General features: G+C 42.4%; 2 protein-coding genes across 3 annotated transcripts; both read left to right on the plus strand.

The window, feature by feature from the left end:
- The first annotated feature begins 4,911 nt into the window (after positions 1-4,911).
- ARHGDIB (Rho GDP dissociation inhibitor beta) lies at positions 4,912-23,877 on the plus strand. Of its 2 annotated transcripts, none has more exons than XM_061417750.1 (6): positions 4,912-5,014; positions 15,747-15,930; positions 16,761-16,844; positions 18,773-18,849; positions 20,420-20,483; positions 23,209-23,877. In XM_061417750.1, the coding sequence occupies exons 2-6, from the start codon at positions 15,753-15,755 to the stop codon at positions 23,406-23,408; spliced, it is 603 nt and encodes a 200-aa protein (XP_061273734.1). In that variant the 5' UTR covers positions 4,912-5,014; positions 15,747-15,752; the 3' UTR covers positions 23,409-23,877. The 2 variants fall into 2 exon arrangements, with proteins under 2 accessions (XP_061273734.1, XP_061273733.1); XM_061417749.1 differs by lacking the exon at positions 4,912-5,014 and adding an exon at positions 5,039-5,408.
- A 96-nt stretch (positions 23,878-23,973) lies between these two features.
- Positions 23,974-49,342, plus strand: ERP27 (endoplasmic reticulum protein 27). Its single transcript, XM_061417748.1, has 7 exons — positions 23,974-25,904; positions 26,472-26,569; positions 28,790-28,927; positions 42,030-42,146; positions 46,431-46,556; positions 48,142-48,339; positions 49,223-49,342. The coding sequence occupies exons 1-7, from the start codon at positions 25,724-25,726 to the stop codon at positions 49,268-49,270; spliced, it is 906 nt and encodes a 301-aa protein (XP_061273732.1). The 5' UTR covers positions 23,974-25,723; the 3' UTR covers positions 49,271-49,342.
- The last annotated feature ends 3,628 nt before the right edge of the window (positions 49,343-52,970 follow it).

Here is a 52,970-nt window from a genome sequence, read left to right on the forward strand (position 1 = left end):
CCAGGCATGCTTCTTCTCCTTGTGTGATGCACATTTTGAGGTCCAGCCACCTTGAGCTGCTTTCTTGTAATCCCCTGCACATATCATATTATTTAAGGATGCTACATCTCTGCTCATGCTTCCTCTTTTCTCCTAAGGCTTCCCAGGTGGCGCTAATGGTAAGGAACCTGCCTGCCAATGCAAGAGACACAGGTTTGATCTCAGGGGAGGGGAGATACCCTGGAGGAGGATATGGCAACCCACTTCAGTATTCTTGCCTGGAGAATGCCACGGACTAAGCAGCCTGGCAGGCTACAGTCCACAGGGTCTCAAAAAGTCGGACTCGACTAAAGCGACTTTGCACATATATATGACCCTTTCCACAAATGCCTTCTCTTCCTGTTCCAGCCCTCCCCATGTCAACTACCTACTATCCTTTGAGACTAAGAGCTGTAGTCACTTCCTCCAAGAAGCCTTCTCTGATATGGTAACTTAGTGCTCTCATAATACCCCAAGTATATTACTTTTCCTAAACTAACAAAAGTTTTCCATTTGTTTGTTTTCCCCCGTTACATCTTTGGCAACTAAGCTAGCTGCACAGATGTAGGACTGTGTCTTGTTTATCTCTGTACCTGTGCACAAGTCCTGGCCTGGCGTAGACTGGGAATGATCAAGGGTTTGTTGACTTAAGAAATGAGTTTTTATGCCAAGGCTATGAAACCCTGAATAGTGTAGTTTAAAATGTCATATATATAAAAGACAGGAAGAAAAAGGAAGGTTGGTCTCCGTGACCACTCTCATGCTCATCCTTTCCCGAAGCAATATTCTTACCCCAGAAAAGAGATAGAATTGGTGGTAGCATGTAGGTAACTCTCATTTATTTTATTTAATTTCTAAGTTTATTTATTTATTTATTTGGCTGTGTCAGGTCTCAGCTGAGGTATGCAAACTCATTGTTACAGCATGCAAGATCTAGATCCCGGATCAGGGATCAAATGAGGCCCTGCATTGAGAGAGCGAAATCTTAGCCACTGGACCACCAGGGAGGTCCCAATTCTATCTAATTTAGATATACTTCTACTGGTGGTGGTTTAGTCACTAAGTCGTATCTGACTCTTGGAACCCCATAGACTGTAGCCCACCAGGCTCCTCTGTCCATGGAATTTCAAAGGCAAAAATACTGGAGTGGGTAGTCATATCCTCCTCCAGGGGATCTTCCAGACCCAGGGATGGAACCCACATCTCTTATGTCTCCTGGATAGGCAGGTGGGTTCTAAAAAATGAACTACAGCAGAAGAAAGTGAGAAATGGTAATTTCAGGTAGACCCCAGCCCTGACAGTGATGCTGAAAGTCATTTTAGAAGAATATGAAATTGTCCTCCAACTTACTGAAAGTCCACCATCGTATCATCAAGAAGAGACTCTAGGGGCTTACCTGGTGGTCCAGTGGTTGGGATTCCTCACTTTCATTACAGGGGACACAGGTTATATCCCTGGCCTGGGAACTGGGATCCTGCATGGTGTGCAGTGTGGCCAAAATAAATAAATAAATAAAACTTTTTTTAAAAAGAAAGAAAAGAGGCTCTTCATTAGCAACTCAATCCATTTGAGGTCATGGACTTCCTTGAAAATTTGATGAAAGTTAGGAATGCTCTCCCCTCCCCACCCCACTCCAGTAAATGCACAGAAACACCGCATATATATATTGATATCACAGACACTTTTAGGGGTTTCCATATCTTCTAATGTCTGTGCCTAAAGCAGCACATTAGGAATAATTTTGATGACACATTGAGCTTAGTAGGAAAAAACACCCTGTTTGACTAATGATGTCTTCCCTAATAGCATAAGAAACGGGTAGTGGAACCCACTGAATCTACCATTCCAGATTCTTCAAGTCCTTCTTGTTCCAAATAATGTATTTACCTATGTTGTGTTTTTTTTTTTTTTAATTGAGGTATAGTTGATTTACAGTGTTGTGTTAGTTTTAGTTGTATGGATTCTTCTTCAGATTCTTTTCCATTACAGGTATTACAAGATAATGCTTCCCTGGTGGCTCAGATGGTGAAGAATCCACTTGCAATGCAGAAGACCTGGATTCAGTCCCTGGGTTGAGAATCCCTGGAGGAGGGCATGGCAACCCGCTCCAGTATTCTTGCCTGGAGAATCCCCATGGACAGAGGAGCCTGGCAGGCTACAGTCCACCGTGTTGCACAGAGTCAGACACGACTGAGCGACGCACAGAGTCAGACACGACTGAGCGACGCACACAGTGAGCACAGCACAAGATACTGAAAAAGTACCCCGTACCACCCAGTAGGATCTTGTTGTATAGTAGTGTTATCTGTTAATCCCAAACTCCTTGGGATTTCCCCTTTGGTAACTATAAGTTTGTTTCCCATGTCTGGGAGTCTGTTTCTGTTTTGTAAATAAGTTCATTTGTATCATTATTTTTTGGATTCCACATGTAAGTGGTGTCATATAATGCTTCTCTTTGACTTACTTCACTTTAGTATGATGATCTTTAGGTCCATCCACATTGCTGCAAATGGCATTATTTCATTCTTTTCTTATATCTGCTGCTGCTGCTAAGTCGCTTCAGTCGTGTCCGACTCTGTGCGACCCCATAGACGGCAGCCCACCAGGCTCCCCCGTCCCTGGGATTCTCCAGGCAAGAACACTGGAGTGGGTTGCCATTTCCTTATATCTGAGTAATGTTCTATCGCGTGTGTATATAGATATATAAATATCTATATATATGGCAACCCACTCCGGTACTCTTGCCTGGAGGGTCTCATGGACGGAGGAGCCTGGTGGGCTGCGGTCCATGGGGTCTCTGGGAGTCGGACGCGACTGGGCGACCTCACTTTCATGCATTGGAAAAGGAAACGGCAACCCACTCCAGTGTTCTTGCCTGGAGAATCCCAGGGACGGGGGAGCCTGGTGGGCTGCCGTCTATGGGGTCGCACAGAGTCGGACACGACTGAAGCGACTTAGCAGCACAGATATATAAATATAACATCTACGTATATGTGTGTGTGTGTGTGTGTGTGTGTATACATCACACCTTCTTTATCCATTCATCTATCAATGAACATTTAGGTTGCCTCCATGTCTTGGCTATTGTAAACAGTGCTGCTGTGAATATTGGGATGTGTGTATCTTTTCAGATTAGGGCTTTTGTCTTTTCTGGAAGTATGCTCAGCAGCGGGATAGCTGGATCATATGGTAACTCTTCCTGTTTTAAAACTTGACCTGTTTGGAAATTATCTTCTCCCAGATCATAAATTCCACAAGCGAGCAGAGATTTTGAGATTGTGACTGCTGCCTGCAGCTGTATCTTGATACTTTGCATTTGCCGACCCTGTATCTAGATGCAGTGTCTAGAACAGGACCTGGAGGAACTATGTGCTCAAAAAATATTCTTGAAAGAAGAAATATGTCCTCTCTTGAGAGTTCTGTGCTACAAAATTTACTGTCTACTGAGTAAATTAATATTTGCTTCTATTTATAATATGGTCATCCTCTTTGTTTCAAAAGCTCTTTGGTATCTACATCATCCTGAAATTTATAGACTAAATCTGTTTTTTGTTTTCAGTACTTTTACTGTTTTTCTTTTCATATTTTTCTAGATTAATCTCTTTTCTTCCATCAAATGATCACCACTTCCTTGATTACTTTAGTTCCATTGACTAAAGATAAGATTTAGCTGGTGCCATCAATATACAAAATGAAGTAAACAAAATGCATTACATTTCAATGACAACAAAATTAATGTCAGTTTCTCCAAATATATTTGCATAATTAATCAGCTCTAAACATATTGGAACAATGTAAATACTGAATGCATGTGTATTAAGTCACTTCACTCATGTCTGATTATTTGTGATGCTATGGACCATAGCCCATCAGACTCTTCTATCCAAGGGATTCTCCAGGCATGTATACTGGAGTGGGTTGCCATGCCCTCCTCCAGGGGGTCTTCTCCACCCAAGGATCGAACCCACATCTCTTACATCTCCTGTATTGGTAGGTGGGTTTTTTACCACTAGCACCACCTGGGAAGCCCCGAAATACTGAATATTTAAATATTAATAATAACCATTTATTATTGGCAGCAGTTGTGGAGATTTCTAATGAAAATGTGGTTTGGGTGCTTTAAAAACTTCCCTCAAATGATTTAAATATGGCCTCTGTAACTTGTTCCCATTCAAATTACTTCACAAGCCATTTCCTCAAATAAGGTACAAAGTCAGTTTTAGCACTTGTTAAATTATAACAAGTTCTGACTTAGAAGACTATGAATTAATGAAGTTTTATCTTGCTATCTGCAATCCTTAGGTTAAATCAAAACAAGGCTTTGACTTTTTAAAAGAAAAATTAGTGAAAACTACAATACATAGCATGTGATGATTTGTGCTGGCATACAAGCCACATCTTGAAATTCTGACCAACAAAACTCTAAAAACCAATTTGAGGACCAATGTTAAGATTTAGGGCTAAATACGTGTAGTTAAAATTCATAATTTCTTAGCACCCCTTAGCAGTATTCACTGCCAGCAAACTTTCAACATATCTGGCTGATAAGGGAGCTGGCAGAGACCCCAAAGGAACAGAAGTTAGTCATACAAAGTAAGGCCTATGCGAATTTTCTGCTACTGGTTTTAGACAACTTGCCTCAGAAGTGTATGCACTGAAATGGCTTGATTTTTAGGTGCAGCCATACAATTATTCACAGCACTCACAATGATAGGCTACAGACCCTTGTCTGAACCCTCAGGCAGCTGTGTGTTCACCTGGGTGGTCATGCTGTAGCCTGCACCATGAATCATCAAGAGTGCTGCTCAGAGTTGGCTGATCAAGAGATACGCAGCTTGAAGGAACAGGATTTGAGACAGCCCAGAGTTTCCTCTTTGAGTAGGTTTAAAACATTTTTTTTTTTTTCTCACAACTTCCTTCCTGTTCTAACTGCCAGTACTCAGAAGTCAGGCTTGAGAGGCAGAGGCACCCAGGACGGAGACGTGGACCACTGACAGTAAGTTGAGATCCCTTCGGGGTGGGGAAGGCTGCAGGTGAGCACAGACAAATGCAAGAAATTTCTAAACCTGGCTACCGCCTGTACAGTTTATTTATTTTAAGAGGGGTTGTTCCTCTTTAAAATAAACCATGATAAGAAAGTTATTAAGGAGGCTGCAGAGAAGGGGAAGTCTGGGCAGGGAATGGCAACAGTGACTCAGGGGAGGCTGGTCTATGAGGGAGGACGTGCACGCCTGCCCAGGAGACCCATCCTTCATGTCCTGGAGAAGGATTCCAAGGGCACCCGCCGGCAGTGCCTGGCCGGGTTCCTACAAGGTCGAAGCCGGCATCTGGCCAACCTCAGAAGCAAAAAGACTGTAGAACCAAGCTGTTACGAACCAAGCTGGTGCATGGTAAGTTGGTTGGTGCTGGGGTGGAGATGTGTGGTTTCCTGTTTTTAAGCAGACTTAAAGAGATGGGTTGAAAAGGAAAAAAAAAAAAAAACATGAAACTGTTCTCCACGGAAAGAATTTTCTGGGCACATAAAGGAAATATATAATGAAAGCCCCCCCTGGGGTCCAATGAGATTTAACAACCCAGTGGAGAGCATAGCAGAACGCATGGCTATTGATTCATCAGTCTACCGAGATGACATGTCTACCACTAGCAAAAGCCAGTGAGGTGGGCAGAAAGATAACTGCTGCCGTTGCCAAGACCAGCTCTTTACATCTGAGAGGGCTAAAAGGAAACCCAGAAGACACCCAACAATTTATTGAGAAATGCACGCTTGGTTGCTCTTTGCTGGCATGCTCTATCTGACTCTTTGAGATCCCATGGACTGTAGCCTGACAGGCTTCTCTGTCCAGGGGTTTTTCAGGCAAGAATACTGGAATGGGTTGCCATTTCTTCTTCCAGGGGATCTTCCCAACCCAGATTGAACCCTGCATCTCCTGTCTCCTTCATTGCGTGTGGATTCTTTAGCTGCTGAGCCATCAGGGAAGCCCCTTATTAAGAGAGGCATTCTAGTAAAATTCAAGTAGGCTCAGCTAGGACACCTAGTCAGTGGGCCTTCCAAATGTTGTGGTCTGGTTTTGGCAGTCATGAGAAGTGCTTTAGGTGTGACCTGAAATACTTTCTTCTCTTTTAAAGGATGTTCCAGGTAGCACATGTTACAAACATGGTCTGTACTTCAACTCTGGTTTTTTGTTTAGTTGCTAAGTCGTATCGGGCTCTTTTTGTGACCCCAGAGCACATTGGGCTCCTCTGTCCCTGGCATTTCTCAGGCAAGCATACTGGAGTGGGTTAAACTCTGGACCTAGGGTAATTTGTGGTATAAGTCAGATAAACTCTGAGGTGTTCTGTTCAAGGTAGGGGAAGGTAGATGCCTTGACTTGGAGGTCCCATGGTTGTATCTTCATGGAGAGACCAAGAAACACTGGATTCAGAGTTAGAATATTGGATGCTCAAGCAAGGGAAGTCAAGAGGTCTGTGCTGGCATCCAGGAAGTTCAGTCATAGGCAGTTGCCATTTATCTTCGCCATTGCTGGATTTCATTACATTTATAAGAAAAGGCCCCTCCCATAACTGGATATGACACAAGCACAGTAAGATCGTTTTATTCTTTCCTGATATGTGTGCAATTCTGAAATAAAAGTTCATTCACCACCCATACTACACAGATACAGCCCATGAAGAATAAGCAGGTTATAGCTGAACAAAGGCCAACAACCTCCAGGCACTGGACTATGGTCCTCTGTTATTTGGGAGAACATGAGCTTGTCCCTCAGGCAGTATGCTCTGAGCAATGAGCAGGTTCTGTTTTCAGTGGAAGCTCAAAATAGCTAGGTCAGTCTGATGGGAACATGAGGGCCTTGGCCAATTCATGGGAGCACAATAGATTCCAACTTCAGCAGGCCGATAGAGAGACACCCTGAGGAGTGGGGTTGAGGGGCAGTAAAAGTTAAGAAGATAAAGAGAACCAGCTTATATGGAGGGCCTTCTGTGTGTCAGATCTGGTGTGAGAAACGTATAAAACTGAATCCCATGAGGACACTGAGAGGACAAGAAGGCTCAGAAGTATGCAATGACTTTACTGAAGTCACACACTGATGCAAAAAACAATCAGTAGCTATGCTGCCTCAGAAGAACATTTTAGGAAATGCACCATGGCAGAAATGTTCTTTAAGCCCCCATTCTGAGCATCTTTGTTCTGGGTCAGTATTATTGTCACCCCAGATCTTGTATTAGAGTCCATACTGGCACCCCCCACAGATGGGTCTCGTGTTCCTTTTGAAACTTCAATACTTATCCACTTAATAAAGAATTACTGAGTCCCTCCCTAGTGGTTTCCACATTCTGGTCTCGCTTGGGTTTTCTTAGAAGAGTTACTATTCACCATGTGTGCTTATAAAAATTGTCTTTGGAAAAGTGTCAGTTGCTCAGTTGTGTCTGACTCCTTGTGACCCCATGGACTGTAGCCTGCCAGGCTCCTCTGTCCGTGGGATTCTCCAGGCAAGAATACTAGAGTGGGTTGCCCTTACCTTCTCCAGGCGATCTTCCTAACCCAGGGATGGAATCCTGGTCTCCTGTATTGCAGGTGGATTCTTTACCATCTGAGCCATAATTTTTCATGTTTAATTTAAAACCTCTGTGAGTGGACTAATTGCAGTGTAATCTTTTGCCCAATAATGGCTGCCTTTATGCAATTTTCTTTGCAGATTATTTAAAATGAGTATTCATGAAAGCACCTAGAACTGTGACTTTACATAGTAGACACTCAGAAAAGCTGAATGCATCCACTGAGTTCTCTCTCCTTTTGCATATAAATCTAGGTGTCCATGGGGCATTGGTTCTAGGATCACACCCATCCTCCTTGATACCAAAATCCATGGATGCTGCAAGTCCCGTGCTCTTGGTATCAAGAGAGGACCAACCGTACTATGAATGCCCAGGGAGGAATAACGTATTATATCTTGGAAATAATTACTTCAAGGGAATCACTAAAGAATTCTGCTTCTAAGAATCTGTACCCCACCTCTGGCTTGATCTTAATGTTTAATGCATGTAAGAGGACACTGTCCTCTCAGGCACTGGATTGGTTGCTGTCTTCCGGCTCTGCAGTTGCAGTTGCTCTTGGTGGGGTGGAGGCAGTAGAGAGCAGCTCCCAATTGGAAGCATCAATTCCTTTGGGTCATTTGGGAATAGTGACACACCAGAAAGGAATTTAGAACCGAGACAGCGTGCTGTGTCCCAGGGGTTAAAGTTAGATTCCCCAGTGAAGCCAAATCACCAGGCAGCAGAGCAGACCCAAATCCTCCTCGACTGGCTCCGAAACGTCTGTGGTCCTTCAGAGACAGTCCAGCTCACCATGACCTGCTGTAGACCAATGACCTCCAGTTTGGGGAAAGTGGGCATATCCTAGACATCAGGAAGTAAAGATGACTGGGTGACATAGAATGCTGATGCTCACATAGGTACTTCTCTGCTGGAAACCCCCTACTTCTGGCACTTCCCCATTTCTTTCTATTCCTCCCTCAACTCTACCTCTTCTGTCTAATCCTCCTGGCCGGTGCATCAGGTTGTGTGATTAGGCAATTTCAGGGCTTGAGTTAAGTCTCCACTGCGCTTTCCTCCAGAGCCAAAGGACAATCTCTCTATTTGCTGTGCCTGTGTCTCCTATCATTTCCCATCAGTCCCAGAATGACCTCTGGCTTCACTTAGGAAAGGGAGCAATAAATAAAATCTAAAATTAAATTGCTCTTTAAAGAACTAGAATAGTGACGATTGCATTTTACAGGCTGATTCAGTTCCTAAACAATCCTGGCAGTTCCCAGAACCTCTTGTCTCTTCCATGCTCCTCAAAGAAACCAAATCTATTTTTAAGGAGGAAGGAGAGGACTTTGTCAACATGGCAGAGCCCAAAGAAAGCCTTGGTGTCTGGCAGTCAGGTACCTCGCTGAAGCTGAAACCAGCAAACACGGAGTATCGTGAAGAAGCGAGGAGAAGGGAACAGAGGGTAATTGAACATCTACTGTTGGCCAGAATAGTCCCAGAACTTTTCACGTCTTCTCTAACTCTTCAACTCCATCAGAAAAGCTTATGACTCCCACTTTACTGGTAAAAAAAAACTCAGGCTCAGTGAGGCTAATAACACCCTTACATCCTGGAACGTCAATCATGGACACACATTTTGAATCTCTAGTCTATCTGACTCAGTGCTCAAATCCCAAGAGACACAACAAAGGGTCATTGTTTTATGAATTAACCAGGTGGTTTGTTTCATCTAAATTCAAGAGTTTTACCTTGTCTTTGCCTTCCACTTATTCAGAACTGCGTTATGAACCAGAAGAGTGTGCTGCATCCTGAGACTGGTAAATTCTTAGGTGTATGTCACTTCCGGTGTCTTGGAAATTTCACTGAATTTTTAAACAAAAACACTGATTTGTGCTGTTATACCCATGCCATGAATACCCACCCTAATTTAATTTGGCATTTTAATTGAGCCTGAGAGGATTAAGTTCCTGCCTCAGCCCATCTAATGCTTGACCCTGTTTCACTGAGCAGTAAACATGGGTGTGAGGGTTCACTGTGAAAATTCACCTGTATAGGCATCTGTGAAGCAGGAAATAAAGATAACTAGAGAGGTGAGCACATGAAAACAGAAAAGAAAAGCATATGTGCTTTGGGGCCTTATTAAATATGTAATTGATAATTCCCCATTTCACGTTAGGGCTTCCCAGGCGGCTCAGAGGTTAAAGCGTCTGCCTGCAATTCGGGAGACCTGGGTTCGATGCCTGGGTCGGGAAGATCCCCTGGAGAAGGAAATGGCAACCCACTCCAGTATTCTTGCCTGGAGAATCCCATGGACGGGGGAGCCTGGTGGGCTACAGTCCACGGGGTTGCAAAGAGTTGGACACGACTAAGCGACTTCACTTTCACTTTCATTTCACTTTTACTGTGTAAAGAACTGTAATCAAACACAGCATGAAAACAAGCGACACAGCCCTGCTCTTTGTGGAACAGGGTACAAGCCCCAGAGGAAGGTGAGCACAGCCCAATCTAGAATATTCTATGCTGATGATCTGGGTTCTCCCCAGCCTCACATCCACTTCCTCTTTCCCTTTCTTGGTTTACAACCTTGTTTAAATTAAGGACAGCCTTAGAATCACTGAATTATGAAGGAGCCTCAGAGATCTTTGAAGGCAACCGTTTCACTCTGCAGAGGCCAAAACTGGAGCAGAGGTTTAGCAGCTTGCGCAAGGGGACATGGGGTAGAGTTGCACCGAAATTCTCTTTAGATGACACTTCCCTGACTTGCTAAAGCTGCCCTGCAGAGTTTTGCAAAGCAGCACTCACCTCTGCCTGTGCAGCATCCCCCATGGAGATTCTCAAGATAACCAATAAGCTCTCTAATTTCATTATTGCTTCTTAATAAAGACAGCTGGAGTGACAGAGCTTAGAGCCTGCTGTCAGAAACCTCCCCCCGGGCTCATAGTCATGCTGTCACTTACACAGCATGCTTTCTCGGGCAAGTTATTTACTTCAAGTTTGGTTCCCTAATCTGTAGAAGGGAATGATGATAACAGCCATCCTTAAGGCTGTGGTGAGGACTAAGTGAGATAATCCTCGGGACAGGGTTTAGCGCTACTCGTGATAGCTGGTAGAATTATTGTTATCAATAACAAAACCAGATGTTCTTCACAGACTTACTGAATGAATTTATGGTTTTGGGGGTGGTGGGTAGTGGGGGGAAGGAATAATTAGGGAGTTTGGGATGGGCATGTACACACTGCTATTCCTAAAATGGATAACCAACAAACACCTACTATACAGCACAGGGAACTCTACTCAATGTTATGTGGCAGCCTGGATGGGAGTGGAGTTTGGGGTGGGATGGATACATGTATATGTATGACTGAGTCCCTTCACTGTTCACCTGAAACCATCACAACATTGTTAATTGGCTATACTCCAACACACACACAAAAGCTGTTCTTTAGATGATGCAATTGGAGAGCAACCTGGCATTTCCCTAAAATTCCTACAAAATGGAAGGATAAAAAGAGAAAAATGAGGGAGTTTCCCAGTGGTCCAGTAGCTAGGACTCTGTGGTTTCACTGCCATGGCCAGGGTTCAATTTCTGGTCAGGAAACTAAGATCCTGCAAGGCACATGGTGCAGCCAAAAAACAAACAAACAACAAGAAAAACAAACAAAACACACACACAACACAAACAAAAAAGTTTTAAACTATTTTTAAAAGGAGAAAAATGATACTTGTAGTTCACTATACATACACAGCTTGGGAAACTGTTGTCAAGATATATTAACCAGTTGGGGCTTTGGGAGAATCTGAAATTTCCCGGAAATGAATTGTAAAATTGAAAATGCATACTCTTTGGGGAATTCACATAAATAAACAATATGAAATAATAAAACAGAGGCAGATAGCCTTTTATACAGGTGAAATAAGGTAACTGAAGGACAACTGAGCTGACACCTGACTACAGGTAGCAACCTTAGAAAAGGAAGCACCTAGAGATGGTCTCCCCTAACCTGTCACCTCCCAAGATGAGGAAAGGAAGATCACAGGGGTTGGAAAATTTGCTCACAGGGTCATAGCTAGTCAGTAGCAAAGCCAGAATGAAAACTCATGCATGATGAGGCCTAGTTCATTGAGGGGATAATTATCCAAAATCAAGTAGATTGACCCAGAACTCTTCCCAAACCACAGCTCTTCTGCTGGACTATGGTCATGTTCCCTGAGATCCAGACGTTACTCAGTATCTCCTCCTGCCTCTGCAGGTCCAGGGTTTCAGGTTCACAGACATGATCCTTGGCTTGAGGCTGAGTTGTGTCATTGGTCGGGCCGGGCTTCAGAGAGAAGCAAAAAGTGAAAAAGAAAGTGAAGTCACTTAGTTGTGTCCAACTCTTGGCGACCCCATGGAATGTCTGTCCACACTCCTCTGTCCATGGGATTTTCCAGCCAAGAGTACTGGAGTGGGTTGCTGTTTCCTTCTCCAGAGGGTTTTCCCAATCCAGGGATCAAACCTGGGTCTCCCGCATTGTAGGCAGATGCTTTACCATCTGAGCCACCAGGGAAGTCCATGCTTAACACTCAATGCTTTGCTTCACTGTTTCCAAAAGTTATAGTTTCAAGGTCATGTTCTTAATCATGGACTCCAGTAGAGTCTATGAAGGACTTCAGGGCTCCACGAATCCCTGTGCTGCTTGCACAATTTCATGGGCTTTTGCTTTTCTCCTTTTATAAGGACCATGACTCTTACTAGATTTTTAAAGAGACTTGCAATCTCCAGAAAGATTAAGAACCACCAATCAAACCAGCTGGGCATTTTTGGTATGGATAGATTGCTCATCCCCCAACTTTTTCCACTTTGGAGAATAACTTAAACATCAGTATGTGCTAAAGAACAGTGTCTTGTAAATGCTAGATGCTCATCAAATATTTGTGACCTTCATTTTGCTTTCAGAAGGGCTTTCCCTGAGAAGTGCTTTCCAGTCCTTTATTTGTCATTTTATGACATTTTCATCTTTTTTTCTTTTTTCTAATCAGCTTTTCAGAGTGAACTGATTTGGAGTCATCTGACTTCATATCTCTTTTTCTTATGCTATATAATTAGACCAAATTATTTTCATTTGGTCCCAAATTTCCTCCTCTTGATTGCCACAATTTCATATCATAATCCCACATTATTCTCTGTTCTTCAATGTCTTTAAATAAATGTGTGGCTCGTTTTCATTGAGTAATTATTATATCTGTTTGCAGTGGATCAAGGAAATTTAAAAGTGACATGTCTCTGATTTACCAATTAAAAAATCAAGATCTAGATGACAGATAAATTATGTTGCCAAGTATGACACTATCAAAAGTTAGAAAATACTGTCCTAGACTAGATCTTTCTCTCTGTCTCTGTTTCCCTCTCCTTTCAAAATTGAGATTTGAGGGTACAGAATTACAATTCCCTGTGTGTGTGCTCAGTCACTCAATCATGTCCGACTCTTTACAACCTCATGGACTATAGCCTGCCAGGCTCCTCTGTCCACGGAATTTTTCTAGGCAGGAATACTAGAGTGGGTTGTCATTTCCCTACAGATTATTAAAATCACCTTGAGCTAATTAGTGCCTGGATGTGGTGTCATCCTTTCGTAGTCAAACTTTAAGCGCATGACTTGTGAGAACCAAGTAATACTTTCCAGAAAGGCCTCTCTACAGTGCTGAGATGTCCTCATAAGGTGATAGCTTTGCTGATGCTCTGTCGGCAGTTTTTTTATGTGACCTCTACCCTGGGTATTTGGTCAGGCTCCTGGGTGTCACCAGAGGAGAACCTGTCTCATCTAATTAGTCTCATCTGCGTTGTTCTTTATCTGTGGCTTAATGGTTGTCCTTAAACTACCCACAGCCTACAACCTCCACCAACTGCATCCTTCATCGTTTTTCCAGCCAGTTTATTCACTTTCCCTGAGTGTTGTTTGGAATAGGACTTGAATTAGTCACTCTGTTGATTGTGCTGTTCTCTAGAGACTCAGCTCTGAGTGGTTCTGGTTCTTCGGCAGAAGCAAGAGTTGCCATAGCAACAGGCCTACAAGCTTCCTTCCTGCACAGGAAGTGGACTCAGGCAATGCAATACTGTTTGCAGAGTTGATCAAGGCTTATAGTGTTCAGCTTGTTATTTTTCTGGAAGAAGATAGATGAGCCAAGAGATATCATTTTTTTTCCTTTCCTTTTTTTTTTTTTTCCCCTGTTAAAATTGCTTTTGTTTAGCTTCACTTCCAAATTATTTTTCTTCCCATTGCCAATAATAGCAACATTAAATTTGAAACCACAACTGATTTTGGCCACAGATAGCTTCAAACTCTCAGAGGAACCTTATAGAACTTGGCAGGGTCACTCAAGAGGAGATGTGATAGGTATTGTCTTAGAGTTCTACCACTTCGGAACAGTAAAGCCTTTACCCAAGGCAGGGAAGAGTTACCCTGGGAGCAGAATGAAAGGAAACCAGGAAATTATCTCCTTGTCTAAATATCTCCCTTGTTTCCCCCAAATAGCTCCATTTCTGCCAACCCCAGGCCTGAAATTCTTCCTAGAGATTCCTTCCTCTTTATTAGGACAGGGCATCTCATTGAGATACATGAACTTGGGCAATTCTCTTAAGCTCTGGGTTTCGAGTTTCTCAGTGATAAAACAAGGGGAAGAGAATGGCTACCCACTCCAGTATTACAGCCTGAAGAATTCCATGGACAGAGGAGCCTGGTGGGCTACGGTCCATGGGGTCACAAAGAGTTGGACACGACTGAGTGACTAGCAAGTTTTTGGACTATATCACCTCCAAGGTTCATTTCAACTCTGAAAAGCTCTGACTATACCTGCTTTAAGAAAAATAATTTTAAAATTTACAATCAGTCATTAACATTTAAGTGTAAATAATTGTATTAGATCTTCCCTTGATGTTTTAACATAAAACAAGTAAATGTAGATGATGAAGGAAGAAAACAGGGTATGCCCAGGTAAGGTCTGAGAGCATAAGGTCACAGGAGATCTGGAGAAGGGAAGGAGGTACTAAAGGAGAAGTGGAGATGGACAGAAGGGTACTAAAGAGACAGTTGCAATTTGTCTAAAAGTTGGAGTCCTCTATTATTTTGTGTTATTTCAAAAGAACAGAAGCTCGTTAGATATAGAACCTATTAACCCAATCAATGAGCACTTATAAAATGACAAGTATTCAAGTGTTTCGGAAGATTCAAGAGACTTTTTGGTGGTCCAGTGTCTAAGACTCTGCGCTCCCAATGCAGGGGCCCTGAGTTTGATCCCTGATTGGGGAACTAAATCCCGTATAATGCAATGAAGACCCAGGGCAGCCAAATAAATTTTTAAAGTGAGAGAGAAACAAAACCCACTAGCTGGCCTTGGGGAATTATTAGCAATGTTGGGAGCCGGGGGAGGACACTCAGGCAGATATCACAGGGGCTAAAACTTCTCATGACTTGCTTTTGAGCTCTTGCAGGAGTTCAGGGAAATATGCAATGAATGGGGAAAAACTAACTTGCTTTACCAAGTACTTGACACCATTATGACTGGGATTGTATTGATACATGCTGAGCACTTTGACACCTGCAAGACTGGCTAGATTTGTAGGACTATGATCATTTCTATAACTCTCTGAACTAGGGCTGTTCGTTCATTGTTCAGGACAGCTTGTGCTGTGTTGCTTCACTTGTTTTATAGAATTCACAAGTGAGTTACTTACTGTCAGTTTCATTGAGTGAATAGGAGGGATTCATCACAGTATGAAAACATTCAGACATGTCAAAGGAAAACCTAGAATGTGTTATATTCTTATTTTGTGAAATAGAATGAGGCTGAATCAGAGGGAAATCTTCTGGAAAATCATTGACAATTACAGAAGTTTATTAGGGCAAAAATAGCACTAAGAGTGGGCTTTCCTGATGATTCAGTGGTAAAGAATCCATCTGCCAGTGCAGGAGATGTGGGTTCAATCCCTGGGCCAGGAAGATCCCCTGGAGAAGGAAATGGCAACCCACTCCAGTATTCTTGTCTGAGAAATCCCATGGACAGAGGAGCCTGGCAGGCTATAGTCCATGGGATCGCAAAGAGTGGGACAGGACTTAGTGACTTAAGAACGACAAGACTAAGAGCAGCCCCTCAAGCATAGCTCATATCCACGGACTTTTGGCCAATAAATCCTCACTGTCTTTCTTTCTGTCTCCCTCTAGATCAAAATGACTGAAAAGGCCCCAGAACCACACGTGGAAGAGGATGACGATGAGCTGGATGGCAAGCTCAACTACAAGCCCCCCCCACAGAAGTCCCTGAAGGAGCTGCAGGAGATGGACAAAGATGATGAAAGTCTAACTAAGTACAAGAAAACGCTCCTGGGGGACGGTCCTGTGGTAGCAGGTATGTGTATGTGAGGAGACAGAGTGGGGCAGGTCGAGGGGCACAGAGAAGGCAGACATTTGAGCTACTCAGGAGCAGGTGCAAAGAAGAGTTTCCCAAGTGCTTCTAAGGTTAAGGGAGTGAGCTGCAGTCTCCATGTGCCAAACCAAGTTATAGATGGATAATTAAGTTTTCTTTGGAGATAAAGGGTACGTTGCCTTGAAATAGACAAAAATAACACATAGGAAGGATTTAGGAGTTTCAGGCTATTACTCAGAATTGGATTCTCTCCATGGTCTCTCACGTTCTCTTTTTCTCCGTCTCACTCCTTACCTAACATCCATCATTTCCAACACACAATGGCAGAGTCAGACATGGTCCAAATATATGGATGCACCCTGCCCAACCAGCAGAGTACCTTCCCCCTAGCCACTCTGGAAATGTTTGCTATTGATGAATAAGGTGGGCCTACAAGTACCTGGGTTCGATCCCTGGGTTGGGAAGATCCCCTGGAGAAGGAAATGGCAACCCCCCCTCCAGTATCCTTGCCTGGAAAATCTCATGGACAGAGGAGCCTAGTGGGCTGCAGTCCATGGGGTCACAAAGAGTTGGGCACGACTGAGCAACTAACACACTTACAAGTACCTGAAGCAGAAATAGCTTCACAGGAAGGTCCAAGGTCACTAAGACCAAGCCTGGTGAATCTGCCACTTCCATCTTTATTTCTCCTCTAGAGACAGAGATCCATTTTTCTTTTTCATCTTCTCTCTTTCCTACTTGAAATGTATACACACACACCCTGTATGTATATACCTCTTCTCTGTGCTCACAGTGCCTTATAATTTCTGCAGACCCAACAGCCCCCAATGTCACTGTCACCCGCCTGACCCTTGTTTGTGAAAGTGCCCCAGGACCAATCACCATGGACCTCACTGGTAAGTGATCACAGCTCTTCTGTTTGCTGGGGCCTCATGTCACCATGAGGACAAGGGCATGGTTTTTGTCCCTTGTCCCAGCCAAAAAAAAAAACCTAGTAAAGTAAACAGCTTCCCAAGTGGCACAGTGGTCAAGAATCCACCTGCCAATGCAGGAGACACAGGAGACTTGGGTTTGATCTTTGGCTTGGGAAGATCCCCCGGAGAAGGAAATGGCAACCCACTCCAGTACTCTTGCCTGGGAAATCCCATGGACAGAGGAGCCTCGCAGGCTACAGTCCATGGAATCACAAGGAATCAGACATAACTGAGTGCACACACACACATACACAAACACACACACATACAATATAAAGATCAGAGAAAATATTGATCCTGTGTCAGCTACAGAACTTACCTGAAGGCAAGAAGAAATCTAAGACCTCCTGATTAATGCTAGGAATTCCATTGTGAAATATGCAGTACCTTTTTAGCTTAAAACTCTGATTCTTTGAAAGAAGCAACTTCCCTCACTAAAGATGTACAACTTAACATGTTATTTTCTTTCACTTTATTGCTGCCAAGATCAAGTCCTTTCCTGAAACTTAGGTCTGGAGGAGATGATGAGAGACTGGAAAGGTGGCTGATTTGGGGGAAAGTAGGCCACTGGGAGAAATGAGGAAAGGGCCACCAAGCCAGGGGTTGGGGACATCAAAGGCAGGTCTTTAGGGAAAAAAATAATAATTATTATTATTACCAGATTCATAAAATAGACTCATGAGACAGAACAGAGCATGCCTCTAGAACAGCAAGCTTAGGAGCAAGGTAGTTCCCCTCTCATAAGACAACCACTCTTTACCTTATATGGGCTTTTTGTCAGAGGGAGGAAATTGGAGGCTGAAAAGACACACTTCCTGTTCAACTGAAATCATTAGAGCAGAGTCCCACATTCAACTACCCCCACGTTCTAGCATCTCTCAGAAAGAAATTCTCTCTCTCTCTCACCGGGCCTCAGACCTCTTCCTGTGAGAAATTGTGTAAAGTTAACAGGTACAACTGTCATTTTGCAAGATAAGGTCTGAAGTAGTACTAAGGAAACCTGCTCTGTTCGGAAAGGCTCAATCATCGATCCTGCAGGGAAAACTTGGTCCCTGTCCCTTTTTCCCAGCAACAAAATAAGCTTGGTTTTCTATCAGCGAAAAAAAAGCTACTAGATGTATACAGAGGAGGCTGGTGCCAGCTATATGCATGAAGCATCTGCACAAAACTGTGCAAAACACACACACACACACACACAGTCACCCCAAATGTCAAATTATACAGGATCACTTTGGGAAAGGAACAAAGACCACCTCTCTAACCAAGGTACAGGAATTAGAGGGCAGATCCTGGTTTTATGGAGCCTGAAGCCTTTAGAACTTAAGTGATAAGCTTTCTTTTCCTTAAGAAAAAAAAAAAAAAGTATGAAATTGCAAATGCAAAAGCAAAATTAAGTACAAAAATCTATTTTTTTAATTTTTTAATTTTATATATTTTTTAGAATGATAAAAAGGAACCAAACAAGCACATTTTCTAAAGCTTAGAAAACACAACACACGTTAACAAATCTACAAAAACAAATAGCTGGCATTCTTACATAATATTTTTCTCCTATATATTTGAGGACTGGGGGCAGAGTCTTTAAGCATAAAGTCTTGCGTATTCTTAAGGTTGCAGTCAAACTTGGAGGGAAAGCTCTATCATGTTTCTTTCATATCGGCTATAAGATTTCAGGAATTCCAAATGTGTATTTGTGCAGCGAGTAATCTCAAACATTCTTTGACCTGAGGACCATAGGGACCGTGTTGCCCTGAGGAGTCCAGAAAATGGCTCAGGAGCTTCAACTTCATTCATCTCCTTGTGAATGTCCTTTCAGCGAGAATTAACTCTTTTAAAATTCACTTCTACAGGGGATCTGGAAGCCCTTAAAAAAGAAACCTTTGTCCTAAAGGAAGGTGTTGAATATAGAGTCAAAATTAACTTCAAAGTAAGTATATGGCCCTGTATGTTTGTATAAAGTTTCAATTCTTCCTGTAATCAGAAGAAGAAAAAAAATCAAATTTCTTACATTATCACATTGGCATACGTTTGTTAATTTCTATTTCTCCCTAAATCTGGGCTCTCGGTTTTAGTTCCCAAAGCTTCTTCCTCATGGGGTGGAAGACAATCGGGAAGGGTGGGCAGGCAGAGGCAGGGAATAACAAGGAATATTCACACTTTCCTTTTGTCCATCTCAACCATGTTTATATTAAATGGATGATCTGTGGAGCAGTAGAAAAACAGGAGTTTTTCTTTTTTGAAGTCCTTATTACCACTCCACCACCATTTCCGTCTTTTTTTGGTCTTTTACCCACCAGACCACATCTTCTACTATGCCCAGGAGACCAGCTTAAAGGCTTCTAGAAGGATGTGGGTTTTTTTCCTATATCTATGAGTCACATGCAGAAGTTAGAAGAATTAGAAAGTTCGGGTTTCATTTTATCACTCTTTCTTCAATGAAGCTGTTTTCCTTCTGTCTGCTTTCAATAGCTTTATGCTACAGGTTTTGCTGACTGACTGTTCCAAACCTAAGCAAGAAGTATTCATGGCTACACTACCCCATTGCCAACAAAACAAAATGTATCACTGAGAGACTGCTCTAATTGTTCTGTCCAAAATAAAAACAGAGCCCTGGTTATTGTCAAAGAGAAACAATACTCTTTCATTCTTACATGGGTGAACAATTAACCAAGCCATCCAGCTAATGGGGTTGTGCCCACTTTAATTTGCTTGTATAAACATGACCATGGTATAAAATTAACAGACCGGTTCAGCCCTAGGTAGAATGAATCATGGAAAAATAAAGTGCTCGAGCTGTCTATATTTTCATTCCACTTTAGTAAATTTTCTTTGAAAGGCTTGGGAAAGTGGCAAGATTCCAGACAACATCTGAGAATGACAGCCATCCAAACTATATGCCAGAGGCAAATGGATTTCACCCATTATTTTCATCCGAGGGGGGTGTTTTCCTGTGACTCATCTCATCTCTAGACTCCAATCACAGTTATGTTACAAGCAAAATCATCTTCTAGGTCCAACTGTCCATTACGACTTTTCTCCCTGTTTGTTCTTCATATGTTTGGTGGATCATTTCTGAGATTAGGGTTTTCAGATATTTACATAATAGTTTTCATTAATGCCTTTGTAACCTAAAAACAAGAAAGGCCTTATGGACAGTCTTCAGGGAGAAGGAGCTCAAGACCCTTCTCTGGGCCATGGAGGAAGGAGAGACGTAATGCAGAATACTGAGACTGTTTTAATTAACCATCTCCTCCCCCACACCAAAAATCATAGTATTCAACAATTGGAACCAGCTTCGGTAACATTGAGTCTTGTGACTTCCTCTCTTTAATCTCTGCCTCATCGCCAGGCTACATGATGGTAGTAACTTATTCTGAACTAAATCTTCAGTCCTTTCATCCTTAGAGAAGCCTCAGTTAGGTCAGATCAGCATGAAATATGAGGAAAAATTGAAGACCCTCTTTAATCTGAATCACATGGCTCCTTCCCACCTACAGGTGAACAAGGATATTGTGTCAGGACTGAAGTATGTTCAACACACCTACCGGACGGGGGTGAAAGGTAAAGTATGCACACTTACCACTGTATCAAACTCCGCTTCTCAGGGACACGTAAACTTCGGGTTATTAGCGATGTTTAGTCCTAAATTCATTGAAGAATCTGATGACAGCTGTGGACATTCACCCTTGGAGAGCCACACATCTACTTACTTCCATGTTAACAGAAACCTAGTTAAGACTGGGTCAGCCACCGACCTTCAGCATTCTGCTTCTGAAATCCAATTTTATTACTTATAAAGGGGAAGAATAAGAATTCGATCCCTGGCTCGGGAAGATCCTCCGGAGGAAGGCATGGCAACCGACTCCAATATTCTTGCCTGGAGAATCCCATGGACAGAGGAGCCTGGAGGGCTACAGTCCATAGGGTCGCAAAGAGTCGGACACGACCTAAGCAACATAGCACGCAAGCGAACACAACCAAGTTTGAATTCAAGTACATAAATGTACTCTTGAATTTTTTTTAAAAGCAGTTCACAAGTAAAAAACCTGCTGCTGCTGCTGCTAAGTCGCTTCAGTCGTGTCCGACTCTGTGTGACCCCATAGACGGCAGCCCACCAGGCTCCCCCATCCCTGGGAGTCTCCAGGCAAGAACACTGGAGTGGGTTGCCATTTCCTTCTCCAAAAAAACCTGAGTGTCAGAGAAATCCGAGAGGAAAGACCTACCCAAATGGGAGGTGCTAGTAGCATATGATAGGCAGGTGCCAGCGGGGAGGGGGGCTGCGGTGCTCAATTTCTTGGCCAAAGAATAGGGGGGGCGGGGGGAACTCTTTCTAGAACTGAGAAAAGCGGCTCAGATGGTGAAGCGTCTGCCTACAATGCAGGAGACCCAAGTTCGATCCCTGTGTAGGAAGATCCCCTGGAGAAGGCAATGGCACCCCACTCCAGTACTCTTGCCTGGAAAATCCCATGGACGGAGGAGCCTGGTAGGCTACAGTCCATGGGGTTGCAAAGAGTCAGACAGGACTGAGTGACTTAACTTTCACTTTGTAACTGAAACAAATAATATCACATTATTTAATCTACAGTTTCCTTGACAAGCTGCACCTAAACGGTGCATGTTCAGTTGTGTTCTGTTAATAAGAGCAGAGAAAAATGAAAGGTGGAAGGCGGATGAAAGCACTTTAAACGTTTCGTTAACCTAATGGTGTGAAACAGCGTCCCCTAGAGGGGTGAATCAGTAATGCATAGGTCAGTTCCACCAAATCCATCAAAGAGGACTAAGGAAGACAATGATCAGTTAGCATGGAGCACGACTAAGCGACTTCACTTTCACTTTTCACTTTCATGCATTGGAGATGGAAATGGAAACCCACTCCAGTGTTCTTGCCTGGAGAATCCCAGGGACAGAGGAGCCTAGTGGGCTGCCGTCTATGGGGTCGCACAGAGTCGGACACGACTGAAGCGACTTAGCAGTAGCAGCAAAGACCCACTTAATGACTCAAATCCCACAGAAGATAGTTAACCTTAAAGATCGTCCTTGCTCTTCCAATACCTAGTCTCACGAAAACATAGTTCAGTTTCCTATTTTCCTTTGGGTGTAAAGACTCTGATGTATCACTTGGGCAAAAGGTTGTCAAGAATGTCTGCAGCTATTCCTCCAAACTTATTCAAAATAACAGCCAATTTAAACATCACCTGCCTGCCTGCCCACCTACCTTTACTTAAACTTTCTAGTCCTTATTATTCTTAATATATATCCCAGTTGCTCACCTTTTAATAACTCTGGTTGGCTATTTTTACCATCTGTTTCAGTTCACCACTATTTAAAAAAAAAAACAAAAAAACAAATTATTGGTTTTCCCATTTCATCTAATTATTCCATCCATGATTTCTGTTCATTCTGATCACCAGCTGTTACCTTATCTCTTGCAACTATCCACAGAATGATAGTTTGTAGATAGAAGATCCTCAAGGTGTATTATATAGAAAAGAAACTGAATCCCCGAAACGTAGATAGTAGCAGGGCTGAGATCAGAACTCTGGTCTCAATTAGTTTCAGGGTTTTTTTAATTGAGATATAATTGGCATATAACATAGTGTTAGTTTTAGGTATACAACATAATGACCTGTGCCTGTACATATTGTAAAATAATTACCGTGATTAGTCTAATTAACCCCCATCACCACACAGTTTCAATTTTTTTTCTTGTAATGAGAACTTTTAAGATCAACTCTCTCTGCAACTTTCAAATACACAACATAGTATTGTGAACTATGGTCACCACACTGTACTTTAGGGCTTCCCTGGCTCAGTTGGTAAAGAATCTGCCTGCAATACAGGACACCCAAGTTCGATTCCTGGGTTGAGAAGATCCCCTGGACTTATTTATCTTGTAACTGGAAGTGTGTACCTTTGGAGTACCTGGAATTCTTTTTGTTTGTTTGTTTGTTTTTTATGATATAATCTGCTACATCTTCATAGAGTCTTGATCCTCATTGATTTAGGGCACTAATTCCTCAGCTTTCCTAAATCTCAGAGTTAAAGACACTGATTCTTGGGACTTACAATAGTACTAACCATAGGTTGAGAGTGGGTCAAAGTATACTACATTATGAAGAGATTCCAACTTTAAAAAATGTTTTTAAGGAAAAAAAAAAAAGTTGCTCCAGGTAAATCTGATATTTAGCCAGGCTTGGAAACTATTACTCTTGGCTTTGATCACAGTGAGCTCTGCTCCAAATTGTCACACAGGCTCTCACCCTAATGAACTTTTCTTTTTTCCCAGTGGATAAAGCAACGTTCATGGTGGGCAGCTACGGGCCTCGGCCAGAGGAATATGAGTTTCTGACTCCAATTGAGGAGGCCCCCAAGGGCATGCTGGCCCGAGGCACTTACCACAACAAGTCCTTCTTCACCGATGACGATAAGCATGACCACCTCACCTGGGAGTGGAACCTGTCCATTAAGAAGGACTGGACAGAATGAGCTCCCCAGCCCTTCGCTCTGCCTATCTTTGCCATCCAGAAGAGCCCTTGGTCCCTCCTCCCTGATCACAGTTGGGGCCCTTTCCCAGCACCCTCCACCTTCTTAGCACTGCACCCTTTCCCACACGGAGTCTCCCAGTGATAGCCGAACAAGATGCTTAAAATTGGGCTTTCGTCCTGCCCTCCTTCTGATCATGCCCAGATCTCCGAAGTTCTCTGTCCCATAGACGATCATTTAATATTCCTTCTTTTATTCCCATTTGAGCAACTGGAGATCAGAAAATGGGCACACTAGCACAGTCCTTCTGTCTCAGGTCCTTGTCTCTCCCTCCCACCCCTGGATTCTCCTGTGGTTACTGCTGGTTCAGTGAAGGTCGATCATCACGTTCCCTGCCAACTGGGGTTTTTCTTTTCTGGGAGACACTGTAAACAGCACAAGAGAACAAGAATAAAGCAGTTATAAGAGCTGACTGAGACCCTCCTTTCTCTACATTCTCCCTTCAAGCAAATATGGTAACTGGAAGGTCCCCATTCATGCGTTTCCTCAGAATAGGTGGGCAGAGCTCAGTACAGGAGGTTTTACATAACTGGGAGTGGTTTTGCCCCCTGTTTCAGTGCAAATGCTAGAAAAATCTCAATTTATTTATTTTTTTTTAAATAAGCATGGTATTCTTCTTCTTCTTCTTTTTTTTTTTTTAATTTGCTTTGCTGTGGCTTCCCTGGTGATTCAGACATTACCATCTTTACAGAATCTGCCTGCAATGCAAGAGACCTGGGTTTGATCCCTGGGTCAGGAAGATCCCCTGGAGAAGGGGATGGCAACCCACTCCAGTATTCTTCCCTGGAGAATTCCATGGACAGAGGAGCCTGGCAGACTACAGTCCAGGGGATGGCGAAGAGTCGGACACGACTTTCACTTGCTGTGGTGGATATTAGTTGCAGCACGCAGGATCTAGTTCCCTGACCAGAGATTGAACAAGGGTCAAATAGAAGCAAGGAGGCTTTTTTTTAATTAATTTTTTTTTTTTTTTATCTTTGGCCCTGCTGGGTCTTGCTGCACACAGTCTGTCTCTAGTTGTGGTGAACAGGGGCTACTCTTCATTGTGGTGCTCAGGCTTTTCATTGGAGCTGCTTCTCTTACTTCAGAGCACAGGCTCTAAAGTACAGACTCAGTAGTTCCAGCTCCTAGGCTCTAAAGCACGGAGTCAGTAGTTGTGGCTCATGAGCTCAGTTGCTCCAAGGCATGTGGGATCTTTCTGGACCAGAGATGGAATCTGTGTTCCCTTCATCTTCAGGCAGATTCCCAACCACTGCACCACCAGGGAAGTCCTTCAGTGTATTTTATTATCATACAGTGCATGCATGCTAAGTCGCTTCAGTCGTGTCTGACTCTTTGCAAACCCATGGATAGAAGTTTCTACTAAGCTTGAGGCTTATATATCCCCTGCCTTTGAGAATCCCTTGGATTTCCACAGGCACTTGGGCCACATTAGGCACTTTTTCTCTTCTGCTTAAGCTCTTCAGTGGCTTCCCATCACCTGAAAAATATAGCTGAAGCTCCTACACTTAGTATACAAGGTCCCCTGGGATCTGGCCTCAGAATGCCTTTCTGCCAAGATTTATTATTCCATTTTCTGGTAATACTCAATTACTAATAATTCTCTTATTAGTAATTTGCACGTCACATTTGCATCTCAGTGCTTTGGCTCTTTACATGAAACTCCCTTTCCACCTTCATTGCCTAGAAAAGTTTTATTTGCCCAGGACTCTGCTTAGGCATGCTTCCCAGGCGGTGCAGTGGTAAAACCGCCTGCCAGAGCAGGAGACGCGGGTTCGATCTGTGTGTGGGGAAGATCCAAGGAGAAGGACATGGCAGCCGATTCCAGTATTCCTCCCTGGAGTCAGACATGACTGAGTCTGCACACACGCACTGCTTGGGCACCCCCTGCAGGAAGAAAGCTTTCACCAGACACCATCATTGTCCAAAATGTCCTTAGTTCATCTTCTCCTAGCACCCTATGAGCTTCCCAATTTTTTAATCACTTTCCATTTTACATTTAAATGATCTATTTAATTGCCCATTTTTCATATTAACAATCTAAGCTGGGAGAGGTGATCAGATCACCATTATTGCTATGTCTGTAGTGCCTAAGTCAACACTTGGCATAGAATGTTTTGTTTTATTTAAAGGAACTAGCTTGACTTTCTTCTGATTGGTTTTGTTCCGAGGCCCTGTTACCGAATCCTGTCTCTTATCTCAAAAGTTGAAGGTCCCCCTGCCCCGGAGTCAGCTGCAATGTTCCCAGAGCACAAATTATGCCACAATCCATTAACTGCAGAGTGGGCTGCCCTGAGTCAGAGGCTCCAAACACCGAGACCAGGGCGTGGAGTGAGAGCAGGAAAATGGAAGCCATGCCGTCCAGATGCCTGTTTCTGTTATTTCTCTCCACATGCAAACTGTCCCTGGAAGTTGTTGCAGAAGTTCAGGAATCATCAGGTAAAAGAAAAGAGCACTTGAGTGACCAGGGGGTGAAAGTGTTATTAGGAGAAGGGAAGGGAATATTGGTAGAACTCTGGGTATTTGTTCCCCAAACCTAGGAACTTTTCAGGAAATGCTAGATAAAGATCTGCCTTGCCTAGTAGAGAAGAGGAGAGTCTGACTCCTTCAGAAATAGGCTATTATGGACTTCCCTGGTGGTCCCATGACTTAAGTCTTCATGCTCCCAATGCTGGGGGCCCCAGGTTCGATCCCTGGTCAGGGAACTAGATCCCACTACTGCAACTGAAGATTCTGCATGCCACAACTAAGATTTGGAGCAGCCAAATAAATAAATAAATATTATTTTAAAATGGGCTATTATGAGAGGAGTCCCCCTTCCACAAGTTAGTAAAGAAATAAAGCCTTGGAATGACAACTGCACTCCTAAATCTCTTTGGCTTTAGTATGAAGAGGAAAAATAGAGATGCCTTTGTGATTTAGAGTTGCTTTTTCTCCACTTGGTACCTGCAAACTCTCTGTCTCTCTCTCTCTCTTCCTCCCACCCCTACCCTCATCTCTGTCTAGATGGTCCTGGTGCCCAGGAACCCATGCGGCTCACAGATGTCCAAGCTGCCATGGAATTCATTGCTGCTGCTGAGGTGGCTGTCATAGGCTTCTTCCAGGTTTGTTCAGATATTGCCACCTGCCCTTCTCCCAGTTCAGTTCACTTCAGTCGCTCAGTCGTGTCTGACCCTCTGTGACCAGAAATATGCTACCTTAAGGGAGCCATGCTAGTCACTTGCTGGCCGGATGATACTGCATTAAAAGTCAAAGGGCAGAGTCTAGTTTTAGCTTGTCAGTCAAGATCTCACAATTTCTAGATGTTCCCAGTCTCTGAATCATATCTTTCTCATATTTGTTTTGAGAGTTCTGAGGCTGCTGTCTGGGTCTCCCCATCTGTATATGCTTTGAAGCTTCAGTCAGTATTTTAATTTCCAAGGCAGGGCCCAGAGTAAACCAACTTGTATCAAGCTGGCAACACATTTGTGAATAGCTGCCTCCAGTCTAGAACCTTTTACCAAGTAAGGAGTCCCCCACTCTTCTTTTGCTTCCCAGGTGGCTCCATGGTAAAGAATCCACCTGCCAATGAAGGAAACACAGGTTCAATCCCTGGGTTGGGAAGATCCCCTGGAGTAAGAAATGGCAACCCACCCCAGTATTCTTGCCTGGGAAATCCCATGGACAGAGGAGCCTGGTGAGTTACAGTCCACCAGGTCGAAAAGAGTCTGACACAACTGTGCAACTGAGCATGCATACACACTTTTTTTGTTTGTTTGTTTGCTCTGAAATGTTGAATAAGGATGACATTTTGCATATTGAAGGTCTTAGCCAATCTTCCAGATTGGCTGCCTGGCTAAAAAAATCAACCATAAAGGAAAAGGCATTATTCCAGCATTTTTCTTTTTCTCTGGAGGTAACATCTGGTGATTTCACAGCTAATTAATCCCCTACTCTCTCCTCTCAGACCTTGTCTGTTTCTATTCATTAATTCCAAATCACCATCATCTTGTCTTTTCTGTGTACACAGCTGGAAATAAAATCGATGAGATATAAGTAGGGGAGGAAGACGGGAGTGGGGTGGGGGAGTGGGGGTGAGGCCTGGGGGCAAATTTTTCAGTGATGAGAGAGAGAGATCTGACCTGTAGACAAAAACAGCAGCCTACACTCAGGCAGGTGTGCCAAGGCAGTAGAACTGGAGGAGGGTGCGATAACTCAAATGGCCACCAGGTGTCGCTGTTTGCTCCGAGAGCAATTCAATTCTAAGGAGCAGATTTTTTTAAAAAGATGAAGCCTTGAAGAACAATTGTTCATAACCTAAAATGAACTCCACACGCTCTTTTGGATGAGCAAAGTGCCAACTCCCTCTACTTGACCCCAGCTGCAAGGCTAACCATGATCTTTTCTCTGAGCACATTTCCTTTTCTTGCCAGAGAAATGTCAAGGACAAACATGTTCATGGCTGTTTATTGCTCAGAGCTTCTGGGGAGGAGGGTCCCATGACTGCAGGGAAATAAGGCCAGCTTGCTGTAGAAGGTCTGGAATCATTATTCAGAACAGGCTTCCCTGCTCTGTCTTGCAGGCCTTGGTTCTAGAGGTGGAGCAACGCCTGAACAGTGTCTTCATGGCTTACACACAGTGGAGAGAGCACCCCAACGTCCTACACAGCCTTGTTAATAAAACTTCTAAGCTTCCACTTTAATTTCTCTTATTTTTATTTTCTCTTTTTTGGTTCTTTTGACAGCACCTATTTCTGATTTTTACGTTTCTTCTTTCCTCTACAAATTATTCCCCAAATATTTGCCTCCTTTGGTTTATCAATGACTGTGGAGGCCAACTCTTCAGGTCTTTGTGATTTTGAGCCCCCTCTCAGCTACTAACAAACTACAAGTTAGTCATTCAGTCATGTCTGACTCTTTGCGATCCCATGGATGGTAGCCCGCCAGGCTCCTGTGTCCATGGAATTCTCCAGGCAAGAAAACTAGAGTGGATAGCCATGCCCTTCTCCAGGGGAATCTTCCTGACCCTGGGTCTCCTGCATTACAGGCAGATTCTTTACCGGCTGAGCCACCAGTGAAGCCCAACAAACTACAAGTTCTATGGTAAAGCCAGATAGGTGTTCTAGACTTAGCCACTCTGTCATAGTTACCTATTAACCCACCCAGCCTGAAAAATTCAACCATGTCCCTGAGAAGCCAGCCTACATTTTTAGAGGTCAATGTTGTCTCACTGGACACTTTGATTAGATAAGTGTGAGCATATTTCTACTCCCTAGTCTCTTTCCTCCAGAAACAACCTGTGGGAATTTTTCTTTTTCTTTTCTTTTTTTTCCTTCTTGTCTTTAGGATTCAGAAGTACCGGCAGTGTCCCTAATCCACAGTGTGGTGCAAAATTTCCAAGACGTGTCTTTTGGGATCAGCACTGCCTCCGAGGTTCTGGCTCACTACAACATCACTGGGAACACCATTTCCCTCTTCCGTCTGGTAAGTCAGGTGGGCAGCTCCAGCCTTCTAGTTCTTCCTTGGGTTGTGAATACACAGACTTCTGAGACCAGAAAGGAGTCTAGATCTTGAATCACAACAGTGATGCCAGCTTCAGGGACCATGTGAGGAGGATGGCTCAACTCAAGCTTCCTAAACAGATGCTGTCGTGAAATGGGAAGAGGCCTGGACTGAGGGTCAGGACATAAGATTTTCAGCACCGCTTTGTCACTGAGCAGCCATGTGACTTGGGCAGGTCACAAAACACTTTCTTGGCTTCAATTCTTTCATCTATAAAACAAAAGGGGAGTGGGAGGGAGGCTCAGGAGGGAGGGGATATATGTATACATGTAGCTGATTCATGTTTTACAGCAGAAATTAACACAGCATTGTAAAGTAATTATACTCTAATTAAAATAAATAAATTTTAAAAAGAAAAAATACCAAGAAAAAACTACTGCATACAGCTCCATAATTTGGACATGGCATAGCTTAGTTAGCCATTTTCCTATTTATAGATAATTCAGTGTGTGTATTAGTCCCTCAGTCATGTCTGACTCTTTGCAACCCCATGGACTCTCTAGGCAAGAATACTGAAGCGGGTTGCCATTCCCTTCTCCAGGGGATCTTCCCAATCTAGGGATTGAACTCAGGTCTCCTGGTTAGCTCTCCATAGATAATTAGATAATCTCAAATATTTTATATTACTGAAGTTCTATAATAAATGCTTTTATGGGGCTTCCATGGTGGCTCAGACAGTAAAGAATCTGCCTGCAATGTGGGAGACCTGGATTTGATCCCTGGGTCAGATATTTTTATATTTCCATATATATATGCTTTTTAATATCTTCATATCTTTGAGAGTTTGCTTACATTTATCAAACATATGTTAACAACTACTGGGTTCTCTATGCAAGGTAATGATCCTTAAAACACATTGAGTATATTCTCCCCTCTCATAGCCCTTAAAATATGGTAGAGATTGTAAACATAACATACAAGTATCTATAATACAAACAGCATTACCATGGGTAAAATATTGTGTGTGTGTGTGTGTTAGTTGCTCAGTCGTCTTCGATTATTTGAGATCCCATGGACCTCCAGGCCCCTATTTGAGCCCTCCAGGCTCCTCTGCCCATGGAATTCTTCAGGCAAGAATACTGGAGTGGGTAGCCATTTCTTTCTCCAGGTGAAACATTATAAGAGTTTAACTGGTCAAAGCAGGATAAGCACTAAATGACTTGGCCCAAAACATCAGCTTTGTAACCTATGATCCAAGTTCTGGCTGAATGGCCTTAAGAGTTATTCCATATTCTGGACCTTCTGTATTGCCTGCACACATTAATCCAGAAATGTGCAAAATATAACATGCTGTTTTCCTCCTTTGAGCCATCTCCCAAACCCCTACAGTTTCCCTGTCTCTTTTACAATGAAGAAAATCAACAGTGGGTTAAGATTTCAGTGACTATTAGAACACAGTTCCTTTGTTCCCTTCTTAAGGACGTTCTCAGTACTGACATCAACACAGTTTCTAATGTTAATGCCATTATCAACAGTGTTAAGGGTAATATATTCTAATAAAAAGAATAAAAAATGGATTAAAAAAAAAGGCAGAGTAGGAATTCTGACCAAAATAAGTTATGAAGGAGGCAACTGAACTGGGATTTAAAGAACAGATAAAATTTGGACAACATAGAGGAGAATTTATGGACAAAATGGGGAAAAAAAGTTAAACTTGGAAAAGAGTGATCAAGCCAACTTGACTGGATCTCAGGGAACATGTTTTGGGCAGATGAATAAAAGAGCAATTTGATTGGAACCATATTGTCGAGAAATTTGAATACCAGCTTAATGAGTTTGCACTTAAGTTGACTGGCTCTGGGCAGCCCCTCAAGCCTTTAGATCAGGGGAATAGCATGAACAGAAATGTGTTTGCGCAAGATTATTTTGGCAGCAATGAGTCAGATGGATGATTAGGCATAAAGACAAGAATAAAGAGAACTTTTATTAGGCTGACTAGATAGATCGTGTACTAAGGATCTATAGCAAAGAGGTAGCAGCAGAAAGTGAAGAAAACAGCATCATATTCTCTCTTTCCTTGACCTGGGCACCTGCTTCTCTGGGTCCATCTCTTCTTTTAGCCTCCTTGAGTTCTTCTCTTTCTCTGTCCACACTACTGCAAGGATCAGATACCAAATTATGGAAAGGAGGAGAGGTTGAAAGTCACAGTATCTAAGGAATAGTGAGGTTGTAACAGAAGTAGGTATTTCTGATGTTTTCTTTGGTTGTTGAGTTTATGTTGTTGGTGGAATGTCAAAGTGAAGATGACCAGAGTCCACTGGAAATAAGAAACTGAGCAGACATTAAAGTTTCAAAATTTCTGGTCTGAATGTCCTTCCCTCTCCTCTTTGTCTTCTCTCTCTCTTTCATTCTTCACCCAAATCTCTTTAAAATGTATTTTGTATTGTCTTCAGCTTTCTTTAAGCTCTTAATACATTGTTATCTCATTTGCATATCACTCCATTAAAACTGCTTTCAACCAGGTCACCATGGCTTCCATATCTCCAAACCCAACCAACATTGTTTAGATCTTATTTTACTGACCATTTATGCCATATTTGACATTGTTAGCCACTCTTTTCTCTTTAATAGTCTCTCTTTCCTTGATCTAGGAACCTGCTTCTCTCGGTCCAACTCTTCTTTTAGTCTCCTTGAGTTCTTCTCTTTCTCTATCCATACTACTGCCTGACCCAATGCTCTTCCCAATCTAAGTTATAGAATCCATGGAGGCAGAGACTGTCTTATTCACTACTTCAACCACTGAGCATTTAACAGCATCTGTCAGGACTTCCTTGGTGGTCTGGTGGTTAATAATCTGCAATTCCACTGCAGGGGCATGGGTTTGATCCCTGATCAGAGAACTAAGATTCTGCATGGGGTAATCTGTGGCCAAAAATAAACTAAAAATAAATTTAGGTAAGCATCTTTAAAAAAATAAAATAAAAAATAAAAGTGCCTGCCATGTAGCAGGTACTCATAAGTATTTATTGAATAAATGAATATGTGAATGAATCATTTCTTTTAATTTTTGAAAAAGGCTTTATTTATTTAGAGCAGTTTCAAATTCAGAGCAGAATTGAGAGTAAAATGCAAAGATTCCCCTTATATCTCCTGCCACACACATCCATGGCCTCCCCCATCAGCAGCATCTCCACGAGAGTGGTAGATTTGTCACAGCCGATTAGGCTACATTAAAATGTCATAACCACCCAAACTCTATAGTTTACATCATAGCTCACTATTGGTGTTCTACAATATATGGCTTTGGACAATGAGTAATGGCATAAATCTATTGTTATGGTATTCCAGGATTTTCATTGCCCTTAAATTCCTCTGTGTTCTGCCTGTGAATGAATCAATTAATGAATGAATGAGTAAGTCTTCAATAACAGGATCTTTTCTTATGTTTGACAGTTATGTGTTTGTTGAGGATTTGGCATGTTTTATCTCTAGCCTGGACCTCTCCATGATTCAGATGCTTGCTGGATATAACTATTTGAATATCCTCATAAATACTGCAGGCCTGGAGTTTGAGCAAGCTCCAGGAGTTGGTGATAGACAGGGAAGCCTGGTGTGCTGCAGTCCATGGGGTTGCAAAGAGTCAGAGATGACTGAGCAACTGAACTGAACTGAACTGACTGCAGTCTTCACTTAGTCAAAACTGAATTTGTCATCTTCCCTCGCTGTGTCACATTCTTCACACGAAAACACTATTTTACTGAATAGCTATGTTCATTCAGTCTCTGGTCTTTGCCGATCATACCTCCCACCCTGTATTTGGAGCCTGTGTTCTCCTTCACTCTTCTTTTTACTTTCTATTACATCAGTTTATTCAGGCACCATCAAAATATTTGTAGAGACACAAAAAATACAAGTGATACTTCTGAAGGAAGACAGTAATCAACAATAATGAGTTCATAAATGTAAGGGAAAGGGTTAGTGGCTCAATTATGTCCAACTCTTTGGGACCCTATGAACTGTAGCCCACCAGGCGCCTCTGTCGATGGAATTCTCCAGGCAAAAATACTGGAGTGAGTATCCATTCTCTTCTTCAGGGGATCTTCCTGACCCAGGGATTGAACCTAGGTCTCCTTCACTGCAGGCAGATTCTTTACTGTCTAAGCTATGAGGGAGGTCCCTTAACAGCAATGAAAACTCAGTGTTGCCACTGGTGAGGCTCCGTGATAGAGGTCTGATTTAGCCAGTCCCACAGCCATGGCCATTACACGTTGTTTTATTATCCAGTTAATACTTCCATCTTTATTAAATAGATTGAAGTATTTTCTGTGTCTATAGCTGCCTGAATCTTTTGTTGCTCCTGCATTATTATTATTGATTCAATTAATGTACTGATGGTGTAATGCACAAAATTGACTTTTCCTCTGCTCTTTCTATTTTGTTCCTCGCTTAGACTCTTGGCAGCTTTGGCATAAATATTGTCAGTACCTTCTTAATAGGTTTCCCTTCACTATTTCTTATTCACTTTCTAGATTGGTATGACAATGATGGATTTAAAATAGACATTTGACCATGACACCTCCTTCTTAAAAAACTCTTCAATATTCCCCCATATTACAAGAACAAAATCAAGACATTTAAATGTGTAGTTTTTATGACCAGGCCACTACCTGCTTCTCCATTCCCTTTTCTAGCACATTCCCACCCTAGTCTCTACCATTTCAATACCCAACTATACACAGTATGAGGACATGATTTTATCATGTCACGTGGGCTAATTCTCTGCATAGAATGCCAGCCCCGCTCAGGCCCTTTTCTCTTAGGCTCACCCAACCAACTCCTCCTCATATTCCAGTGAATCAGTTCCAGCAGCTTATCCTTCAGAAAGGGTCCCTGGAATCTCCAAATTGTCCTAACTACTCCTCTAAAGCTTCCCAGGTCACACAGTGGTAAAGAATATGCCTGCCAATGCAGGAGATGCAGGAGACTCAAGTTTGATCCCTGGGTCAGGAACCCCTGGAGTAGGAAGTGGCAACCCAGTCCAGTAGTCTTGCCTGGAAAATCCCATGGACAGAGGAGCCTGGCAGGCTACAATCCATAGGGTCTCAAAGAGTCGGACACGACTGAGCACGGACAGAGTTTCTGCTAAAATCCCATGAAACTGACCACTTTAGAGTGCATGTGATGTATTTCTGTGTCTGTTTCACCTTTACCCTACTAGACCATGAGCTTATGCAAGGCAGGAACCATGACTTATTCATCTTTGTGTCCCAAAGGTCTACAGTAGGTCTCTGGTACCTCGAAGACATTCAGAAAGTGTTTGAGGAATTTACTCATTCCCAAAACTCTGTCTGAAGATGCCTGAGTCCCTTCAGCAGTTCTTCCCCCACCTGGACAGAAGCTGCTGGTTTGCACTGTAAAATAGGATTAAATCAAATCCTTCTGTGAAGAGTTTTGGTGAGAAAGATATAAGCTGTGTATAAAATAGACCAATAATAAGGTCTTAGTGTATTTCACAGGGAGCTATATTCAATATACTATAATAAACCATAATGGAAAAGAATATGAAAATATACATACATTATATATATAAAATATATAATTGAATCACTTTGCTGTATACCAGAGACTAACATAATATTGTAAGTTAACTATACTTCAGTTAAAAAAAAAAAGATGCTTTTTTAAAGAAAGATATAGAAGGTTACACTAATGCATTTCCTGGTACCGTTGAACTATTTGTAGCAACCTGTCCATACAAAAAACTCTAATTAGCTACAGATCCACAAGTACTTCTTTCCCAGTTTGTTGTTTATAGTCTTATGAAAGCCTGATTTAAAAGTCCTAGTTCCACCAAGAGACACATTTGGGAAGAAAAACAAGTGCTTGTTGCTTCCAGTGTCTCTGCAGGTTTTACGACCTCTAACGAACGCTTTAACTTTGTTTACGATTTATTCTCTACAAAGCCCTGTTGATGACTTCCCAGAGCTGCTCACGCTTCTTTAGAATCTGCTGGTTGTTTCCCACCAGTGACAGACCTACTCCAAATGAACTCTTGGAACCTCTGTGGACAAGATTATTTATGTGCCATACCGAAAACAAGCACCCTGCTCCATTGGCAGGTCTGTGGTGACAACTCTTAGATAAACATTTTCTCCTCAGTTTCAGTTCAGTGGCTCAGTCGTGTCTGACTCTTTGCAACCCCATGAATCACAGCATGCCAGGACTCCCTGTCCATCACCAACTCCCAGAGTCCACCCAAACCCATGTCCATCGAGTCAGTGATACCATCCAACCAGCTCATCCTCTGTCGTCCCCTTCTCCTCCTGCCCTCAATCTTTCCCAGCATCAGGGTCTTTTCCAATGAGTCAACTCTTTGCATCAGGTGGCCAGAGTATTGGAGTTTCAGCGTCAGCATCAGTCCTTCCAATGAACACCCAGGACCGATCTCCTTTAGGATGGACTGGTTGGATCTCCTTGCAGTCCAAGGGACTCTCAACAGTCTTCTCCAACACCACAGTTCAAAAGCATCAATTCTTCTGCATTCAGCTTTCTTTATACTCCAACTCTCACATCCACACATGACCACTGGAAAAACCATAGCCTTGACTAGATGGACCTTTGTTGGCAAAATAATGTCTGTGCTTTTTAATATTCTGTCTAGGATGGTCATAACTTTCCTTCCCAGGAGTAAGCATCTTTTAATTTCATGGCTGCCATCACCATCTGCAGTGATTTTGGAGTCCTACACTTTCAAAAATTCAGTCCAAATTTTACTAGGATTATTATTCAAGTTTTTGGGATAATTTTTTTAAAAAAGAAAAAGAACATCAGCCAAAACTATCCTCTTTTTTTTAGTGTTTTCTTAAATTGAGGTATATTTAAAAGTTTGGCATTGAACAAACTGAGGCTTTTAATATACTCAAAAAATACCATACAATGTGACTGTGCCCTTCAGAAGAGGATCCCAATGTTTAGAAATGATAATCAGTTCCTGTGTCCTGTAGGGGTGGTCTGGGAGTGAACAGACATACTTACATAATGGACATGGGTTTCACGGATTCCTGCCCGTTGGTCTCTGTGGCTCTGTGTAGACCCATTAGGAGGCCCTTTTACGTCTGCAGTTAAGACTTCTCCTTGACACTGGGAAATGTGAACCAATTGCAGTTTTCTGATACTTTCTTTTATTTAAGATCTAGAATTTCATCTGTTTGTTTTAGTGCCTAATTTATGATAGGCACTAGAATCTGATGAAATTATTATTATCATCCCTGTGTGCACTTAGTCACTCAGTCGTGTCTGACTCTTTGCGAGCCCATAGACTGAAGCCCACCAGGCTCTTCTATCCATGGGATTTTCCAGGCAAGAATACTGGAGTGAGTTGCCATGCCCTCACCCAGGGGATCTTCCTGACCCAGGGATCGAACCCAGGTCTCCATCACTGCAGGGGGATTCTTTACTGTCTGAGTCACCAGGGAAGCCCATTATCAACCCTGCATTATCAATAAAGAAACTAAAGTTCCATGAGCTTGATTCTGATGTCTAGACTTTCAGAACTATAGAGTCACAAACATCTAACTCATACCCAGCATTCTCCAGGCCAGAATACTGGAGTGGGTAGCCTTTCCCTTCTCCAGGAGATCTTCCCAACCCAGGGATCAAACTCAGTTCTCCTGCATTGCAGGCGGATTCTTTACCAGCTGAGCCACAAGGGAAGCCCAAGAATGCTGGAGTGGGTAGGCTACCCCTTCTCCAGCAGATCTTCTCAACCCAGGAATTGAACCGGGTTCTTCTGTGTTGCACGCGGATTCTTTACCAACTGAACTAAGAGGGAAGCCCATATCCAGTATGGCCGACTCCAAAGCTACCTTTTCTACCTTATTATAGTGACTTTCTACAGTATTTAACTCTGAAAAAAGCCTGTTTTTACTCCTATATTCTACCTACTCTAATGCTCCTCATTAAATAAAGCCAAAGAAAACAAAAAATGTTTTTCCTAAACAATTTCTCTCTCCCCTAGCACTATTTAATCAAACCCCCATCTTATTTCTCAAGATTTAACCTAGACATGACATATTTTGGGTTTTCCCAGTTGGTGCAGTAGTGAGAAGGAAAAGGCAACCCGCTCCAGTATTCTTGCCTGGAGAATCTTGCCCAGAGACAGAAAAGCCTGGTGGGCTGCTGTCTGTGGGATCACACAGAGTCGGACACAACTGAAGCAACTTAGCAGCAGCAGTAGTGAAGAATTCACCTGCCAGTGTGGGAGGTACAAGAGATGCGGGTTGGATCCCTGGGTCAGGAAGATCTGCTGGAGTAGGAAATGGCAACCTACTCCATTATTCTTGCCTGGGAAATTCCATGGACAAATAAGCCTGGTGTGCTATAGTCCATGGGATCCCAAAGAGTCAGACATGACTGAATGACTGAGCACACACACAGACACACACACACACACACATGTATGACATATTTTGGCAAAGAAATTTCAGAATTAGCCCATACAGCAAATTTCCACTGTAAGAACATGTTTAGAAATAAGCTGAAATAATAAGTGGAAATATGAGTTGACAGTTATATGGGAGAGAAAAGAGTGCAGCATTTGCTATATTTATGGAATGCATCAGTCTGTAAAAATAGTTCAGGCCAACTATTTAAACGTGACTGAGAAAAAATTAAAATGTTGTGTATGACAACTTGTCTGTGTGAGGACACAGCTTGTCTTAGCACTAGTGTGAAGTCCCTCCCCACTCGCCGATCCAAGCACTAACCAGGGCCGACCCTGCTTAGCTTCTGAGATCAAGTGAAATCCAGGGCATTCAGGGTGGTATGGCCATAGACAGCCCCCTACTCTCAATAGGACACTTACTGTTACCCTAATCCTGTGTTGAATAAACCGTGAGCCTGTCCTAAAATGGAATCTCAGATATTATTTGAATGTGTACCTCATTTTGAGTATTCGCCATCACTTCTATTTGAAGAAATAGAATTAGTCTAACTTTGACCCAACGGGATAGTAATAGAGTAGAGGCATCCCTTCACGCCTTTCACAATTATTCCTGGAAACCTGTTATAAGAAATGCACCTAGCCAAGCAGAGAATCAGAGCAGAGTACATAAAAATAAACTGATAAGGAAGGCAATAAATAAGATTTGCCAAATTTTAAAATATTTTTCTAAAGTATATATATATATATATAAATGTATTTATTTTTGGCTGCACGGGGCCTTCACTGCTGTGCACGGCTTTCTCTAGTTGTGGTGAGCAGGGACTACTCTCTAGTTGCGGTGTGTGGGCTTCTCATTATTGTGGGCTCGAGGGCACGTGGGCTCGGTGGTTTCAGCTCACAGGTCCTGGAGTCCAGGCTCAGTAGTTATGGTGCATGGGCTCTGTTGCTCTGCAGCATGTGGGATCTTCCTGGACCAGGATTAGAACCCATGTCTCCTGCATTGGCAGGCAGATTCCCAAGCATTAGACCACCAGAGAAATCCTAAAGTATATATGTACCAAGTATATGGTAACCAATTAGCTTATAAAAACAAACCCCAGAGACGAGAGGGCGTGTACTGAACAAATGATTTCTCCATGGTAGCCAAGATATTTAATATTGTAGCTGGTGCAAACTAAAACAACTTTAATGTTTTACAAAAAGCTGGGTTGTTAATTACAGGAATCTACCAGAATTAATTCAAAGGAGTATTGCCAAAATACTAACAAACAGAAAAGGAATGATGAAATCCATTGGTATGATACAGTGTCTGACTCATATAATAATCTACATCTGATACTCTTGGGGAACCTCAAAATTATATTGTAAGGTGACAACCCTTCTGGTTTACTGTTTCTGTTTTTCTTCTGGTGTCCCTTTTCTTGAGGAGAAAAATAATATGATTTTTCAAGGAAAATTCTTTCCAAAAATTGGAAAAATATATTAAAAAATATTTTCTCCCACTCTGGGATCCAGGGTCGGATTTTCTTTCCAGGGCATTATGCAAATAAATTCCCTTTACAGAAGGGAGGTTTCCTGTTTAAATATTTCCAGGAACCCTACACATGAGCGCTCCAGAGTTTGTTGGTGTAAGAAATAGAGAAATAATCAGGTATGCTTCATTTAAAGAGCCATGACCAACTGGAGAGGCTTCGGGAGGATGGCTTTTATGAAAGATCTTTGCTTCTTTGAGAATGTTATCACCACTTCACAAACTCTGCCTCCCATATACTGCATTCCTCAAGTCCAGAGCCACCTGGAGTAGCTGGCATTTCCTGTTCATCCTGTTCTGGGAAATGCGAGGGTTTGCCGGGAAAAGAGAGCAGCGAGGGAGGATCTCCTGGCTCTGAGCACGGTTCTATCCACTGTGGTGTAGACACCAGGCTTCCAAGTTTCTAGAAAAATAACCAGAAAGTATTTAGACATGTTAAACATAAAAAGGACCCTGGTTGTGATTACAGTAGTGATTCTGATGGTTGTGCAATTAGCAAAACCTTAGGAAGGAAACATACATTGCTAGGTCGCTTTAGTCGTGTCTGACTCTGCAACCCCATGGACCGTAGCCCGCCAGGCTCATTTGTCCATGGAATTCTCCAGGCACGAATACTGGAGTGGGTTGCCATTTCCTCCTCCATGGGATCTTCCCGACCTGGGGATTGAACTCGTATCTCCTGCCTCTCCTGCATTTGCAGCCAGATTCTTTACCACTAGCACAACCTGGGCATTATGCAGCTTTAAAAATCCTTTGTGCTCACTTTCTTTCTCCTGGAGGAGAGGGATGGGAGAAGGGTGGGCGAGGCCCCACGTAGGATGACATTTTCTCCTGCTTTCATAGTTCTCTCCCAGGCTTTCTCTCAAATAGTGTGAATTTTAAAACAATTAAATATGCAAAGGGAACTCACATTTTAAAATATCCTGTAGTTTCGATGATTTTTTTTTCAAGATTCTTTTTTTAAAGACAAATATTTTCTGTACTTTGGCATTTATGTATTTCATAAGTTTGAGTTGTGAAAAAAAAAAAAAAAACCACAATCATAAGGTGATTAAGTCGCCAGTTGAGTAAATGTCAGCACTTCTGGATCTCAGCACTTTGGTGTAGTCAAAGCATTTTAAACAAAACAAAACAAAAACGCACACTAGTTATAAACAAAAAGGTTGATGACTACATTGAAATTAACTTCTATTCATATTCAGTTACCATTAAAATAGTCCCCAGTGAGAAAAGATATGTAATATAGAACCATAAAGGGCTCATATCCATAATATACAAAACATCTCATCAACTCAATAGAAAAATAGGCAAGTGACTTGAACAGAAACTTCAAAAAAGATGATATATAACTAGTTAATTGGGGAATTGGAGGTTAAACCACAATGAAATACTACCACATATTCATCAAAATGAATAAAATTAGAAAGGCAGATAATACCAAGTGCTGGCCAGGATGTGAAGCATTGGGATCTCTCAAACAGTACAGATGCAAGTATACATTACTATTCATTTTAGAAAATAGCTTTGCCTTATCTCCCAAATAAACATCAAAATGCACGTCAAAAATATACATATCCTATAATTAAACATTTCAATCCTAAATACATGCTCAATAGATACAGAGGCATGAGTTCCAAGAGAAATGAACAAGAGAGTTCATTGCAGCATTATTTTAATAACCAGAAACTGGAAACAACCTCAATATCCATCAGTAGTAAAATAAGATTTTGCATATTTATACAATGGGATACTATTACAGCAAGGAAAATGAACATATTACAGCTATATGCAATAATATGGATAACTCTTAAAAACAAAATAATTGAGATACACACAAAAAAATTGTCTGTTTCCACTTACATCATTTTTTGTGTGCATCACCACTGCATGTGGGATCTTAGTTCCCCAGCCAAGAACCAAACCCACACCACCTGCATTAGAAGCATGGAATCTTAACCACTGGACCACCAGGGAAGTCCCTACATCATATTTTTAAAAAGAAACTCAACTGTAACAGTGAGGTGAATTTTTAAGCAGTAAAGCTATAAAGAATGAAAATCGTCATTGTAAAAGTCAGGATAATGGTGAACGTTGGCAGAAAAATAACGGATTATAAAATGGACATGAACTTGAGCAAACTCTGGGAGATCATGGAGGACAGGGAAGCCTGGCATGCTGCAGTCCATGGGGTCGCAAAGAGTCATACACAACTTAGCTACTAAACAACAATAGAAAGATCTCAGAGGGCTTCAGACATTCTGGCAATATTCTATGTCTTTCCCTGAGTGGTGGTTCCACAGTTGTTTACTCTGTGACAATTTTCTGAGCTTTATATTTTCCATTTGGTGCTTTTCTCTGCACACACACAAAAATGTGTGTTTTATTTCACATTAGAAATGTATGTAAATAAAACATAAATCTGATCCTCTAAGTGGCTCCCCTTGCCCTCAGGTTAGAATTTAATTACTTATCTTGACCTCAAGGTTCTTTGGGAATTTGCCCTGCCTACCCCATTGCCCTGATGGCTCTGATCCTAAAGAATCTGCTGCAATGCAGAAGACCTGGGTTTGATCCCTGGGTCAGGAAGATCCCCTGGAGAAGGAAATGGCAACCCACTCCAGTATCCTTGCCTGGGAAATCACAAAGATAGAGGAGTCTGGCCAGCTGCAGTCACTTTCCACCCCACTGTACATGTCTCTCTCCTACTGCACTTAACATTCACTGCTATAGTCGAGCTAACCTAACTGCAGCTTCTAGAACGGAACGCCTATCATTTTTTGCCTTTTGCAAACACTGTTTGTTATTTAAAACTCCCATCCCATCCTCATTCATCTGACCAAGTCTTAGCCGTTGATTAGGAGCTGTCTCTTCCTGGAAGCATTTCTCCTCTTCCTTAGGTGACATACGGGTCTGTGATGATACTTGTCACCTTCTGTGGGATGTTCCTGTTTACTTCTCTGTGCCCCACAGGACAGTGCATTCCTCGAGGGCCAGAAACATTTACCTTTCTGTCTTTGGAGCTTGAGTTAGTGCCTGACTTGAGGTTAATAGTTCAGAAACATTTATTGATGACAGAACAGTGACAATTTTATCCTTTCTGTGTGATCCAGGTAGATAACAAACAACTGGATTTAAAGGGTGAAGACTTTGAAAGCATGGATGCCACCAAGTTAAGCCGTTTCATTGAGAGCAACAACCTCCGCTTGGTTACAGAGTACAACGCTATAGTAAGTAGCCCCTGTCTCTAGACCCAGAAGTCCTTTTGTCAGGGAGGGTAATTGCCTTCATAGGAGAAATCTTGTCCTCCAAGCATTCTGATCTTTTAATGAATAATAACAGTTGTTATTGTTGTTATTGTTGTTTAGTCACTAAGTCATGTCAGACTCTTTTGGAACCCCATGGACTGTAGCCCACCAGGCACCTCTGTCCATGGGATTTCCCAAGCAAGAGTACTGGACTGGATTGCCGTTTCCTTTTCCAGGGGATCTTCCCAACCCAGGGATCGAACCCAGGTCTCCTGCATTGCAGGTGGAGTCTTTACCAGCTGAGCCACAAGGGAAGCCCAAGAATACTGAAATGGGTAGCCTATCCCTTCTCCAGTGGATCTTCCCAACCCAGGAATCAAACCAGGGTCTCCTGCACTGCAGGTGGATTCTTTACCAATGGAGCTACCAGGGCAGCCCATAATAACAGTAACCACCATTAAATCAACTCAAAATTGTTTATATTGCCATCCCTACTACAACCCTTAAGATTGATAAACTTGTTCCTACCCAACAAAGAAAGAAATAGAAAAGTGAGATGACACGTTACATGACTAGTAAGAGAGTCAGAATGCAAAGTTGAAGTGACTAATCAAAAACTTCTGAGTTTGGTTGCAAGAGAGTTCAGTGAAGCAACTCTGATGTGACCAGCATTCTAGACCATGCTTCTCAAACAAGATGGCAAGCTTGCCACAATTGCAAAAATGCTGAAGGTCAATTTTTTTTCCTAAAGCATTAGAGACCAATATTTTTATAAAATACAAATTAGCTGTTTAAAAACACTGATCACATATTTGGATGTTGCAGCAATGTAAAATTTCTAAAAAGTTTTTATACACCTATTCCCATTTTCTGTGTCTACCTCCTTGCAGACTCATGACCAGCAGTTCTGTCGGGTACAATTGGCACTTGCCTAGACCCTCCTGGAGTCTCAGGTTTCTTTCTGGGTGTATTCCTTGGTTGTTGCATTCGGTCTACAACCTGGGTGAAGGTGTTGGTCCACCTGTCCAGATAATCTTCTGGCCTTCTAACACCTACAGCTTATAGAATTACCTTATATGTCCTACCTTTTACCTTCCCGAACTTACATCATTAGATGATGGAGTGTTGATTTCCAGTGATCTACCTCGGCTCCGAAATGCTGCATATTCTCTCATAACAGTACTTTATATGCACGTCATGCTTTTCAGAACTAACAAAACCCTTTTATGTCACTTTTTCATATAATACTCACATATTTTTTTGAGGTAGAAGAGAGGAGATTATTATGTCCATTTTATAGAGGAGGACTCTCAAGTTCCAAGCAACATTCAATATTACACAGTAAGTAGAAAAGACATCACTGAAGGCAGAAAATTTGATGATGCATGAAGTCATATTGTCTATTTCCATTTTATAGGAGAGGAAATGGGAGTTCAGAAAAGTGAAGTAACTTCCTCAAGCCCTACAACTTGTCATTTGAAGTTCAGTGACAGCCCTGTCCACTTGACCCAGCATTTTTCACGACTGATCTGTCTGACTGAGTCCTGTGGTTTTTCCATTCCCCCACATAGCCTACAACAGAAAACATTTCTTTTCCTGTTGACTAAATTCCTGTCCGCCTCTCACACCATGTTTGTCTCCATAGAATGGTGATCCCATTTCCACTTCTGCTAAGATTTCAAACACATGCATCCCAGGGTCACTGGTAGCAATAATTTAAAAGGCATTGAAAAGTGCCTAGACCATTATCATTCTGGTCATTGTCTATAAGGCTACCAGGAGTGCATTGGGGACCAGAAAAGATGATCTTCCAGTGCCTGGTTTATGACCCAGGGTCCTGGAATTCCACAGGTGAATGAGGGCAGAGGCAAAGACTAGCCTTCCTAAGTTCTGATGATTGGGCCGTCTCTCATCTTATAGAACAATGACACATTTTGTTAAGTTCTATATTAGAGGTGACACCAACTCATATCAAGAAGAAGTTAGGAAAGAATTTCTCCAGAGAACCAAGTTTTATCATGACTTTTTCATTTCCCAAAAGTAGCGTTTTTCTCTTTTTGAGACCTGCACACACTACTATGGTTATTTCTCATCTGTTTCTGGTGCAGAGGTTTGCACCAGTAGCAACTGGACAGAAATTCCCAGTCCCGTAGTTGACCTCCTGTGCACTGTTAATGCATATACTCAACATTTGGCTTCAAGATGAAAATCGGACTGTGTCTATTAGGATTAAACTCATCATTTCTGCAATGTTCAATCTCTTCCTCTATCCTTCCACTATATCATTTGACTCTTTAGCTTTGGTTTCTTGACTCTCTAGCATGCAATCTACCTTCCTAGAATAGAGATAGAGGATAAATCTTGGGGAGAGTCCCCTGTTTTAAACTCCAGGGAGACAGTTTCTGGAAAGAACTTATTGGATCCTCTTTGCCTACACATCGGCCAGTAGAGCTGAAACTTCTCTACAGGGTAGTATGTATATTCTGCTGCTACTGCTAAGTCACCTCAGTCATGTCCGACTCTGTGTGACCCCATAGATGGAAGCCCATCAGGCTCCCCTGTCGCTGGGATTCTCAAGGCAAAAACACTGGAGTGGGTTGCCATTTCCTTCTCCAATGCATGAAAGTGAAAAGTGAAAGTGAAGTCGCTCAGTCATGTCCGACTCTTAGCAACCCCATGGACTGCAGCCCACCAGGCTCCTCCTTCCATGGGATTATTTAGTGATTCCCGTTCCCATCATTCTGGGACTTTGTTCATTAACCTACAGCTCTCTCTGTGCACATGCTAGTTTTATAGCAATACTCTCTGTATTTAGAAGGGAGAGGTAAGAAGAAATGGGATTTTGTTTAAAATAGAGACAGTTGCAGCACTGTTTCTGAAAAGGGAAATGAAGGGGGCTAGAGTCATAGTTTTATAGTCTCCCTTCTCTCCTCCCTCTGCCTCACAGCTGTCTCCTCCACTCGACCATCCACAGCCTCAGGGGAAATCACCATCTCTAATCAGCAAAGAAGGGCCAAACTTCCCATCTCCTGAAGCAGTTATCTTATGGCTGACCTGAAATGAACTAACTCAACCGTGCTTAGGGCTGAGTTGATTTTGTTGAGGTTTTGCCATCAGCTGAATAGGAGTCTCATGGATAGTCTCATGTATAGAGTCTCATGTATAGAGTCTGTACTCTTTAAGTACAGACTCTTAAGTCACTCTGCCTGCTGAGAATTCCAGCTCATCACTTATGTGACTTTAGGAGATCTTGCACCTTAATGTCTTTATTTATAAAACTGGGACTTTGAGGATTAAATTAGTTATTATACATAAAGACCTGAAAACACTACCCAGCACATCATCAGCACTCAAAAGTGTACACTACTAAGAAGGATTCAAAATTCCATTTTAAGTGTATCTGGCTTCTCTTGGTTTTTTATTTGTTTTGCTTTGTTTTTTGCTGTGCTGTGTGGCCAGCAGGATCTTTGTTCCCTAATCAGGGAATGAACCCACACTTCCAACAGTGAAAGCTTGGAGTCCTAACCACTGGACCACCAGGGAATTCCCAAAATCTGACTACCCTTGCCACATTTCAAAAGGAGTTGAAAAAAGTGACTAAAATATTCCATGGTATATTTGTTGTCTAATGATGCATAACAGTTTACTCCAAAATGTAACAACTTAGAACAGAAAAATAATTGATTATCTGATACAGTTTCTGTGGGTCAAGTTTGGGAGTGGCTAGGGATGGGGGCCTCTGATCCCAGGGGCTCATGTGAGGTTGCAGCCATTGGTCAGGGAGGTAATCATCTGAAGGTTTGATGGGGGCTGGAAGATTCCTTCCCAGATGATTCAGTCACCTGATTGGCAAGTCAGTGGTGGTTGTTAGCAGGAGAACTTAGTTCCTTCATAGGAACTACGTGAATCTCTTCCCAGGGTTGGTTGAGCGGACAGTATAAGAGAGTAAGTGATACGGGAGAGAACAAAGCAGATGCTACTATGTCTTCTATGACCTAACCCTTGGAGGTCACACTCCATCACTACTGCAGTATTCCTTTGGTTACTCAGCTCCACCCTGTTCAGTGTGGGGATGAGGGGTCTACTAAATTACATGAAAACTAGGAGAATGAAACTGATCCAAAGCCATCTTGTAGGAATTGCCATTGGTGTGATGGGTGGACAGCTATCATTTATGGTCCAGTGTGCCTAGTCACTGAGTTAACACTAATATTTTTTCCCCTCCTTTTCTCTTTCATTCTGCTTTAATACATTTCAATTTGCCAGACTGCAATTGGCCTATTCAATAGTATGATTCCTATTCATCTTCTACTGATTATGAACAAGGCCTCCTCGGAGTTTGAAGAAAACTTGCACAGATTTCAGGAGGCAGCTAAGCTCTTCCAGGGGAGGGTAAGTCTGGACGGGGAGATTCTCTTTTGAATACTCAGCTGTAGGACACTAGAAAAAGAGAGATGGGGCTAGGGAAGTGAGAGAAATGTGGAAAATAATTATGGTTAAGAGATAACGAAGTGAGAACTGGAGTATAATAAATCCCATTACTCTGCCTTAAAACTTAAGATGTATTTTAAACTGTTAAAGATGTGTTTAATCATATCTTCCATTAGCAGTAAGTCTATTTCTTTTTTATTCATTGATGGTTGGACAAAAAATAGAGATCCAAAGAGACTGAACATAAAAATCACCTGTTAGTCATGATAGCTTCATATATCTATGCTGTGCCAAGTAGCTTCAGTTATGTCCGACTCCTGGTGACTCTATGGCCTGGTAGCCTGCCAGGCTCCTCGTCCATGGGATTTTCCAGCCAAGAATCCTAGAGTGGGTTGCCATGCCCTCTTCCAGGGGATCTTCCTGACCCAGGGATCAAACCCATGTCTCCTGAATTGCTGGAAGATTCTTTACCACTGAGCCACCAGGGAAGCCCCATGATTTATTTACTCCTCACTATAAACTCTGAAGTTTTAGACCTCAGGGCTTATTTCTCACATAAAACACATATCTTGTACCTACTACCCACTGGATAAGCAATAAATATTTTTCTTTCCCTTCCCCACTTTGTGCAGTTCTGCTTATGTCACTGAAATAGTAAAACTTCAACTACTTCAAGTCTACTGCATTGAACTAGAGACCCCAGTGATGAGGGCTGTTTGGTAAAAAAAAAAAAAAAAAATCTTTCTGGTGGTTGTTTCCCTAACACTGGAAGTTTTCAGTGTTACTAAATATAGATAACTCTCTAACTAGACTGTTATCAAGGAGATTTCCTCATTGGGCAAAAGGTTTGATTTAATAATATAAAATAGTTAACAATTATTTACCATCTGAGCCACCAGGGAAGCCCTATCAAGCACTTACTATCAGTTCAGTTCAGTTGCTCAGTGGTGTCTGACTCTTTGCGACCCCATGAATCGCAGCACACCAGGCCTCCCTGTCCATCACCAACTCCCGGCACTCAGACTCATGTCCATCGAGTTGGTGATGCCATCCAGCCATTTCATCCTCTGTCGTCCCCTTCTCCTCTTGCCCCCAATCCCTCCCATCATCTTACTATATATGCTAAAAACTGTATTAGAAATGTTATCTATTCTCTCATTCAGTCTCCCCCCAACAAAATCCAATGAGAACACTGAATCTCAGAGAGGCCAAGTAATGCACCCAAAGTCAGACAGCTAGAAAGTACTAGAGGCAACATTTAAAAAGAATTCCCCATGTTTAGCCATTTAGATCATACTTTCTCCCTTAGCTAATCATTAAACTGTCTTCCAATGCTTTGTTCTTAAAATTAAATAGACCTGATCCAAAGGGAAAAAACCTAAAACAATGCAAAGTAAAAGAAGAAATTCATTTGAATTCAATGAAGATTTAAATTGTGTGGCACAGACCCTGAATTCAATCAGTGTAAACTGCAACAATCACCAAGTGTCTCTTTCTTCCAAGGACCTCAGACAGATCTTTCTCTTTCAAATTTCCCCAACTGCAGATTCTTTTTATTCTAGTGGACAGTGGAGTGAAGCAAAATGAAAAGGCGATATCATTTTTCAAACTAAAGATGGCTGAACTGCCTGCTTTAGCAATTTACCAGACTCTGGATGATAAGTGGGATACATTGCCTATAACAGAAGTCTTAGTAGAGCAAGTGCAAAATTTTTGTGATGGATTCCTGAAAGGGAAGGGATTGGTAAGTATGAAACTGCAGGTAAAGCAAGTTGAGGTTTTTTTTCCCTCTCAGTTCAGTTCAGTTCTGTTGCTCAGTCATGTCCTACTCTGTGAAACTCCATGGACTGCAGAATGCCAGGCTTCCCTGTCCATCACCAACTCCCGGAGCTTGCTCAAACTCATGTCCATCGAATCAGATCCATTTTACCTCTCAGTCCCTTTAATTTTCTGTTGAATAAAAATTCTTTGACCTCCACTGGATTTGATTAAAAGTAAAGGAGTGGGAAGATATAGTGGTCAGGGTCGAGACTCTTTTTAGGATGTAATCATGGGAGTGAGTGAATGTCGCTCAGTCATGTCAGACTCTTTGTGACCCTATGCACTACAGTCCATAGGATTCTCCAGGCCACAATATTGGAGTGGGTAGCCTATCCCTTCTCCAGGGGATCTTCCAAACCCAAGGATCGAACCCACATCTCCTGCATTGCAGGTGGATTCTCTACCAGCTAAGCTACAAGGGAAGCCCAAGAATACTGGAGTAGGTAGCCTATCGCTTCACCCGGGGATCTTCCTGACCCAGGAATTGAACCGGGGTCTCCTGCATTGCAGGTGGATTCTTTACCAACTGAGCTATCAGGGAAGCCCATAGTCATGGGAAGCAAACCAAAACAGAACTCCAAAAGCACTTTGGGGAAGGTCTTGCATATTCAAAGGAGCTGAATTTTGGATTTTACCATTCTGTGTACAATATCGATGGGAAACGAGTCAAATTCATATGAGGAGTTTATGAGATAACAGTGGAAGATGGATTTAGGGTTTTCAAGAGGGATTAAATAGCTCAATTTGTTAATCTCAGAGTTCAAAAACAAGATTGAACTGAATATCCATGTCATGATGTTTTTCAGAGACAAAATCATGAAGCAGAAGAGAAGACGTCAAAGGTGGAACTCTGATTGCTTCCCTGTTTCTTCTGCATACAATCAAGTAACTACTTTATGCTGAATAAAAAGGAGTCAATAAAAAGACTCAAATCTCAGAGACATTAAATAACAGACTCACCAAGCTTCACACACACACACACACACACACACAACTCCAGTTTGTTCCTTAAAATCTCAATTACTCTACTTGCCCTTTCTTTTAAATTTTCTATATTCTCTACTACCCATCTGATTTTTCTCTTCTACATTCATACTGAGGGGACCCATACACTGGATGGAGGTTTTAAGAGAAACACTGTGCTCTTGCTGTAAAGTGGAGGGCAGGGGAAGTTGGGGAATGGGGAGCATTCCTAGAGGGAGACTGTTCTGATGGGTCATTTAATATTGAATTCATACTGCACGAGACTTACATACAACCTCTTGTAGAGCTGCCTAAGGGTTGAAACCCTACTCTTCATAAGCCCTTGTCCCTCTCTGACTCAGAGCCAAGGACACAAACATGGTTTTAAACACCTGTCTGGAATTGTCTTCATGCCAGAAGTCTAACGGTATTTCCAAGTCTCTGAACTCGGCAGAAACAGACCGTGTACAACCCTATGCTTGTTTCGCGTTCCTAACTCCCCATGTGAATCAACAACCACATGATAAATTAAAAGCCCTATCTTATAGGAAAAGGCTGGCATCTCTTTGCAGACCTAACCTCTTGTAAATACCCCCTGCCCAGCTCAGCAGAGTGGACCTCCCTCTTCAGTGCCTACTGTTCAGAGTCAGGCCATGAGCCACCTCTGTGTCATTGTTCCCTGTGGGTGGGATGGGAGCTGGTGGAGATCATCCTGCATGACCACTGGGATAAACATGGTAGTGGAGCTGGGGATTGAACTAGGTAAGAAGTTGGGGAAGGGGGGAAGAGAAGTGGGGTGCTTGGGCACTGGGGGCAAGCTGGGGCTGACCGAGTGTGGGTTATTGCAGATGAGGGGTGTGATCCAGCCCATGTGGGACAGAGGGAGAGTTTGGCTGAGTGTCTCTGGCCCACAGGCTGTTACTGTCAACACACAAATGCTGCATTGTTCCCAGGAGGCCTTTGGCTCCAAAGGAAAGTGCCTAAGTGCTGAAGAGCTGAAAAACCACAGTGTATACCTAAGGGCTGGTCCAAGTGGGGAACAGACACTGAAAGACTTAGTTGTTCCTTTCTGGGGGGAAAACTCCATGGCCTGTGAGCTGGGAGTTGGCTGCTGGCTGGGAGTCCATGAAAGCAGCGGTGGAGGGCACGCCCCTCGGCAACATGAGACCAGCGGATTCCAAGGAGGCAGACCCATCCATCCACAGGGCTGCTGAAAACCACCCAAACAGTCTCCTGCTTGAGGCTGAAAAATATTCCTGGGATAGGCACATCCCAGAAGCTGCCCTTTGATCCTGCGAACCAGAACTTTTGATATTTACCATCAGGAAATTCTTCCTGATATCCTGCTGAGGTCCACTAACCACACAAGCTCGTTTCTTCTAACTTATACTGCATGGAAATTCCTAATGGCTGCCAATCACCATCTCTAAACAGTACTTTTAACTCCTTGCTGATTGCTCTTAAACCTTCCTAACCTGTCTTCTTTCCTCCATATTCGTCGTAATCCAAATTAAAAAAATTTCCAAGTCATTTGATTTTCTTTATTATTTCCTCTTTTCCTCTTATGTCAACATTCCCTCTCTTTTGCTTAAAAGAATGGGATTCCAAACCCTTGTTGGTATTTGGAGAATCCCAGAGACAGAGGAGCCTGGTGGGCTGCCGTCTATGGGGTCGCACAGAGTCGGACACGACGGTCGTGACTTAGCAGCAGCAGCAGCAACACATAAATAGGAGATCCAACCAGTCCATTCTAAAGGAAATCAGTCCTGGGTGTTCTTTGGAAGGAATGATGCTAAAGCTGAAACTCCAGCACTTCGGCCACCTCATGCGAAGAGTTGACTCATTGGAAAAGACTCTGATGCTGGGAGGGATTGGGGGCAGGAAGAGAAGGGGACGACAGAGGATGAGGTGGCTGGATGGCATCACCGACATGAATTTGAGTGAACTCCGTGAGTTGGTGATGGACAGGAAGGCCAGGTGTGCTGCAATTCATGGAGTCGCAAAGAGTCGGACATGACTGAGCGACTGAGCTGAGCTGAACTGAACTGAACACATAAATTCCCATGAGCTATATTCTGTTCAATATTGGGTTCATTTTTCAATTATTTTACTTGAAGTCTTCCTGCCAATAACTATGGTCAGCATTGACTACACAGATCTTAACATCTTTACAGGGTATTTTTCTGTTGATGACCTTCAACAGCAATTTCATTATACTTTGTACTTTGTATGTTTCTTTTTATCTTATAGTGTTTAATTATTCCTTTTAGGTTTATGTTTCTCCAAAACTGAAAGATATTCTTGTCTGTCTCCTTCACGGCCAATCTCGTTCTTTGTATGGGAAAGTGTTAGTTGCTCAGTTGTGTCTGACTCTTTGGAACCACATAGACTGTAGCCTGCCAGACTCCTCTGTCCATGGAACTCTCTAGGCAAGAATACTGGAATGGGTAGCCATTCCCTTCTCCAGGGGATCTTCCCAACCCAGGGACTGAACCTGGGTCTCCTGCTTTGCAGGTAGATTCTTTACCATCTGAGCCACCAGGGACTTATGAGCAAAGAATGGAACTTCTCTAGAAAGAAGAAATTTCTAAAGGTTCTCATTCATTCACTAAAGATCAGACTTAGTACTAGAAACTTCTGTCATCTCTAGATCCTCTCTTTGTGTAATTATCTTCCTAAGACTCTATATTCCTTTCCCCAAGGCTGTATTATTGTTGAAATATCTAAATATTAATATGTCACAGCAATTTTTCACTGTGGAACCAACCATTCATTAGTCCTAGTTGGCAAGACTGCCATATTTTTGTCCTTAAATTATGAAGGAAGTGGTGATGTTATACAATACTTTGTAAAAGCTATTGGATGGTTTGGAAGACTATGACAGAAGGAAGGAGTGGGAGCAGCATGAGTCAGAGGAATGCCAGGAAAGTTTGTATTTGAGATTCACCTCTCTGTGACCTTGGAAAAACCACTTAGAACTTCCACTCATCAAGGATAATACAATAATAATTCATAGGATTTTTTTTTTGAGATCTCAAGGTGACATCATATATTAAATAAGGTTTGTCACTACTTTTTTTGAAGACTTTTTCTGATGTGGACCATTTGTGTAAAGTCTTTATTGAATTTGTTACAATAATGTTTTTGTTTTATGTTCTGGTGTTTTGGCCCCAACGCATGTAGGATCGCCCCAACGCATGTAGGATCCCCCCAACCAGGGATCAAACCTGTACCCCCTGCACGAGAAGGTGAAGTCTTAGCCACTGGACTGCCAGGAAAGTCTCAATCATTACTTTTATTTTTTTAATTTAATGCTACCCTCCCTTTTCTGGATAATAATCATTTCTCTAATCATCTGAACTTATAGCAAAGGAGAAGCTTCCTTCAGGTCTTAAAAGAATTAGCATGGGGGGCGGGGCCTCACACCTGAGATCGGAGAAATAGTTGAAACTTTAAAAGTTTTGGTTTTATCAAACATGGAGGTACTGGGAGTTGAATCCAGGGCCTCATTCTTGCTATGCATGTGCTCTACCACTGAGCTCCAGCCCATCCTCCCTTGAAATAACTATAACTTGTAAAATGTAAGCTTTA

This window comes from Bos javanicus, chromosome 5 (assembly GCF_032452875.1).
Source record: "Bos javanicus breed banteng chromosome 5, ARS-OSU_banteng_1.0, whole genome shotgun sequence".
NCBI lineage: Eukaryota > Metazoa > Chordata > Mammalia > Artiodactyla > Bovidae > Bos > Bos javanicus.

Bases quoted from the DNA above. Each gene is read 5' to 3' on its own strand.
- ARHGDIB (XM_061417749.1), top strand. From the start codon at position 5,199: ATGGCAACAGTGACTCAGGGGAGGCTGGTCTATGAGGGAGGACGTGCA. The intron at 15,931-16,760 runs GTATGTGTATGT...TAATTTCTGCAG, and splicing joins GGACGGTCCTGTGGTAGCAG to ACCCAACAGCCCCCAATGTC. The intron at 18,850-20,419 runs GTAAGTATATGG...TCCCACCTACAG, and splicing joins GAGTCAAAATTAACTTCAAA to GTGAACAAGGATATTGTGTC.
- ERP27 (XM_061417748.1), top strand. From the start codon at position 25,724: ATGCCACAATCCATTAACTGCAGAGTGGGCTGCCCTGAGTCAGAGGCT. The intron at 46,557-48,141 runs GTAAGTCTGGAC...CCCCAACTGCAG, and splicing joins CTAAGCTCTTCCAGGGGAGG to ATTCTTTTTATTCTAGTGGA. The intron at 48,340-49,222 runs GTAAGTATGAAA...GATGTTTTTCAG, and splicing joins TCCTGAAAGGGAAGGGATTG to AGACAAAATCATGAAGCAGA.